Here is a 71,232-nt window from a genome sequence, read left to right as displayed (position 1 = left end):
GATCATGGTCGCTACATGGGTCTCAGGGATGGGGGCATCTCCGCCAGGGTCTGTAGGGGTGCAGAGACCCCAGGCACCCACCGGCCCCTCCTTCCTTTCAGCCCGGGTGGATTCCCGTGTAGCCGCAGGAAGTCGCCCCAGGAGCAGCAGGGAGGCACATGAGGGCAGAGTTGGTGATGCCTCCAACACCTGCTGCTCCTTCCTGGGACACCGAGTGAGCGCAGGGGGCGCTCTGTGCCCCTCGGCCTCCTCCTGGGGCACTGATGCGAGAGGGCTTTCCCAGCAAGGACAGTCCAGGGACTGGAGCCTCAGAGATGCTCCTGAGTTTCCAGGCTGAGTCACGGGGCTTCCTCCTCGTTACAAAAGATGAGAAGAGACACCCTGGAGGCCAGTTATTTTTTCGTCCATAAATTGGGCTGTAGATTTTAGGGGGACGTTTTCGCAGGAGCAGGCCTGCCGTCTATCTTTCCCTTTATGTCCCAGAGACCATTTGCTCACTGGAAGGAGGGAGGGGACTGTCTGTATGCTTATCACTGACCTGGAGTGAGGGTTCTGAACAGCATGGTGCTCATCCTGCCAGGCGGGGGCTGAACGATTCCCACCTGTTCACTCATTTACCCTCAAGACAACCCCGCAAGGCTCCCCTGCTGTGACTTTCACTCCCATTTTACAGATGAGAAGACCGAGGCTCAGAGAGGCTGAGTGGCCCCGCTGGCTCTCCAGCTGGTACCTGGAGGGGGTTTGACTCAGGTCATCGGAGGCCGAGTCACCTACTGGCTCCACCCTGAGCTGACCATTCAGGGCCGGCCACTGCCCCCCGCATCCCCTGGTCCAGGCACCACCAGGACTTCAGGCGGGATGGCACCAGTGCTCACCATGTGCCCGGGCAGGGGTCACCGTCATCTCAGCCTGTGCACCGCCTGGGCCCTTCTTTGCCAACTGTGGTCTTTGCTGAGTCTCCTTCTGGGCACTGAGGTTAAAGGGCAGCTCTCCTGACCCTGCCCTGGGGAGGCTCCTGGTCTCCACCCAGGGGCGGGGGAGGGGGGCGGGTGAACCCCTGAGGGTGGTCATGACAGACGTGCTTGGGTAAGGAGGGGCCTGGACTTGCCCCAGAGCAATGGGGAGCCAGGGAAGGTCGTAGAGGAAGGTCAGCCTGCCCCCAGAATCCCCGCGGGGCCTCTTGGCCACTGTGGAGGCTTTATCCACATCCTTCCACGCAGCTGGGCCCTCTGACCCCCTCCCGCCCTGGGATCTGTCACCTCTGCCCTTAGTGAGGTCACAGCGGCTGGGAGGGCCCTGGGGCCGGATGTTCCAAGCTACAAATAGCTTCACTCAATGCCCCTGTGTCTGCGAGGCTAGAGACCCGAGCTAGAAATAGCCGACAGCGACCCCACACAGTGCGGGCCATCCGGCCACCGTGGCCAGGCCGCCTGCCTGCTCAGGAGGGAGGAGATCGGCGCCTGGGAGGCTGGTCCCAAACACGGCCGCCTTGTGTGCCTCCCGGAGGGCCTTTCAACATCGCGCCTCCCGCAGCTGCAGCCCCGCCTCACAAGGACCTGCGGTCCCTTCCCCGGCGCCAGGCCAGGAGGCAGAACAGACGGGGCGGGGTGAGCGGGCCCAAGGATGAGCTCAGCGCCCACGGGTCCCACAGCTATCCAGCAGCCCGTCCTACCCCCGGGCCCCTCCCAGGTGAGGGCCTGTCGGGGGCGCAGAGTCTGTCAGCTGCTAACCTACAGGGAGGAGAAAAGGGAAGGCGAGAAACAGGGCAGGACGGCGGCCCTCGAGCAGTGCCCTGCGCGTGCCGCTGCCCTTCCTCCAGGGCGTCCAGCTCCGGAGGTTTCCGTTTCAGGCCGACCCTGCGGGTGCCCATGACAACCTGCGGTGGTGTCAGCGCCCCGGGAGGGGCCCCTTTCCTGCCCTCCTCCCAGGACCCCCGCAGACCAGGCCCTGGAGGCAGGCGCGGTGCGCAGGGTCGCAGGAGGGCCGCCCTCCCCGCTTCCCGGCCGCGCTGGCTGGCGGTGCTCGCACGCATCATCGCCTATCGATGGACCCATGGATCGGCGGGCGGACGGGCGGCCTAGCGATGATTGCTCTGAGCAGGCCAGGCCTTCAATGACAGCAAATCGGGGCATGCTGTCCACGTGCCGCCGTGTCCCCAGAGCTCCTCTAGGTCATCGTGTCCCTCTCAGGCCTGTCCAGCTCCATCACCAGCATCAGCAGCCCCCACTTGCTCTTCCAGAAGGTTCTGGAACATGCCCCTGAGCCCTCAGTCTCCTGACACGATGGGAGACATGTCCTGTGGCTGCAGACCTTCCCATCTGGGGGGAAGCTGGCTCCGGAATGTCTTAAAGGTGTGACATCCTGGGCTCCAGGGTCCCGGGAGCCCTCCCCCCGCGCAAGACCCCGGAGACTCTCGGGACGGTGACCTCCGAGGCTCCGGAGGTTCGGCGGCAGCTGCTTCTGGAGGAGCAGAGCCGGTCCCGGCCCAGCGGGGCCTGGATCTGCGAGGTTTGCAGAACGAGGCAGATGGGGACCAACTCGGGGACGGAAAGTCCTTTGCAAAGTGCATGAAGCGGATGGGGAGGTGGTGGTGGTGCTTCCCGCACTGTGTGCGTGTGTGCGTGTTAGTGTGTGTACAGGTGTGCTTGTGTACCTGCGTGTGCACGTGTATATACGTGTCCCTGTGTATGAGCATGTGTGTATGTGCATGTGTGTGTGTGTGTGTGTGTGTGTGCGCGCACGCGTGCTGGTCTGTGTCTGAGGTGCAGAGTCGGCCCCGCCCACCCCTGCGGTCGGCGAGCACCCTGTTCTCTCTTCCACCCACTCTGGCCCCGCCCATGAGCTCCCCTGGCACTGAGCTTGGGCTCTCACACCAGCTCCTCCCACCTCCGCCCTGGGCACCAGGCAGTAGAGCAGGGACGCCGGCACTAAATGAACCCCGAGCAAAGGGAGGTGAGAGTCCAAGGTGCCACCTGCTGGCGTCCGAGGCTCAGGGTCAGGTCCAGCCCTGCAGACCCCCCTGTTGCCGAGGAAACAGCGTCGCCAATGGGCATCTCCTTCCCGGCGGGAAGTCACGAGCGCCTCTGTCTGGGAGAAGTTTGCACTTGTCTGCTCTCCAGCATCATCCTGAGCAGAGGGTGGGGAGAGTGGAGAGCAGCTCCTGGGGGTGACCAGGAGCCCAGCCCTGGAGGAGCCGGAGGGACGCCGCTCTTCTGCTTTGCCCACGCTGGTCTCCGGAAAGACCGTCTTCCTCCAGAGGCTGCGTTTGTGGGGACCGCACCTGAGAATAGAAGCTTCCTACAGGCCTTGTGAATAGTGCACATTCCTGGGCCCCAGCCCAGACTCCCGGATCAGAATATGGGGGGAGAGACCCAGGCACTTGCATTTTAACAAGCTCCCCAGTTGTTCACGTGTCTCTAACGTGTGAGGACCAGTGCTGTAGGAAGAGCTGTGGGGTCCGTGCAGGAGACGTGCTTCTTCCCTTCCTCCCTTCTTTCCTCCCTTCCTTCCTTCCTTCCCCCCTTCCTTCCTTCCTTCCTCCCTCCCTTCCTTCCTTCCTCCATCTAATTCATCAGTGCCGGGGACATAGTGACCGGGGCAACCAGGCTGGTGCTCGCGGTATCCATGCTCCAGTGGGAAGACGGGGTGTCAGTGTGGGCCCCACGGGAAATGGGGAATCCAAGGGCCACCTGAGGGAGTGTGAGGAGTCTGAGGGCTGGACCAGGCGGTGACGCCAGCAGGGCAGAGCAGGTGCTCTGAGAGTGACGGCGTCTGAGAACCCGGTGGCCACCAGAAGCTGCCGAGGCCTCACCGACAGCACAGCTGAAAGGCTTTTCGGGCCACTGGCCCCTGCATGCGTGACGCAGAATGAGCTCCCGAGGCCTCTCCATCCTCGAGAGGCTGCTGACTGTGCAGGAGGCTGCTCTGAGCACCAAAGGCTGCCGTGCTCGTAGTTAATTATGGATGGCTTTTAGAGTTTCTCCTACACAGCCGGGCCCATCGAATATTCATAGCAGCCAGACATTTGCCTCCCAGCAAGTCGGAGGTATTGGGGGAAAAGGACACTGCTGTGAGGGGTGCACAGGACAAGCTGGGCACCCGAAGCCTGCTTGTGAGACTCCAGCAACACTGACCCACAGGCCCTCCCTACGGGATTCCAGAGAGGAGACGGGTGGTTGGTAACCAGAGGGTTCATTCATTCATCCGAAAACACTCACTGAGCACCTGCTCTGTGCAGGTCCCGCACTAGGCATGGAGGAGCCGCAGTGAACGAGAGGCCAGGACCGTGTGCTGAAGGAGGCCACGTTCCGGGCGTGGGGAAGGCAGGATGCCCAACTGGACTGGAGTCCCGGGGACGCCCGGAGCCGCAGAGTGGATGTCGGACCCGCTTCCCTGATGGGGAAGGCTAAGAGGAGATGGGAGGGAACTCGAGTTTGCTTTGCGCAGGTTTGTCAATGGGAGTCTCGGTTATTGGTCCCGAGACAGGTTCAGCACCCACGGGGTCTTGGATGGGGCTGTGTGTCCTCCGGAAATGAACAGCTCAGGATTCCAGTCATGGACCCACTGAATAATGCAAGGATATAGTACATTCTGGTTCCCAGCTATTGGGAAACTGGTAGATCAGGAGGACAGACCCCGCACACGATGCAGGTTTGAGTCAACATTTCATTATTCTGGGTGGAAAGAGGGACCCGAGGGCACAGTCCATTCTGGGGAACCGCACCTCCACCCTCACCATCCTCACCACTGATGCTCATGAGAAGACCCGCCAGGGGCTGGGCCAATTACTCGGTGATAAACAGTTTCTCTTAATGAGCTTTAGAGCGAGAGCTGGTGCAGTCAGCGTGCCGTTCTCTCCAGGCGCTGGGGGCCGGAGGAAGTAATCAATCACTACCAGGAAGAATGAGATTTTTATTGGCTCCATTCATTTGCCTACCAGAGAGATTCTCCAGGAAAGAACAGTTTTCATTAAAACCTTGATAGTCGGTGGGTTTGCTCATTTGATGGGTGAGGAGAGGCCGAATGTGCAAGGTAAGAGCAGGGTGAATCCGGAAGGTGTGAAAGGAGGAGAGAAGCAGAAAACACCTCTCTCTCTCTCTCTCTCTCTCCCCTGTTGCTGGATTTGAAGCCCAGTGGATCCCCCCTCTGAGGGCAGCTTTGAGAATAAGAGCTGGAAGACATTTCCTATCAGTTAGGGGAACCTTACTGAAATCCAGTGGCTGACTTGGAGTTCTCCCACTGAATTATGCTAAGGGACTTTTCCTGTACTTATTTGCCACACAGAAATCACAAAACAGCTGCGTTCCCACCCCTGGCTCAGCCCGCAGGTTCAGGCCACAGCACCGGCCACAGTATTTCACTGGGCAGCTTCTCCCAGGAGACTCAGAGAGGCCAGCGGAAGACACTCCGCTTTCCACACCAAATCGTCCCTGGCTCCCAGACCTGGGGCTGCTGGAGGATGGATTCAGCACTCTGGGCCCAGGCAGGCAGAACAAGGGCAGCCGCGCTGCCTTGTCCCAAAGGAGTGGACCTGTAGAGGGTCCAGAGTCTCAGTGTGTCCCTGGGGTGTCAGCAATTCTGACGTGGGAGGGAGGTGTTCCAGGAGCAAAAGGTCCAGCAGGGTGAGGGGAGTCCCCAGGGAGATGGAAAAGGGTGTCCTGAAGCCCCTGGGGCTCCAGGGACACCATGATCTACGTGGAAGGTCCGTCAAGGGACAGAGAGGAAGGACCTGGCCAGAATGGTGGGGCAGGGGCAGCCTGGAGGGCAAATGGGCTGTGGGCACAGAGGGTACTCAGCCCAGACGGGACAGGACAGAGGATCCGTGGGAGCCCCTCGGGAAGTGAGAGCACAGAGTAGCGGGGCCTGGGACGTCTGGCGGTGAGGTTTGGTCAACTGCTGGAGAACGTGGGGTTTAATTTCTGATAATAAAGGAAATGAATAAACAAGATGGTTTCCAACTTGAGGATAAATGAAATACTCAGAAAAGAGAAAGTTATCGCCTTCTGTATCCTGGCTCAGCAGTGAATGGGGCTCCCCGAGGTAACCAATGGGTCCAAGTCTAACCCACGTCCTGAGAGACCCACCACACACCAGAGGAGGGGCGGGCACGTGGGTGACGCTGAGGGCGGGCGAGAGGGTCAGCCTGGGCTTTGTGGTCAGGGATGGTTGGAGACACTCTGCTCTGGTCCTCCTCTCCTGCCCCTCTCTTGTCTTTTCTGTTCTTTCCCAGGAACATTTCCTTTACTTTGTGGTCCAGTATTGTTACGACTTTTGCCTTTTTAATCACAATTTTAATGCTCTTTTTAATAAAATCCCTTTCTTATTAAATGAGTGTAGTGTCTTCTTTTATCTCCCCGGGGATGTTAGTTACTAGTTGTGGGGCTGAAATTATATTCTCTCTCCATAAACACCATGTTTCCCTCCCATTTATTTATTTTTAGTCTCCACTTTCATGTTCCACATTTTTCTCTGTCTGTTGGGCTCGTATGTCCAACTGCAGGAGGGAAAAGCTCGTGGGAAGCTGTGTGCTGTCGTGTGTGGCCTTTGGACCTCGTTGGAGCATTTTCTTGGGAAATCCCTGATGCCAGAGCCCATGGGGCTTTCTTCATGGCCTGGCCAGATTCTAAGGGCAGGAAGACCGCTCCCATCTCCCCAGGGTGGGCTCCATGGAGTTGATGGTCAGGTACCATTTCCCGGGAGCTTCCAGTTATGACCTCTCCTTGCTCTGTCTGCTGGGTTAACACCTGTTCCATGTCCCGTTACTACCTTCTCAGTGGGTGCTCCGGAGGACCAGCGGGTAGCATCAGTCTGTGCCTCCAGCCAGGTGCTCCCACTGCATCCTGAGACACTTGGAGCTGGAGACCCTCAAGGCCGCGCTGAGGTCTCAGGAGGGGATGGGGCTCCTGACGACAGCTAGGGTGGCGCTAACTCTGGCTTTACTTTTTGTGTGAATCACCGGGATGTTTTCAAAATGCATGTTCTGATCCAGCAGGTCTAGGGGCCCGAGGTTCCGCAGAACCTTCCTGGTGATGTTGTTCTTGGCCCGTGCCCACTCTGAAGTGACAAGGAACTCAGAGACAGCACCCAGGACCAGTGAGGTCAGAGACGGGCCTCAGGAAGGCTCCACATGGCTGCACATTCCAGGCAGCACAGACGTGTCTAACTGGCCTCGCTCGGGTGGTATTCAGGTGGCACTCAGGTGTCCACGGCTCCTTCACCTGCAGAAGCAGCAAAGCCAGCTGTCCCCTTCGTGTGCATGAGTGTGGCACATCGCTGGGCAGAGGCCGTGTTGGTTGTATGCCTGGAGGACCTGCAGGCTCAGGTCTGGGGGGCGAGCTGGGCAGAGCCATGCCCTTGTCCCCAGGGCCCAGGGCCTGTCTCCTCTTCCCTGCCCAGTCCCTCCCGAGGGGCCTCAGTCACACTCACAGCTTTGGGTCATCGGTCGGCACCACATGCACGTCTGACCCCTATCGGGCATTTACTGTCACTGCAGCCGCCCTAGTAGCCTCTGGGCAGAGGTCAGAGAGGGGTGGAGGGTGGTGCGTGTGAGGCAGGAGATAGAGGGGCTCCAGGTTAGACATTTACAGCCAGCCTCCTGTCTATACTTCAAGATGGAAATTACAGCAGGGTAGATAGCTGGACTTTGTCTCCAGTAGACACTTTCGGATAACAGTTATGGCCAGGCCAGAGAGGGGCTAAATCCTGCCTGGGTAAAAGATTAAGAGGTGACATATTTCTCATCCTTGGGGTCAGGGAGACCTTGACTTCACATGCACAGAAAGGCTCCTTGGGGATCATAAAGGGAGGGGACGCCAGACCATAATCAGTCTTGCTATCTTCCCAAAGACCCTCACGCTGAAATCCATCTTGGCTAAAGGATGCGCACGCACATAGGGTAGGGCCCTGAGACAAATCAGCTGTGGGGTGAAAGCAAGACGACTGGCCAGAGGAAAACAAAGACGCGGAAGACTGCCCCCTTATAAATGATTTAAACTTCCCAAAGGCGCGACTCTCTCTGAGCTCACCCATGCATCTGTCCGCAAGTACTCTGCTTTTCTAATGAACACCTCACTTTCCTCTCTACCTTTCGTCTCTTTGTCAAGTTCCTTTTTTTTCAAAGCACACGAGAGCTGGGGCCCAGACCCTAGTCACTGGACCTCGTGGTCTAGTGATTAGGTCTCACCAGGACAACCAGGGTTTGATCCCCATTCAGGGAACTAAGATCTCGCTTCAAGCTGCCACTCGCTGCTCTCCCCCCATAATCAGGCAGAGAAACACCAGTGCAGAGCCCAGTGTGAACCAGGGAGTCTCACTGACAATGTGGCTTCCTGGGGGTTCTCGACATGCTGAAACATCTAGCAACGCTGGACCCATATCCCATATAGCCGTCATCACCTGGGAGCTGTGGCAGCCACCCACCTCCAGCCCCACTGGGGCTGTCACACGCCTGCCCTGTGGCACGCGGCCTCTGTGTTATTAGCACAACGTGGATCCGCCATGTGGCCCTGAATGTAATGAGAATGTTATTCCTTAGACTGGTGTGGCTCCACTGAACCCAGGCAGGGAGAGGAAAACCTGAAAGGATTCTGACAGCAGGAAACTAACAAGAAATGAGAACTACTGCCCAGGCAGCAGGAGCATAGACACTTGGTGTGTGTGTGTCTGAGTGTGTGTGGACAGGATCTAGAGATGTAGACATTTTAATTTCTGCCAATACCTTAGCCGCAGGCCCCTGTTGGTGGAGTATCAGATCAGATCCCAAAATGAGCAATTAGAGAAATTGGCTTTTAAGAGAAGCACCTCTGGCAAAGTAAGTTAATTTGGGAAAATATCATAATTCAAGACGCTGACAGGAGGGAGTCGGAGTGGGCGGGGGAGGGAAGTGGCTGGACCCCGACACCATTCCATCCCGGCGGGGATTCCACCTCACAGGATGGCCCGGGGTCCTGACAGTACCCCAGGTTCCCCCTGTCTTGTTCAGGAACATGGGCTCCGGGGTCCTCTAGGGCTGGCGGACCACTGGGTGGGCACAGTGGAGGGACATGTAAGAGTCATGTGCAGAAATGCAATATGGGGGTCATGTAGCGATGCAGAGGGGGACAGAGGCAGGACAGCAGAGCCAGGGCCACCTCCACCCACCTGGGCCCATCTGGGGCAGAAGTAGCGGGCGGCCCCTGCTGGGCTGATGAATTAGCACAAAGGGCCCTCTGTGGGTGCAGCCTTGGTCAGAGCCCACGGCCAGGGGGCTGAATGCAAGCTGGGCTTCACCCCACATACCCCTGGGCCTGGACTGCAAAGGCCTCCTGACTGGGATATAGAAGAGCCCTTATCCACCCCTTGGGCCCCAGACCGTGGGAGGAGCAGTCAGGGGTAAACTGAGCAAACAGACTCTGGGTCTCTGTTCTGCTGGGCCTCACACACCTAGACCTGCCGTAACAGCAGCTCATTTAGACCCCAACACCTAGACAGCTCAGGACACCAAGACTTTGGCTGGTCACAGGAACTGAAACCCAGAATTATTGTCTAACGAGTGAAGCTGAAGCAATGGCATCTTCATTGCTTCCCAGCCAGGCGGTTCCCTCCGTCCTTCCTGAGCTCACATCCTCACGGTACACACCTGGGCGCCAGGCCCCGTGCTGCCCTTTCGCAGCCACACTCCAGTGGACGGTGTGCAGGCTGCGTACCCCTGGAGCAGGCATCTCGGGGCGTCTTCCCAGCCCACCCTGATGCTGCTGTTCTGAGAATCGGCCCAGCGAAGCACCAGCCTACAGCTTGTCTCCACGCAGCTACCAACCTCTACAGAGTCACTTTTCGCTACCACCTCCCTGCTCTTGAGAGCATCCTCGGGCCTCCCCTCCCCCGTGCTCTGTTGCAAATGAGTCGGTTCCTTTCAGAAGAGATCTGGAGCCCCTGTACCCTCTCCTGGGCATCATCTCCGAGTCCCAGCTCTGGAGCTGGACGCTGGGACCACGGCAAGCTCCCCTCCGCGCCGCGGCCCTGCCTTAGCAGCGGAGCACATGTGGAATGTGGAGGGAGCGGCTGCAGCCCCCGGGGCTTGCCCTGCTGGTGTGAAGACACCACCTCACAGTGGGGAGGAGGCGATCAGGGCCCCAGGATTCTCAGTGGTGGCGCCCCCAAGGGGACCCTCGATTCTACAAGCGGGGGCTTAGCCTCTGAAACAGGTAGCTGGGGGGCGGGATGAGAAGTCTGAAGGCCGCTCCTCCTGGGAAGCAAGTCCACAGTCTGCAGGCTGGGGGGACTGGGGGCTGGGAGCCCTGTGTTCTTGGCTGTGCCCTGGAGACAGGGGTCATGTTCTAGACCCTGGGCATCCGAGAGAACTCAGAGCGAGCAGAGTCCTCCTTACGGCCACCCCGTTCCGATGGACCAGATCCCAGCATTGCCCACGGGTGTCTTCAAGCCTTAGAAACAGCGGGGACATTCATTTCTCACTGTGGTCCCACAAGGCACAGGGTTAATTTCTGAAACTGAGCATCAGAAGTTCACCGCTCACGGATACTGACAGAAAGGGCCTCCATCAGCAACGTTACACGATTGTCTTTTTATGCCTCATGCCCTGCCCGTCAGTCAAGGGGAGACGGAGCCATTTCCTTCCTAGTGCTGTTCGCGTAACCACAGCGCCTTAAGGCCCACACGCAAGTCCTTGCAGCCGAGTCGCCAGAGCCGCCGCCTGATGGGCCCCAAGTCGGAGTCCTTCGTCATCAGAGGTACCTGCGTAACTGGCTCCCCACCCACCCCTCCTGGCGGGAGACCCGCGCTGCCCACACCGAGCGCGAGCGCGGAGGCTCGGGACCGCCCTCCCGCCAGGACCTCGCGGCCTGTCTCACCTGCCCCGCCGCTGACGTCAGCCGCTGCTTTTCGAGGCAACAGGACAATTGCTGGGCTGCAGATGATGTATTAATTAGCTGTGCTAGCCCTCCGCAGAAAGGGCACTGGCTGCGGGCATCTTCCTGCGGGGTCTTTGCCATCACGAACCACGTAATCTCCACCTCATCCCTTGGCAATGGGGACATTTTCTGCAGGTTGAATGAGACTGTGACAGTTCTGACTTCCCCTTGGAGGCCAGTCATTGAAATATGTGTTTCCATTCATGGCAAAGCCCCCCAATCCACGTGCCAGAACCTGAGGACCCCTGCTCAGTTCATCCAAAACTTTTGATTTTTGTTTGTTTGTTTGGCCGTGCCACGCAGCTTGTGGGATCCAGTTCCCCGACCAGGGATCAAACCCGGGCCCCCTGCACTGGAAGCGTGGAGTCTTAACCACTGGACCACCAAGAAATTCCCCATCCAAAACTTTTAAATGCAGATGTTCCCAAAGGAAAACACCTGCACTACCTACCATGGAAATTGCCCTAATATTGTTTCTGCATTAGCCAACACCTTCTCTACACCAAATACAAAAGAGTAGTGAGGAAGTATTTGGGTACATGAGGCAATACTCAAAACTAGGCTTAAAAAATAAATCACACACAGCGTTGCATTTCATCATAAATTACGTATGGTTTCTTAGAAACAACACAGAAATTACAATGAGGCAATAAACATTAAATATAAGGTATGTGTTTAATTCTAAACTAAGTAGATTTAAAACTGTTTATTCCCAGCACTGCTTAAAATGGTCACACGGCAACAACAAATGTCTCTAATCTGTTTTTATTTCTGTGTCATTTGTCCCTTTAACTGAACCTCTGTGAAACAATTAAAACAAAACCTATATCCTATGCCACCGAAGGGAAATAAAATCCCCCCATCCCAATGGTCTTTTAATTAGAAATAACCCATCTCAGACATGAATTCAGGGGAAAATCTGCATTAGGACTGCAATGCTACTAATTGAGAACCTTCGAAATTGTGTTCATCTAATTTAATGATCTTTGTTGAACGTATCTAATAGATTCTTTCTCCCTTGACAGTTTTCACCCAGTGAATTTTATAGGAAAACAAAAATGTCAGGCCATCTGGGCATATGAAAACGCCATAACAAATTATCCTACAGAGACTTTTGCTAAATGGAAAAGCAACAAACATCAACAAAACAAGCTACTGGTATTGAGAGAAAGCATAATAAACTGGTAATCCAGGCAGCATAAATGACAATCAGCCCCTCCCCTCAAAAAACCAAAACTTAAAGACCTGATGGTTGGGGAGTTCGTGGTACCCTCCATACTGCCTGGCACAGATGCTGTAACATGACGTGATTCACCGTTTGCCATTCCTGGACTCTGCAGCACCACACACAGACACACACACACACACAGACACACACACACACACACACACAAAGAACAGAACTCGAAGGTGGGTAACTTGAACCACGTGGGTGAGGAGGGAAAGATACAATGTGGATGGGGAAGAAGAAGATGCTTCTGCAAACAGCTGGAGATCCCTTGAAGACCATCTCCAACCTGGTGCGATCCCTGGATGCCCACATTGACTGGCCAGGGTGTGAAAAGTAAGATTCAACGGTTCCTGTGCTGAACGTACATTAGAAAATGTGACCTAATGCCACAAGCGATGTTGCCTGAGGAACTTCCACGCTACCTGAAGGGACAAGACCCAATGATGGCTGAATCATTCATCTCCCACCTCCATTTGTATTTTTATGTTTCGTAGGACACCTCCCCATTCACCATGGTTGCCCACAAGCCTGTTTAATAGTAAATATTATCACAGATTCTTAGAATTGGAAAGACTCTCAGGGGACAGCTAATCTTTGTGCAACTGACCCACTGACATGTCTTAAAAAAAAAAAATGTAAAGGAAGTTCAAAACAGTAAAGACCCAAGACAGGGCACCAGTCATCGTCAGCAGATTTTGTACAAAAAATCTCTTCTTAACTCCATAGAGTGAGCCAGGCTCAGGCACCCTCTGACCCAAATGTGTCCTAAAGACCCCACTGCAATTACAGAACCCATGAGTAATATACCCCAGAGTGAAACTGGGATGTAACACCACATTTGAGAGAAGAGGATGGAATAACTTGCCGAGGGGAAAACAGTTTTTAAAAGTTGGTGAACAGTTGCAATCGGGAAACGAGGGCGCAAGGGCCCAGCTTCAGGGCCGCGTTCTTGGGTCACACAACAGTGTCAGTGTGTCCATCTGGGCGCTGCCATCAGGCACACAGATGTCCTTCTGAGTCAGACCTTGACCCAGAGGGAAGGGAACTTGATAGTATTTCCAACAGTGTCACTTCCAGCAGAAAAGACCTACCACTTTGCATGCTCCTGTCTGGAAATCTGGGGTAAAATCCTTACGGAAAAAGGTGGAAAATCTTAGGTATGTAAAGCTCTAAGAAAATAACAGAAAACGTTAAAACACCAACCCTGGAGATTACGGTGATTTTGTTGTTGTTTTGTGCCTTTGAACCTTCAACAATCCCACCGGGGTGGGAGAGGGGCAGAGCTAAGGGGTCTTGTATTGGCGTCAGTGGTGCTGGAAATTTGCTTTCTCATTCCTGAGGTCTCACTCTTCTGGAAATCACAAAATGGGGGAGGGGGCGGAAGCAAGGAGACCACCGTGTGGTGTGGGCGCCTTGGGGCTGCGAGGACTCACCTTCTCCTGATGGTGGAAGGCCACTGCCAGCTCTGCCAGGACAAAGCCCCAACTCAAGTCGGCTCTAGCAAAAAGGCTCTTGGGACTCAACCATACCAACATTTTCTTCTGTGACTTCCAGATTTTTTTGATGCGCAGAGAAAAAACAACCCTCTCTCACTTTGGTTTTGGGTGAACTTCAATTAGACACTTAGTACAAGTTTTTAAAATCGAAGTAAGTTCTGAAGACGGCACTTACTCCTCCTTCTATCAGATCTGTTGTCTTCTTTGTATCAATACTAAGGATCCCTAAAGTGAGGGGAGCAAAGTTTCTCAAAATTCCAATCACAGAGCTGATTCTGAGTTCCTTCCAGGGCACTGGGCGGAGCTGAGCTGATGGTGAAATCGAAGCCATTGCTCCAACAGAAGCAATTATTCTGCAGTGTGGGCTGAAGGCGACGTGAGCTCTGCTCTCCTCTCCTCGTGGATTTCATTACTCGCCCTGCATCATCACTTAACTCCACCGTTCATGTTTAAGATTTAATTTTTCTTCGAGGACAGCAAGCTATTTGGCCCAGACAGAATGTCACCTTGAATGGCGTGACAAGAATTCTTAAAAGCAGCTGAGATATTTGGAGAACTTTTCTTCTCTGACTCTCTCTGGCAATTCTGTTCCCCAAAAACTTTCACAATGAGCTGAATTGGATCCCCAGGGAGGCGGCTACCTCTGAGCGGAGAGGCACCCGCCGGGGGAGGGCCTGAATCACATGGGTGCCAATTCACCTCGCCCTCCACGCTTGGTAAAGGTGACATTGATTCTTTGCTCGATTGCGGAGGGCTCTATAACATTCAGACGTCCTGGGGACTCGTGGGTCAGCTGTCCGTTACTGTTGTCGTCTGCTTCTCCCAGCTTGGAGACGCTTGGCTTAGCTGAAGCTCGGTGCTAGAAACAGGGGTCAAAGTCCATTCAGGTGGAGGACCCTTTTTCAAATGAGCCATGTGAATCCATGAACTGATGTCTTTCAGTTCGGCTGTACATAAATTAGTTAGTAATACCTGATAAGTTTCTCTCCATCATGTGTGTAAATAATCTTTTATTTGTGTCCTTTCCAATAAACAAAATCTCTAGGTTGTAATCCATCATCATTTTCATCTCCTGGGAGCTCACTGTAAAAGTAGTCACCATTTTTTTTGAAGTGTCTCAACAAGACCCTGTCAATAACGTAATAGATTTCCTTCGAACCAAAATGGGTGCAAATTTCCATAATATTGTTTTCCTCATAAAATCATTTTCTTAGATGCCCAGTGTGTTAAAGAATGTACCTGCTGGAGTAATGGCAGTTGGGCTTCAACAGACACAAAGTTTTGTTTTATCAGGTCTAAGCCATATTTGTGTGGTTGGATCAAAATTCCCCCTTTTGTTGCCATATCTGTTTCTCTTTTTTAGTGGGGATCTCTTGAGCCCTAGAAATCTTTTATAGGGTTAGCAAGGTTAATGGAGAGCAGTGGACAGTCTCAAGACTGGACAGGATGAATATTTAAGGCTGCCTGTTGGGCCACAGCATTAGCAAGCTGATTTCTTTTAGCTTCCATGGTGTCAGATTTGGAATGCCCTATTGTTTTAATAATTGCTTACTGTTCTGGCAGCTGTATGTCTGTAACCTGTTTTGTTTTGTTTTGTTTTTAAATTTATAAGTTGTGCTGAGGAGGTTAAAAACATCATTGTTTTTATAGCGTTCCAAAGTTGTGTGCCACTTCAAAAGTATAGCGACTGTCAGTATAAATATTTGTTATCCTGGCCTTTAGCTAGTTGACAAGCTAGAGTTAAGGCAATTAATTTGGCCAGTTATGCTGACTTTGTTTCTGATAAATAAAAGTTTTCAATGATGTCCACTGTGGGCGTTACTGTATATCCAGCTCAATCATGTCCTTGTTCATCCTTTAAGTAGGACCCATCTGTAAATTAAGTCCGATCAGCCTTATCAATAGGGGCTTCCTGTAAGTAATTCCTGGAAGCAAGAAAATAATCTGTTAACAAAATGTAGCCGTGGTTGTTTCCTTCCTGTAGTGCTGGAAGCAAAGTTGCAAGGTTAGGGTTGTTACCTGGAACCAAGGGAGTATTCAGTGCAGAAAGCAACAACACTTCATGAGAAGCTAGTCAGCTGAGTGTGGAGAGCTTAGGAGAGACTCAACTGAGTGTGGGACATACACAGTGAAAAGAGACCCTATTATTGATACTATTTCTTCAGTAGCCTTACATAAGACAGCCGTTTCTGAAATAACCCTCATACAAAGTGGAAGTCTTTTGCAGCTGAGTCTTCAGCATAAAAGCAAGTCATTTCCAAGTATTTTTGTAAAAGCATCAGAATAAGACAGTAAGACAATAACTGTCTCTAAATGACAAAAGGCTCAAAAAGCATGCTTAAAGACCTGATTACAATGTGATTGTCAAGGAAATTGAGCCATTTCTGATATAGAACATTTTAAGATAATAACTGCAATCATGACTGACAAAACACCATGGCATTTTAAATTTTAGGAACTTCATGTAATTTCATACATTAATAATATTTACCTATACAGTATATCTTAAGAAGAGTTATTATTACTCATTTGACAATGCTTCCCAGCTGGAATTCTCAGATTTCACTCATTCACTCATAGGACAAACTAGGTTCTGGGGATCCAGGATGACCAAGAACCACTTACTGACTTCAAGAGGCTGGGTTAAGAGGGTCTGAAAAGGGCTACAAGGGGATGTGCTGAGCTGCAGGAGGCAGCCCAGTGATTCTGGAATCAGGCAAGCCTGGGTACGGCCCCAAGCTCTGTGTCCTTGGGCAAGTTACTCAACCTCCGTAAGCCTCAGTTTCCCGATCTGCGACACAGGGATAATTAGATGATCCAAGTCTCTGTCCGTAAGATGCTCTTGGCTGCAAGTAACAGGATAATATACCTAAGTCACGTTTAGAACACAGGACATTTACTCAGCACAAGAAGCCCATGGGCAGGCGATTCCCCGGCAGACTCCACGGTCAGGCTTCAGTGGGTCTGGCTCTGCCGCCATGCTGTAGCCAAGTCCTTCAGTTTGTCTGGAACATTCTGGTTTTAGCACTGGCAGTCCAGGGTCCTGGGAAATGCCTGCTCTGCTTCCTAATGGCAGCAGTGGGAATACGGTGAGGACTGCACTGACAATGGCCAGGACGGGAGTTCAGGGCTGGGGCTGACTCCCTCTTACCAAGGAGGCAAAATCTTCCCCATGGTTCCCCTTGCAGATATTCCCTCACAACTCATTGGTCAGAACTGGGTCACATGACCACTCTAGACCAATCACTAGCCAAGAGGGGCAGGAGTGGCACAAGGGCTCAGCCAATCATAAGGAGCTATGGGTGGGAACAAGGCTACCAGTGTCTGAGCACTTCCAGGCTCCCCATGGGAAGCACTTCCGGGATGGGTGTTAAGAGGAAAGAATGTTCCAGGAGCCCCCGTCCAGCGGGACAGGGGGGTCTGAAGCCCACCGTGATAAACCTGCCCCGAAGCCCTGCCCGTCTGGCTCTCCCCTGACTTTCAAAGGCTGGTGGGATGTGCAGTTGTGGGGGATAGAACCGGGGATGCTGAGGTCCGGGGGGACGGGGGGCGGGGCGCGGGGAATCGAAAAATGAGAGGCAGAGCCCGCGGGAGAACCGGGGTTTCTGCGGGAGGACCTGGGGCCAAGGCAGAGCGAGCAGGAGTCGGGCCCAGGCCAGATGGGCGCCGGCTTTGTGGGAGGCCGTGTGGGTGTGTTGTCTCCAAGCCCAGGGGTGGGCGGGACGCTGAGGCCCCTCTGCGCTTGTTCCTGAGGCGGGTGCTCCCCAACCCGTGTCTGCGTTGGAGCGTGGGATTCATTTGTTTTTCAGCCTTGCCAGTCCGCCCCCCTTGTCACTGCCATACCAAATAGACATTTGCTTCTCCTTCTTGCCAAGTCCCATATGGTCAGCGGGGGCGTCCTCCATGCAGTGACTCAGGGACTCCCCGCTCCGTGCAGCCTCTGAGGGTCCCGTCTCAACGCTCAGCTCCCAGGGTCGGAGTGGAGCTGGGACCTTGTCCTGGCCTGAGCCTCTCAGTGGCCCCTTGTCTGCGTTAGAGCCTGGGTGGCGCGGGCCAGCCCCCTGGCTTGTCTGTGCGAGCTTTGTGCGGTCACCTCCCAGCCTGAGGAATGAGATATAGCATCATCTACCATCTCTGGTCATTGTGAGGACAGGCCCTGGCCCACGGGAAATGCACGAGAAGTGCTGCCTGTTCCTCTGCGCGCTTCAGCGTAAAGTGGCAAAACAAACCAACACCCAAACCCTAAGGAGTTTGTTTTCATGCATTCAGTGCATCCAGCTGGTGTGGTTCTGAAGCAAGTTTGATTTTCAGTGTTTCTGTTGATGTTCAGGACGATCCCACGGTGCTGGGCCTGACCGAAAAGGCCGGCGGGGACCCCGAGGGTACCGTCCTGGGCTCCCTTTCCAGACGGTGGGGGGCCATCCTCGGCCTGTGTGAGAGTGTGCAGGTTGGAGAGGGGAGGGGAGGAGGGAGGCAGTTAGCTGAGGAAAAGCTCCTATTTGCCCAATTTAATGCTAAGGGATTTCTGTGGGGCTTAGTAAATGGCGTTGGCCACTTCCAGGCCCCCTTCTCAGGGTTTCCTAAGGCTGGATTAGGGGCTTATCTGTTCAGGGCCCTGGGTTCTACTCCTGTCCTGGCCAGAGTCTCCTAATGACAAGTGGCCCAGGAGGCTTCAGTCGTCCTCGCAGTGGGACGGCCCTGCATGCTTCCTGGGGGCCTGCTGTTCATCCAGGAAGTGTGCAAGGAAACCATGTAGTGTTTGGGGCAGGGGAGCATGCTGCGTGTGCCCCCCCCCCGGCCCTACATCAGTACAGTGTCACTGGACACTGTGTTCGAGACTATTATTTAGGGAAAACCAGTTATCAAAGGAGGGAGAATATGGTGCACTCAGCTCCCAGGGGCTTGTTAAATGTCAGATGGGAACCGGGGATCGGAGTTTGCCGACATCTGTAACTGAGCAGAAACCTCAGTCCTTGCTTTGCAGAGCTAAGCTGGGAGGCACATGGGGTCCAGATGAGAGACGTAGCAAGTAGATGGTAAGGGACCCATGTTGGGGGGCAAATGATCCTGCATCTCAGGGGCATTGGTGCAGTGTCTAAGGTTCTAACTCATTCAGTAAGTTACTGAACACCTACTGTATACCAAGTCAATACCGCCTCAGTTCTGCATCACACCTCCATGAGACAAGTACATTATGTGCCAGGTAGGGTATTTGGGGTTATAAATGACAAAAAACTCAACCTAAAGCGTCTTAATCAAAAGTGTATTTTTCCCTGGCACATGTGCTTTGGAAGGTCCTTGGATACACTAGCTTCAGGAGCAGCTTGATCCAGTGTCCAGTTGATGTCACTTGGCAAAATCTCTCAGCTCTCTTCACAAGGTGGGCTCCCTTCTCAGTCACTCTCTCTCCTCATGTGTGAAAGTCACTCCCAGGACCTCATCTTTCAGGGCTGACATCTAGTGAAGAGAAGTGAGAATCTTTGAACCAGCGTCTCTACCTCATCCTGTTGCACCTTTCTGGATCTTACTGGATTGTGTGCTCAGCCCTGATCAATAACCATGGCCTTGAGGAACACAGTGCACTGATTCATTTGGGCCTGAATAACAGGGCTTACTTTTTTTTTTAATTAATTAATTAATTTTATTTTTGGCTGCGTTGGGTATTCGTTGCTGCACGAGGGCTTTCTCTAGTTGCAGCAAGCGGGGGCTACTCTTCATTGCGGTGCACGGGCTTCTCATTGCGGAGCACAGGCTCTAGGCATGAGGGCTCAGTAGTTGTGGCTCACGGGCTCAGTTGCTCCGCAGCATGTGGGATCCTCCCGGACCAGGGCTCGAACCTGTGTCTCCTGCATTGGCAGGCGGATTCTTATCCACTGCACCACCAGGGAAGTCCAATAGGGTTTACCTTTAAGCCCAGGATGGAGTCAACTTCAAATTACATGGGCTGCCAGTGGGGAAGGAGATGGTCACCTGGAGGGAAGTTGAGGAGACTTTTACAGGAGAAGAATGAAGGGCTGCTGAGAGGCGAAACAGCAGATGTCCACTGAAGTGGAGTAAAATACGCCACCTCAAAGTATGCCACTTGGTCATAAGGATCATTTTGAGCTGAAGGCAGTCTTTTTCTGTTTGGTTGGTGTTTTTCGTTCGGTTGGTTTTTTGTTTTGTTTCTATTTGGGTTTGTTTGGTTTTTTTTGGGGGGGGGGTGTTTTTTGTTTTGTTGTTTTTTATCCTGAAGGCAAACTTGAAGAAACAGACACCAAAAAAGCTTTCTGGACTCCACCTGTTTCCTAAAAGCAGGGCATACACTTATAAAGTTGTCTTCCGCTCCCCTTTCTAACTAGGAGGAACCAGAGACAAACCTAGACCCTTATCACCTAGCGACATCCGGGGAGGAATCTACATAACAAAACTCACTGACTATTCTTCCCCTTCCATCAGTCCCCCCACGGGCCTGCCTTCCACAGTTTGCCACCCTAGAAACTCAAAGTCCTGTCACTTCTCCGAAAGTTCATCATTCCTTCAGTTAAGAGGCTAGGTACTAACCCAGGTACTAACGGCTCTTTTGGGTTACTCATCGCCGAGTACTCTGACGCACATGTTAATAAACTTCTGTTGGTTTTTCTTCTGTTAATCTGTCTACTCATTCTAATGTCCAGGGCTCCAGCCAAGGAAGCTAAGATGTGTAGAGGAAAACAACTTATTTCTTCCTCTTATCCACCATGCTACTGTTTATCACACCATTTTATAATTAGGGAAACTAAAGTTCAGGCAATGTAAGTGATCTCCCCAAGGTTACACAGCGATTAAGTGGGATTGCTGCGAGTCTATGCCCAGTCGTTTTGACTCTTTGTTATATGACAGCTTCCTGGGCCTCAACTAGGTTGTTATTTGTGGTCCAAGATTACACTGCAGCTATCTTGGTAGTCCCTATAGGTGGCAGAATAAAGTCTTAAATAGAGTAGTGTTCAGTAACAGAATTGAAAAATTCTTCCAGGGGCTTCCCTGGTGGCGCAGTGGTTGAGAGTCCGCCTGCCGATGCAGGGGACGTGGGTTCGTGCCCCGGTCTGGGAAGATCCCACATGCTGCGGAGCGGCTGGGCCCGTGAGCCATGGCTGCTGGGCCTGCACGTCCGGAGCCTGTGCTCCGCAACGGGAGAGGCCACAGCAGTGAGAGGCCCGCATACCGCAAAGAAAAAAAAAAAATTCTTCCAAAAAAGATCACTGTCTCAATAATTTGAGGTTTAATATTAAATTTCAAACCCATCTTCTAGCTGAATGCCTTCCTTTGCCATTTTGTAATAATGTCCCTTTTATTTCCAAGGATTGCTGAAGCAGTGAATTTCAAAGACTCCGTGAGGCCTGCAACCAGTTACCATATTTCCCTGGAGGAATCACTACCCCTGGCTCTCCCAGGGAGTGTTAGGCGCTTCTCTTCACGTCATCCGTCTCATGCACAAACAGGTGAGGTGCTCTTCTTTGATTTGGTTTAGCATTTAGGACGGTTGTTTGTCCACATGCTCATAGAAAGAGTCTTCAGTAGTGTGGTGGCCTGACTTGGCCTTCTGCTGCCCCAAGAGCCCCTTCCTTTTCTTGATCTGTAGCAGAAAAGCTCCTCCGGTGGCAATGAGGGTTGATCTCAGGGTATTAACGGGTAAAAGGCATCTGAGGCCAAACTGAAGATTTCACACTGTGCTATAGCAACTAGGAATGTTTCTATGAATAGAAATAATGTGTTTTAGCGGGAGGGAGATGTGATTTGTGGGGAGTGGGGATAAATTGGCCAGTTCTCAGTGGTCTTGTGTAACAGCCAATGGCAAGTGAAGGAATGCCTTCTGCCTGAGAGAAACACACTTGAGAGCTTAGAACACACCATTAAGTTTGCCCTGATGCATCTTAACTTTACTTTTTTTCTACATTGAATTTATTTTTCAGTGGATGAAAGTACCCAAGTTACTGCTAATGTGTATGTGAACCGTCCACTCACTTATTTTTTTTTTTTTAAGCAGAGGTCTTCTTAAAAGCCCACATGATTTAAATTTATTTATTTATTTATTTTGGCTGCGTTGGCTCTTCGTTTCTGTGCGAGGGCTCTCTCTAGTTGCGGCGAGCAGGGGCCACTCTTCATCGCGGTGCGCGGGCCTCTCACTATCGCAGCCTCTCTTGCTGCGGAGCACAGGCTCCAGACGCACAGGCTCAGTAGTTGTGGCTCACGGGCCTAGTTGCTCCGCGGCATGTGGGATCTTCCCGGACCAGGGCTCGAACCCGTGTCCCCTGCATTAGCAGGCGGACTCTCAACCACTGGGCCACCAGGGAAGCCCGAGAAGAGACCTTTTTTAACAGCAGAAAATTTCTTCTCTCTTTCCTCATTAAAGTAGGAGGTTCCAGACATCAGCTTCAGAAACGTACTCCAACCCACCAGCCTCAGTAGCATATTGACACAAGGGGCTAGGCAACCAACACTGGCGCGTTACATTTGGATAATTAGCCACGAGTCTGGTCTTTCCACCGAGGGTGACATGCGAACTTGCAGTTTCATCAGACAGAGAAGATAAAGGCGAGTCTTTTCTTCATGTCTCCTCATTTCAGACCATCCAACTCAGCGGCAAGCAGCGCGCCCAAGTCTGCAAATCAAAATCCATTTGAATTTGTTTAAGAGGAGTGGAGCACATTCACTGATTCAGGTATGTTCCTTCTGGGCTGTTTCGTCACCATCTTTGGAAAAACACATGAGGTGGGGCCCGCGGATAGACCGTGACTTGTCCTGCAGGGATTTGAGACGCCGTGATTGGCATTGTGCCCTCACGGGAGAGATCTGCTCCTAAGGCACTTACCTGACAGGTCTTGGTTCATCGGTGATTCACAGTGATTTTGCCCTCCAGGATTTCAGGGAGGGGCCTTAGTGTCATGAGGACACATTTCCTGTGTCTGGAGGATGATGCATTCTCATGGGAAAGCGTGAGTTGGGGCAGAGTGCTTCCTCGTCCTGGCAGGTTCCCCATGGTCCAGAGGCAGAAGCGCTGTGGCGTTGGTGAAAGTCTTCAGGACCTGCTGGTGCATGTGGGTGAAGCGTCTGCTCATTGTTAATGAGGCTTCTTGATCTGTCAAGACATTTAACATTTAATACGTGTCATTAATGATTTAGAGAAGCAGCGTTCCGTGCTCTTGGGAGAAGCACGTGCCAGTGTGGGACGTGAGCATCTAGAGGGACGGGGAGGGCCCTGCCTCCCTCGGCTCACACGGGAGCGGGGTGCAACCCCTCCTCGTTACCACAGGCCCCGTGACAGGCGCTACACAATGGGGCCCCACTGCAGACGTGCTTTTCTGTTGAAAGTCAGTGAAAAAAGCAGGATTCTCAGCTTTCCTTAAAAAAAGGTAATAGAGTTTTTGAGCAAAACCATCTTCCATGTCCCTGACAAGAGCTGCCTACAGTGGCTCCGAATATGACCTACAGCCCTTGAGGAGGGACTAAAGGGCCTTGACTCTGTTTAGTGGCCGCACTGTTAATACTTGGTGTTGGTTGACTGTTTTCCTTTGCTTCTGCATTTTCTCACTTCTCTGATTAAGCTTATTCTCTGGCTGAAGTTCTTCCACAGACAGAAGGCAGGCGGAGGACAGGCCCGTCTCGCCTCCCGCACCCTTTACTCGTCACAGCGCGCTGCTGCCCGCTTGCCTCCCACCTTACCGGCCCTTCCTTCTCAGTCTCCTTCTCAGGCTCAACCTCCCCACTGCAAGTTAAGCGTTCCACAGAGCTGCATCCTGGGTCTCTTCTCTCCTCACTGTATTTCTTTCTGTAGTTAACCTTATCATTCCCCAGGCCTTCGAAACTGCCCGTACGTTGATGGATCCCAAAGTTATGTCTCTAGAATACTCCTACCTCTTAGCTGTAGATTCATGGGTCCAGTTGTTTCCTTGATGTCTGCATCTGGATGTCTCGTGGGCAGTGCAGCGTCCACAGGCCAAAGTAATCTCCGGTCCCTCACTTCAGACCTCGCTCGGCGTTTCCACTTTGCTAAACTGAACCACAATCCATTGACCTGGACGAATCAAGAGAACCCATTCCTTGTATTCCCTTTCCCTTACTCTCCTTGTATCCAGCTCACTGCTAACTGTTGATTTCATGTCCAAAATTCCCTGAAATCCACCCAGTTTCCTCGTCTCCACGGCCTCCACCCCCAAGTGCACCCAGTGCCATTTCTTGCCTGGTGCCCGCGCAGCCTCCTAGCTGGACCCCTGCCCTCTGCACTCCCTGTGGCAGATCGAGTGCTTTTTTGAAGAAACAAGTCTGGTCGTCTGCCTCCCCTGCTGTGGGTCCTCCCCAGCTCCTGTCACACTCGGGGTGAAGGCAAACCCGCCCCCGTGGCCCAGGGCCCGGCACTGTCCCCTCAGCTTCCTCCTGTACCACTCTCCTCTTCTATCTCGCCTCAGCCGCTGGGCCTTTGCACACGCTGTCCACCCAGCCCAAAGCCCTCTCCTCCCTTTCTGGTCACTGCTGGTCACCCCGTGCCTCAGCTCTGTTGTCATACCCTCCTGTGCCAGGTGGCACCACTGTGCTGTCCCCCATTCCTTGTTGGCACTTACACGCCTCCTGTGGTCACTCGCTTCCTGTTGCTCTTTTCTGCTAGACTGTCAGCTCATGGTTTTGGTTCATCATGGAATGCACAGCACACGGCATACAATAGGAACTCAACGAATATCTACAGTATAAAATGAACTACAGATAATAGTCCTTAGTAAATAGAAATCAGAGGTTAGAAAAGGCTGATGACACAGTGCGGCTGCGGTGGCTGCAGGACCCAAGTCCCGGTGTGAGACGCCAGAGCCCAGGGTGCTGCTCTGTGTCTCCTCTGAGGGCGAGGCCGGGCTTCATCTGCATCTGCCCTGTGTTTGTGTTCACGCCCCCGGCAGGAACTGCAGTGCGCTGCTGAGCTGGTAATTTAATGAGCACAGACGTCCGTCCGTCAGACAGCCTGGCTCAGCTACTGTTTTAAGAGATTTGAAGATAAATCTACTGCGAAGGTCAGTCACTTAAATCGCCTGTTATTGTCTATTAAGAAAAATGTGTATAACAAGATTAACATGTAGTTGGCCCTCCATGTCTGTGAGTTCTGCATCCATGGATTCAACCCACCTCAGATCGAAAATATTGGGGAAAAAATTCCAGAAAGTTCCCAAAGGCAAAACCTGAATTTGCTGCAAGGCAACTATTTACGTAGCATTTAAAATGTATCTACAATTGTTTACACGGCTTGTACCTCATTTTAGGTTTTATGAGTGATCTGGAGATGATTTAAAGCATGGAAGGAGGGGCATAGTTTGTATGCAAATGCTATGCCAGTGTCTATAAAGGACCTGAGCACCTGTGGATTTTGGTGTCCTTGGGGGGTCCTGGAACCAATCCCTGTGGATACTGAGGGACCACTGCAATTCACAATAAAACATGGAAAAAGATATTTATTTTTCGAGACACTGAACCATTTAGTTGTTACAAGTATACATAAATTTTATGAAGCAGTAATTATAATGTAGACAAGCTTTTTATTCTCACAGTTAATTATAATTGTGAAAGGCAGGATTATCGTATAGAGAGTCACCAGATCACATCCCCCGCAGATTAAGTTGTATCATTAAAGTGTACCCACCGCCTCCTTATTTGTCTGATTTTTTTTTTAATACTTGTGCTTTAAAAACACGGAAGTCAGAGATATGGGAACATATGTATATGTATAACTGATTCACTTTGTTATAAAGCAGAAAATAACACACCATTGTAAAGCAATTATACCCCAATAAAGATGTTAAAAACAAACAAACAAACACGGAAGTCAGTGTGGCGAGTGTGATCTGGGCTTGTGCCCGTCTCACCTGCATCAGGTTCTCAGAGCTGTGGGTGCATTCTCACAGCTGAGGGTCTCCTTAACTCCATCAGTTGGCGGTTTGACTCCTTTCTTCCGTGATTTTTATTCCACCTGTTGAAACGTGTGGACAAGTCACCACGCCCTTGCCGATGGATTCAAATGGCCCAGCAGCCTGGGAACCCTGCCCCGCCCTCTCCACGGAGGCCCCCATGTCACAGCCGCTGGCTCAGGGGCTGGAGGAGAACAGACTGGGGCTGCGGCCGCAGAAGGGTCTGAGACTCTGCACAGACTTCAGCCCCCGCAGGGCCGGGGTCCTGAGCCGTCCTGGGGGCTCCTGCCCGGCCTCCAGCCGCTCCACCGACGGCCGTGGTCACCCCTCATTCATGTCTCTGAGCCGTCTCGTCTGCGCCTGGACTCAGCGCACCTTCCGTTGGGGCAGGAGCGCTGCTCTCCCTGCGGGCGGAGTGACCGCCCCTGTTCATGGCCATCGAGGACCCACAGGAGCTTCCAGGGCTTTCCTGGGGGTGATGGCTTTGAAGATCCCAGCGGTGACACACTCCCTTCCTAAGGAAACGGGTGAGGGAGCTGGGGTCTCCCCTCCCCTTCTCTTTCATCTGCATCCGTAAGGACTTTTTGAAGCAAACCTGACCCAACCTGCAATATCCACAGAGGAATGCACAGGCCCCTGTGACCTGCTAGGGGCAGGTTGGATCAGGGCTGACATGCCGCAGTCAGAATCTCGGCTCAGCTCTGTGTCACCGCGCTGGCTCTGCGCTCAGACAGCGTGGCCTCCAGCAGTCACCAGGCCAAGGCCTACCCCGTTCACACCAAGCAGGAGACACAGGGCCTGTCCCAGCCTTCCCAGGTCTCACTGCCACTTATCTGCCCTGATGGTGTCGCTGCTGGCCTGGCCGTCACCGTGGTAGGGGCCAGCTGCATGCTGGCTGAGACCCCCATGACGGGGCGGTGCGTCTCCAGGAAAATCAGGGCCCAGTGAACCAGGAAGCAGGTCAGCGGGTGCTAAGCGGCCACGAGATTTTCCTGCGACCAAGGCCAGGGAGGTGGGCTCAGTTATTTTATTTGTGAGCTTCTCCAATAGAGTGGCTTGCAGGGTACAACGTGGAACAAGGGAGAGGACAGAAATGTGAGCTGGTACATACTGGTGAGGGTCACAGCGGTTCAAGTGCCACGACCTTCCCAGGCAGCCTGGGATACAGAGGTTGGGCTCCCAAAACCCCCCCTTTCCACTCTGAGTGGGACTGATCATCTTTGAGGAAAACGGTGAGAAGTGTTAGAGCACAAACGTGCTTGTTATCATTCTCAGCCCTCGGGCCAGGTGTGAGGCAGATCAGCATTTCACAGCATCTTAAACTCCGCTGCCTCCTGGCAGAAACAAAACCGTACAGAAATGAAAGCGTCATCTCCCTGGGGGGTGCGATGTGATCCCCTCGGGGGCCGCACCTCCGGCTGAGAAACATTGTCTGCAAATCTTCCATCCAAGGAGGTGTGTTTGGAGGTCTGCATTGTAGTGTGTGTTATTGAAAACAATATTTTTCCCAGTTGAAGACCAGTTGAGAGAGAGACAGGGAGAGATTACCTGTATTGATTATAAACTCCTTTGGTTGGACATACGCTGTAAAGCAGTTAAGTCACTTGGAAAGGAGGTTTTTTCTAATTATGGAAAATCTGTGTCTCCTGAGAAGGACCGCTGGACACAAGACCCAACGAGAACTGCCAGGGCCAGGGGCGTGGCTCACCCTTCAGTGTCATAAAGGACACCATCCTAAAGCCAGCTGCTCAGAGCCCAGCCTCCCTGGAGTCCCGGCTTTTCTCCAACAAGTCAGGAGTGAGAGAGCGAGGTGGAGGTGTGAAAAGGTCGAGCTCAGCTCCTTTTTTCTCATGTGAAGAATGAATAACATGTTGACATGCGGCCTGCAGAAGGCCTTGGAGAAATTCAACCCACGGCGTCTGGGATGAGTGATTTATTCCACGGGCAAGAGGCACCTGGAGGAACAATCGAGAAGGAGGTCCAGAGTCAACAGTTCTGGGACACTTTTGATGCGGGTGGAGAGTAGAATCTACCCCTGGACCTCGGAGGCCCTGGATGGGCCCTGGGTGAAATGACTGTGTCCTGGGTCCCCGCTCAGACCGCAGCCTGGTGTCTGTTCCACAGTAAAACCAGAGCACGTGCCTCGGAAGCCAACAGGGGAGGGGATGCTGCTGCCAGCCTGGGGGACAGAAGGCTGAACCTGAGGTTTGAGGGGTGTCGCCACGAGTCCGGGTGGGAGCCAGCGTGGCTGGATGTGAACGCAGGAGGGAGAACGCCCGAGTGAGACAGGGTCCCCGCAGCTGTCAGGGGAGCTGGATAAAACCAGGAGAGGCCAACCCGTGACACCCGAACGTGAGTGGTTCTGAAGTTGAGGAAACTTGCCCTGAGCTGGCCGTGCTCTCCCCTGCTGAGCCCGCCCCTCACCGGCTGCGGCATGCGCATGGAGCTCCTCTCTTGGCCCTGGGAATGGACTGGATGCCTCGGAGCTGCCTCATGGATCAAAGGAATCATGGGCGGTGTCTTAGTCCCCTGGGCCGCTGTAACAAAGTCCCACAGACTGCTTGTCTACAACCAGCAGACATTTATTTCTCAGGGTCCTGGAGGCTGAAGCCTGGCTAGGTTCCAGGGAAGACTGTCTTCTGGGCTGCAGGCTGCTGACTGCTGGCTGGACCCTCACATGGCAGAAGAGGCGAGGGAGCTCTCTGGGGCCTCTTTAATGAGGGCACTAACCCCACCCATGAGGGCTCCACCCCATGACCTAATCACCTCCTGAAGGCACAGAGACACGCTTGGTGGAGGGGGTGGGGCTTGTCTGGGCCCCAGCTCCAGCCTACTGGGCGCTTCCACTCTGGTCACCCAAGTAGAGACCGTGGTGCAGTTTGGGGCTGTGATTTGACCTCTGAACCCAGTAGTACTCTCCAACTCCCCCTCCCGCCTCTGCTCAGGTGCACAGGCATCTCCTGGGACACGGGCTTCTCGCAGCCAGGAGCTCCAGAATGGCTCCTGGGAGAATGCCCCTTGGAGGGAAACTCTGCCAGACCCTTCTGGGCACCCAGGGCACACACTCAGCTTCTGGCCAGAGTCCTCCATGAACAGGGTGATGGGGCCCCCTCCCTGCCAGGCCAGGGCGATGGTGAGTCAGGGTGTGTGCCGTGTTCAGAGCCGCCCTTGCAGGCTCTGCTGGCCCACGGTGCTCTCCACAAGCATTCCTTCCCTGGGTGCAGGTCTCTGGAGAAAGCATCTTGTTAGCGTCCTGATTAGGAAATGACCTAATACATAGCTTTAAGTTCTGTCAGAGCCTGACATTCTCTTTCCCTTTTAATGATCCCTGGTAATCATTAGGAGGGTGAAAAGTATGTGTTTTCTCTTCTTGTTAAGGATCGTGCTCAGCTGCAAGAAACGGAAGAGACAACCGAGAGCCTGACCTGACGGGGATTTACTTTCCTCCTCGTCAGACATCCGAGGAAGGTGGTTCAGGGCCGGTGTGACAGTTCTCGATGCCCTCAGGACCTGCTGTGGTGTGTGGTTTGGGCACCACTGTGCTGTCTTGTGGTTACAAGAGGGCTGCCCTACCTCCCACATCACAGCTGCATTCCTGGCGAGAAGAACAGGGAGGGTAGATGACAGAAGGGATCAGCCACCTGAGTCCACCCCTTAAAGGAATCCTCTTCCCCTGTCTGCATTTCGTTGGTCAGAGTTCTGTCACATGACCAGCATGTGTCCAGGGGGTTCTGGGAAATGTAGTTCCATAGTTGGGCACATTGCAACTCTGATCTCCAATGGTGTCCTGTCCCTTAGAATGAAGGGCCCATGCACACAGCTCAGGCATCATCTGGGCCTGCCAGAGCCCTCAAGGAGGTGGGTCTGGCTCTGTGGGGCCTCCCTGGGCCCCTCCCAAGATCTGGCTTCTGAGCAGTGGCAGCCAGACAAGAGGTGAGGGACCCTCCTGATGCAGACCAGAGTGAGCCTCCCCATCCTTTTCCAGTCCTTGTTGCCGTGCCAGCAATCTGTCTAGAGGGAGATTGGGGAAAGCCTCCCAAATCCTTAATCCTGGGGGCACATCCCTGAAGTCAACGTATCAGGTGCACTGGAGGCTGGTTCCAGAATCCCACGGAAACTGAGCCACGGACGAGCAGAGGGAGGTGTTGCTGCTGAGGGACCAAGTGAGCTTGGACACATTAGCAGTTCACTGTGTTCCAGAAAACTGTGTTTGTTTGTCGGGACGTCCCTGGTGGTGCAGTGGTTAGGAATCCGCCTGCCAGTGCAGGGGACACGGGTTCGAGCCCTGGTCCAGGAAGATCCCACATGCCGCGGAGTAACTAAGCCCGTGCACCACAACTACTGAGCCTGCACTCTAGAGCCTGTGAGCCACAACTACTGAAGCCCATGCACCTAGAGCCTGTGCTCCACAACAAGAGAAGCCACTGCAATGAGAAGCCTGTGCACCACAAAGAAGAGTAGCCCCCCCCCCCGCTGCAACTAGAGAAAGCCCGCACACAGCAACAAAGACCCAGCGCGGCCAAAATAAATAAAAAATAAATTAATTTTTAAAAAAAGTACTGAGAGGCAATAGACAAAATGACAGTTTCTTGTGCTGTGCTGCTGGTATTTTGGACACCTTTCTCCTGACTTCCCCAGACTTCCTGTAATGAGCTGCCCTGTCTTACATGTAAAGCAGGAGCCTTGCAGAGTCAGGCCAGCTCTCCAGGAAGGTGGTTAATTAAAGCTGACAGTCAGGAGGGCCTGTGGAGCTGACTCTGCCACCAGGGCCCCTGGAGCCAGGAGCTTCCTTCCTTCCTCCCCTCCCCCTCCCCTCCCCCTTCCCTCCCCTCCTCCCCCTGCCCTCCTCCCCCTCCTCCCCTCCCCTCCCCCTCCTCCCCTCCCCTCCCCCTCCTCCCCTCCCCCTCCCCCCTCCCCCTCCCCCCTCCCCCTCCCCCTTCCCCCTCCTCCCCTCCCCCTTCCCCTTCCCCTCCCCTACCCCTCCCCTCCCCCTTCCCCTTCCCCTCCCCTCCCCCTTCCCTCCTCCTCCCCTTCCCCTCCCCCTCCCCTCCCCTCCCCTTCCCCTCCCCTCCCCTCCCCCTTCCCTTTCCCTCCCCTCCCCTCCCCCTCCCCTCCCCTCCCCCTTCCCTTTCCCTCCCCTCCCCCTCCCCCTCCCCCCCTCCCTCCCTTCCCCTCCCCTCCCCTCCCTTCCCCTCCCCTCCCTCCCCTTCCCCTCCCCTCCCCCTCCCCTCCCCTCCCCTCCCCTCCCCTTCCCCTCCCCTCCCCCTCCCCCTCCCCTCCCCCTCCCCCTTCCCTTTCCCTCCCCTCCCCTCCCCTCCCCCTCCCCTCCCCTCCCCCTCCCCCTCCCCTCCCCTCCCCTCCCTCCCCTTCCCCTCCCCTCCCCCTTCCCCTCCCCCTCCTCCCCCTTCCCCTCCCCCTCCCCTCCCCCTCCTCCCCCTTCCCCTCCCGCTCCCCTTCCCCCTCCTCCCCCTTCCCCCTCCTTCCCCTCCCCTCCCCTCCCCTCCCCCTCCCCTCCCCTCCCCTCCCCTCCCCTCCCCCTCCCCTCCCCTCCCCTCCCCTCCCCCTCCCCTCCCCTCCCCTCCCCCTCCCCCTTCCCCTCCCCTCCCCTCCCCATCCCCATCCCCTCCCCTCCCCTCCCCATCCCCATCCCCTTCCCTCCCCCTCCCCCTTCCCCTCCCCTTCCCCCTCCTCCCCCTTCCCCTCCCCTCCCCCTCCTCCTCCTCCTGCTGCCTGGAGGGACCAACTGAGACTCCCCAGGCACATCCTCTGGCAGGTGGGACCCTTGGCCACTGAGGCACAAATAGTCCCAAGTACTGACTCAGGGGGTTTCTTTTGTCTCCCTCCTTTTTCCAGGGATCTGAGAGATGCAGTGTCCTGGTCAGGAGCCCTTTCTCCTGACCACCCTCTGGAGGGGAGGGTCAGTGGGTGGAAAGGGACCCTTTGCTGTCTCTTCTCCCCCCTCCCTTCCCTGCAGGGGAGCAGAGGGAGAGGCGGTGCTCAGGGCGCTGATCGGACAGAGGCCCTGGGCAGGCACCACTGCTTTCTGAGCAGCTGGAAGTGTTCTTTTCAGAAATAAGCCAGATTCTCAGTCAAGGTCCTCAGAATCCTCGTGTGCGTGTGGAAGGGGTGGGGATGGAGGTGAGTTTCCGATGTGTGCTCTCCAGAACAAAGTCCCCAGACAGCTGGGGCGGGAACCGCTGCCTCTCAGCCTCCCTGTCTGAGATTCACATTAGCTCATAAAAGCCTCTGAGCTGCACAGTGTATCTGGGGGCTCAAGTCACGTTCTCAGGATTTTGTCTTCTTTTTGCACTCTCACATAGATTTCTCCATTTGTGCTTTGCTGCTTTGCATATGGTACCAAGATAGCTGCCTGGGTCTGAGTCTCACTAGCACCTGCGTCTTCTCAGAAGCTCAGCATTTTTCTTTCTCAACAGTTTCAATGAAAACTCCAGAACTGTGTCTCATTGGTCCACGCACTGCTACATGCCTGTCCCTGGGGAGATCTCTGGCAGGGGGATTTGATGAAGCAGTTATCCGGGCTCGGGTCAGGTCGCTGTCTTAGATCGGGAGGGGATCCAAACCCCCGACCGCACGGAATGATGGGGGTGATGGTTCACCGAGGAGGACGCAGGTTCGGCTTCTAGAAGGAGGAGGACTTGGTGTAGACCCAGCAGCACCAGCAGGTGGCCGTCGCCCTTCAAGTCCAGCCCGTCGTGTGCCCCTTCCTTCCTCCTCAGGCCTCCTGCCGGCTGGCCTGCTTCCTGCCCCCCCTCCCCCCTGCAGGTCCCGCTGTCCCGGGCCATCCACGCTGACACGGCTCCTGGGGTGTGCGCGTGGTGTCTGTGTGGTTAGACTCTGGGCTCTCGGAAGGGCTGTGTCTCATCTCACATCTGCTCTGTGATCCCAGCTCTTAGCACATTATGTCTGCATCTGTCGAGTGTCAAGGTCGTGCTTCAGGAATGGAAGGAAGGAGGACTGGAAGGGAACCTGAGTCGGCCAACATGCTTTCCTGCTCTGACGTTTTGCAGGTTCTCGTGTCTTGGTCTGTATCACGTCCCCATCGTCGGCCTGGGACAGCTGCAGAGAGGGTGTGAAGTCAGGCAGGAGGACCCGTGTGCTGCCTGACCCTGCGGACTATCGTGACCTCCGTGGGCGAGGTCACCTCAGGGTCTGGATGTCCACTGTGTTGGTCCAGAGCATCGTTCCATGTGGGGATGGCTGGGGGGTATTTAAGGCTGCTTTTTCCTTTGTTTTGGCTTGTGTTTCTTTGCAAGCCCTGGGCAGGAAGGGCCAGGAGGACTGGGAGGCAAGACCAGCTCAGACACACACATCTGGTCACACACAATTGTGTGACCCTGTCGCTGATTTGGGGTGGTCGGCACAGAGCTGGTGTACAGTAAGTGCTCAATAAATTACAGTCAAGTGAATGAGTTAGATGAATGTGATTTGCTGTGCCACAGGCAGGTGGGGCTTAGGATTCCCATTGTTTCGGTAGGATGGGGTAGGAATTAATAGGGTCCAACATCTCCTGCTGCCATTTTGAAAATATAGCTTATGAATGTTGAATCAGAAAGGAGATGGGATGGTGGTGTGGGCCCAGGTCTCTCCAAGACCCAGAGAAATTATTCATTACCAGAACATTTTTGTTTTCTTTTTTTTTTTTGAGATTTTGCCTCAAATGTCTTTAAGAAGCTAATCCCTCTCTTCAGACAAGCTGGTGAATCACAATGATGAAAGTTTCTCAGTGAGGAAACAATGAAACATCATTGAAAGCATTTAAAAAGAGAGGGAGTGAACAATTGTTACAGCTTTAGGAAGAGATCATTTTCCAGATGAATTGCTAAAATAGGAGGAATCTGACCTTTTCTGCTGTAAGGAAAGGATGCTCTGGAGGTGAAGCACTTACAGAAAGCGCTGAGTGCGAACTGAAACAAGAACGATTAAACAAACATTGTTCTGGCCCATTCCTTGCAGTCCTGGAATGTTTCCGAAGTTGAGGCGCTAATTAAAAGAAGAATGTTCTCCTCAGACACATCTCAGTGGCATTTGTTCCATTTTATCCCTTTATCCCGTAGGGAGCTTGTGGCCTCCGGGCCGTGCACAAGTGCGTGGTGTCTGGACTCAAGGGTCTGTGTCTGTGTATGACCCAGCAAAGGTCCCGAAGCTCCCTGAGTGTCTGGGGAGGACCGGGGATCTGAAGGTCCTCACCCACTTAACCTTCTGCACGAAAATGGTGGAAAGCACAAGCTTCCTCTTGCAGAATCCCCACCCTCCCAGGGAGCCTGGGTTGGAGCTGCCCCTTTGCAGAGGGACCACCAGACTCGCCGTGTGTTTCCATGTTAAGTGCCGCGTCCTCAGACGGGAGGCTCTTTTCTCCAGGCTCTGGGTTCCAGACGAGAATGAGCCTCTTACAGGCGCTGTCACCTGTCTGGGGCATTTCGTGTCTCCTGGTCCAGGAGGTCTCAGGGGAGGACGCGGGCAGCAAGGCAGGGCGCAGGCGTGGACTTGGGTCCCCGAACGTCCCTGGGCCTCAGCTTCCTCCTCTGCAGGGTGGGGTCATCACAGCGCCTGCCTCAGGGGCGCCGTGGGGTTACGGGGGGCGGTGCTGTGCTGTCAGGGGGCTGTGCTGGGTGAGCAGGCGTGAGTGAGTGACCAGGCGGCCCCGCAGGGCCGTCCACGTCCTGCGTCCGTGAGGATGCGCCGTGTGCCTCACCAGATCCTGGCGGGTGTGCCAGGCCCCCGGGGCTGCCCCCAGATCCAGGGAGGTGACGTGTCTCAGGGACCCCGGGCTCTTGGCGGTTCTGATGCTCTGGAGAGGAAGATGGTAGTCCTGCCTGAGTTCCTGGAATCGCATCTCATAAGCTGTCGATGGTTAAAGGCAATCTCATTTCGGACCAAATCCTCCACCACCTTCCCCGTCCGGAACCCTCTTCAGGAATCTAAACAGCTACTGCCTCAGGGAGCAGCACACCTCCAGCCCCTCCTGCGGCTTCCTGCGGGCTGTGAGGTGGGGACGGACGGACTGCCAGTAGCCTGCAGAAAGCCTCAGGGAGTTGGGATGGTTGTGACGTGATCTGAGCCGATTTGGTCATGGACAAGGGTTCGGTTATTTTGATGCGTGACCGCTACTTCCAGAAAGTCTGAGATGATGAGGGTCACGTGCTCTCACACAGCCCTCCTCCCAGGTTATGATGAAGCCAGGCCCAGACCAACCCTGACACGCAGATGGTCGTGTATTACCCACACTTACTCGGGGGCAGACACTGAAGGCCCAGGTCAAGCCCTCTTGAGAGCCCGTGAAAACCCCAGATCTCCTTGCTGGAGATCCAGCCTCCCCTGCAGGCAGGGCCTACCTGACATCCCACAAGCAGGGCCTTTACTTCCTGCTCAGCACCACCCCACAGCATCCTCTGGTCCACAAGATGGACCCAGAACTGCATAGGGACCGTGGGTGCAGACCACCTGTCCTGCTGGTCCCTTTACCTGTATGTGTCAGATTTGGGGGTGGTGTCTCCAAAATATGTTAGCCAGTCCCCTCGTGACCAGTAAGAATGCATTTCTAAGGCCTGGGGTGTTAGTTAATAAGCTAGACTTTTCACCCAAAGAAACCCGCTTCTGGGTTCACCGTGCTGATAAAATCACAGCAACGTCCGGTGCTGATCAGACAGGACGCTGGTAGAAGCTCTTGTAGTAGCTGCCCTGAACTGAGCGATGGGGTAGAAACTCCCTAACCTGGGTGCAAACCCCCGAGGCAGCAGGTGGAGAAAGGCAGCTGGGCGGGGCCCGGCTGAAGGCTTCCCTTGGCCCAGGTCCCCTGGTGACTGCTCAGGCCCATCACTGTGGCTGATCTTGGACTCCTATGGCCTGGCCCCCGCCCTTGGAGGCTGAGCCACCGTCTGGGGATGGACGTGAATGAGGACGGCTTCCTGGGGGCAGGAGCTTCAGACGAGATGGACGCAGGGCAGGGGTTGTGCCAGCCCAGGGCGATGGCACAGCAGTTCCGTAAAGGAGACCTCCTCCAGGAAGGGCTGTGGTCTCAGGGCGTCCGTCCTTGGCGTTAACCCCGAGCTCTGAGTCCAGGCCCGGGTCCTTCCATCAACTGCTTTCAGCTGCGGGAGGTGGTGCGTTGTCGCGGTGACACGTCCCTGAGCTCTCCCTCCAGGCTGTGCCCTGTCCCAGGGCTGCGTGAGGGCCATCTGCAGTCACTTTCCCACCCAGCCTTTCACAGGGTGACAGAGGCTCCCGTGAGCGACCCCGGGGCGCCCTCCCTTCCTGCCCCTGGGGTCCGGGAGGACCACTCGCCTCGTCACCCAGGCGGAGGCTCGGGCTCAGACCCGACTCCAGTCCCCCCGCCAGTTCAACGCTCCTGGTCAGAGCGCAGGCAGTGGCAAGGGTGGAAGGGGAGTAAGTGAGTGTGGAAGGCCTCGCCCTGCTGTCTCTCTGTGCTGACTTAACCCCCCAGGTCTGCAGGGCCCGGCAGCATCGCCCCCTCCCAGACTCCCCGGCTGAGCTGTTTCCTCTGACTTTGGTCAGTGACGGCGGGGGATCCGAGGCGGCCCTGCCTGGATCCTTCCCTACCACCCACCACACCGAGGGGTCCAGCAGCAGGGTCCCGCATCCCATGTCCTCCAGGCTCGCTGGAGCCCTGCTGTTCTTCCAGAGGGGGCGTTACCTCCGCCCCGCCCCACCTGCTCCCAAGGGGTTAACATCCATCACCTGGGACAACAGCCCCTGGGTCCTCTGCAGAGGGGTCAGCGGGGAGATTTCACATTCTGATGGGCTCCCACCTCCAGAGACGGCCGTCTTCCTCACCAGGGGGTCTGGACACTGAGCATGGGGGACCCTCGGTAAACAGTGTATGGACAGATAACAAAAGGCACTCATGTGTCCACCCCTCTGCATTTCACCGCCCCCACCCCACCCCCGCAGAGACCCAGGGGCCCGTCCCTCACAGTCTGCAGCCTCAGCCTCGGGGCAGCCGGTACAGTTTCTTCTTTTCACTGTGTGCTTGTGACGGTCTGAACCCCCCAGTGCCTGCGTTAAATGCAATTTTCACGTGTGTGTGTGTTTATGGTTTCATACATGTGTGCATGATATCATATATGTGTGGATTTAATCTTGAGGCTTCCTCTTTGACACGTGGCTTCTTTAGAAATGCGTTGTTCAATTTCCAAATATTCAGGGATTTTCCAGGTATTGATTTCTAGTTTAATTTCATAACGGTTCAAGAATGTCCTTTCACGACTGACAGTCTCTAATTTTCATGGCCCGCATATGGTCTGACTCAGTGAAAGTTCTGTGTGCGCCTGAGAACGACTTTATCCTGCTGTTACTGTGTAGTGTTCTGGAACATCTGTTAAGTCGAGTCGCTTGACGACGCTGTTCGGGTCGTCAGTATCCTCACTGCTTTCCTGCCTCCTTGTTTTACGGTGGCTGAGAGCGGAGTGCTGACGTCTCCTACCCTAACTGTGGGTTTGCCAATTTTTCCTTTCAGTTCTATCAGTTTTTACTTCGTGCAATTTGAAGTTGTGTTGTTAGGCACACAGCTGTTTAGGACTGTTATGTCTTCTAGGAGAGCGCACCCTTTTATCACCCTGTAAAATGGCCTGCTCATCCCTGGACATGTCCTTGTTCTCAAGTCCACTTTGCCTGGAATCGGGATATTCATTCCAGCTTTCTCTTGTTTGCTGTTTGCATGGTATACCTTCCTCCCTCCTTTTACTCCTAACAGATGTTTTTATGTTTAAAGTGGGCTTCTTTTTGATGGTTTATAGTCAGTTCTTGCTTATTTTTATCCAATATGACGATCTCTGGGTGTTAACTGGTGAGTTTTCACCACTCACATTAAAAATGACGATTGATGGAGTAGGATTCATATCAGCCGTCTTGCTAGTTGTTCTCTGTTCCTCTTGTTCTTTCTTTTTTCCCTCCTTTTTTGCCTTCTCTTTAGTCTAACTGAACATTTGTTATTATCCCATTTTATCTCCTCAATTGACATTATTTATACCTCATTTAAAAATATTTTTCGTGGTTGAACTATGGTTTGTAACTTTTCACTTTTAAATAATCTGAATCCATGTTCAAATAAGAGTATAGGGCTTCCCTTGAAGTGTGAGACGATGTAACATTATATGCCCAGCGCCTCTCCGCCATCCCTGGTGCACTGTTTTGTCGTGCATTTCAACTTTCCCACGCTCAACTCTTAGCAATTTGTTAAACTTTGAGTTTAATCTTCCTACCAGCTTCCTTTGGCACTGTCCATTTCACCAAGTGCTGGCCCCTTTTCTCTCTGCAAGCGTCTGTCTGTCTGTCTCTCTCCATTTCAGGAGAGTTGTCTGCTGTGAAACCTCAGCTCTTTAAGGGAGTCAAGAAAAGCTGTTGATTTGCAATCTGTCCGGCGTTTTTCCATATTGTCTGGGTGGGAGCTACACGCTCGTCTGCTCTCTACCTTTCTGAATGTAAACCATAATTCCGAACACAGTTTTGAAAGCAGCTTTTGATGAGACGAGAAAACAAGACAAAAAAACAAGAATCCTATCTAGTTTAAATAATTGGACAGATAGAAATGCCACGTTTTATCAATGTTCCAGCATCCCAAGGCAGTGGGGTCTTCATCTTCACCTAGAGTTGCAATGCAACCCCTGAATTATTCTTCCAGTGACTTATTCCACATCTGGTATAAGTAGCTTACGGGCAGTTCTAACAGGAAGATGCTGACTTGGTGAAATACCCAGGGTATTCATACAGCCTCACCCGGAGCTTTTCTGATGGGCAGTAGGTCAGGGGGGCACCTCCAGCCAGGATGCCAGGAGCGGGACGCATGAAACAGAGCAGAGGGTCAGGCCGGCTTCTGTTTTGAATTTTCCTAAAACACTAGGTTGGTTTCACTTACAGCCACTGTCCCTCTTAATCACACACTGGCGCGGGGCTGGAGCCCGGGGGCCGCTGCACCTCCTCTCACAATGTCACAGCTAATGTGGTTGTCCCACCACGGTGAGGAGGTATGTGCGCCAGGGGAAACCAGACAGACCCAGGCGAGAGAGGGCGCAACGTAGAGAAATAAAACACAGCAAAATCCCTGGATAGATCGGCATGATGATGAATTGTAACAGTCAGTAACGCGAACAGCTTAACCATTATTAAAGTATTTTCTTCTGGGTCTTAGATAGAGAGGCCAGGAAATAACCAAAGACCTGTAAATCCCTTATTAATCACGGAAGCACACTTTCATGTTTGCAAAATACTTTGCTATAATTTATTATTCTTTTCAGTGGCTCCATCACAGATGTCTATGTACAGAAATCTGTATAATCCACTGGTTCAACAAGACATCTAGTTCAAGCTGAATGAGAGGTCGGGCAGAGGCAAGTTTTCTGGGCTTCAGGGGCAAAGGCTGTTATGACAAGAACGCTGAGCTCCCCTGCGGAGTTGCCTGTGATGAGGCTTCAGGGGCCACGCAGAGTATTCGAGTCTGTCTCTCTCCATCTCTCTCTGCCGCTCCCTCTCTCTCCGTCTCTCCCTATGTATATTACACACACACACACACATATATACGTTCATAAATATATACACATATATATGTCACGAGTGGCCACCTATTTCCTAGGTCCCAGGCTCCGTGGTTTCTCCATCCCCTTTCCTGAATCACTAGAACTCTCACGGTTAATCTCCTTTCCTCCTGTCCCTGAGGACACTGCTGAGATGTTCACAGGAAACAAGTTAGGTTTTCCAAATGACCTCGGATATTTCAGAAACTAAAATTCCCTGAATACAGCACAGCCCCGAATCCAGCTGTGGACCCTGTAGCGGAAGGACGTGGCGGGGCCTCACTTCCCCTGCTGTCACCTGCCTGGTCAGGCTCCTGTTCAGGACCCTGGAGAGATGCCCACGGGAGGGGACACTTTGTGCTAGAGCCTCTGCCAGAGACCCTCACAGCCCCGGCCGGCCCCCAGCCCCCAAAGGGAGCCTCCCAGCCACCAGACCCCCAAGGGGAGCCTCCCAGCCCCCAGCCCCCAACAGGAGCCTCCCAGCAGGTTCCCAGCAAGGAGGGACGGTTAGGTATAAGATGAAGAGCCCTCTGCTGTGAGAATCCATAGCCTTGGAATGGGCGAGAAAGGAGAAATGGGTACTGCACTAGGCAAAATCATTTTCTTTTTTTTTAATCTATTTTTTTATTGAACTATAGTTGATTTACAAAGTTGTGTTAGTTTCAGGTGTACAGCAAAGTGATTCAGTTATACACACACACACACACACACACACATATATAGATTCTTTTTCAGGTTCCGTTCCATTATAGGTTATTACAAGATACTGAGTATAGCTCCCTGTGTTATACAATTGGTCCTTGTTGTTTATTTTACATATGAGAGCGTGTATCTGTTAACCCCAACCTCCGAATTTATCCCTCCCCCACTTTCCCCTTTGGTAGCCGTAAGTTTGTTTTCTATGTCTGAGTCTATTTCTGTTTTGTAAATAAGTTCATTTGTATCATTTTTTTTAGATTCCACATATCAGTGATATCATATGGTATTTGTCTTTCTCTGTCTGACTTACTTCACTCAGTATGACAATCTCTATGTCCATCCATGGTCCTGCAAATGGCATTATTTCATTCTTTTTATGGCTGAGTAATATTCCACTGTATATATGTACCACATCTTCTTTATCCATTCCTCTGTCGATGGACACTTAGGTTGCTTCCATGTCCTGGCTACTGTGAATAGAGCTGCAGTGAATATTTTGGTACATGACTCTTTTTGAATTATGGTTTTCTCAGGGTATATGCCCAGGAGTGGGATTGCTGGGTCGTATGGTAGTTCTATTTGTAGTTTTTTAAGGAACCTCCATACTGTTCTCCATAGTAGCTGCACCAGCTTACCTCCCCACCAACAGTGTAGGAGGGTTCCCTTCTCTCCACACCCTCTCCAGCATTTGTCATTTGTAGACTTTTTGATGATGGCCATTCTGACCGGTGTGAGGCGGTACCTCACTGTAGTTTTGATTTGCATTTCTCTAATAATGGGTGCCATTGAGTATCTTTTCATGTTTCTGTTGGCCATTCTTTCTTTCTTTCTTAAAGCCTTTACTTTGAGACATGATGGGAAAACCTTACAAGTGCACATGAAAAAGTGAGACATGATTCCAGCTGAACGTGAAGCCGTGTAACCAAAGAGCTTTAACGCCCGTCAGCGAGCGTGCTGCCCCTGGGGCTGAGTCTGGCAGGCTGCAGGGCCGAAAGGGATGCTGGCCAGGACTCCTGTCCGTCTTCCTCAGCGCTCCTGCACAGAGCCCACGGCCGCCTCCTCGGAGCCTTTCCCGTGGGCAGCCGAGTCGTCACCCACGTCCCAGTGAGCAAAGGTCCCCACGGCTGGCGTGAGGTCACACTGGTGGCCCGGGGACCCAGGCCTGTACAGCGGCTGTGGCGTTGCTCAGCACACACGGCTCGCTGCGCTTTGGCCGGGTCTCCAGCAGGTGCCGCCAGGGGAGGCTGGTGATCGACGCCAACTCTGAAGCCAGTAGGGCACCGGCCAACAAACCGGATGCCACACTTGCTCTGGTTGAATATACATATATATATCCCCTTTGCCTGGTGACTCAGGCTGGGCCACATGCCCATCCCTGAACCAGGCACAGTGGACGGAAGTCACCAGCTAACCTGGACCTGAGTCACAGGGTCCACTCTGGCTCTGAGGGACAGTCAGCACCCCCAAACCATGGTGCCAGAAAGTTGAGGGGGAGCTGGTTCCTCACAGGGAATTTGGGGGCCACTGTGAACATTCAGAGCATCGATGCTGGTGGGCACGACAAGTAAGTGGACGTCACACCCAGGATGAGGCCTTTCCTTCCAGAACAAGAGGGGGCATGTGGGCAAACCTGCCCTGGAGCCAGGGGACAGAGCACACGGGGGAGCCTTGTCCTGGGGCTGGAGTTGGGGGAGGGGTGGTGACAGGGCGTGACTTCCCAGGACGCTGGCTGCACCGCACTGAGAGTTTGTCACGAAGGGTCTTTTCCGTTTTACAGAACTTAAACTAAAAACATTTTAAATACCGGCACTGGCGCAATTAAATTTACTTTAGTTACGTCATATCTTTTTGGATCTAAAAGGAAAAACAGTAAACATGTCTGCAGTAAAATCGATAATTATCCTGGAATGAATTCCAAACCCTGGGGTACGTAAGGTGACAAGTGGCCTTAGCCCCTCTGGGCTGTTTTCAGCTTCTCAAGACCTTCAAGGGCTGTGCCCTGTGAGAGGAGCTGGCAGCACACCCACAGGCGCAGCCTTGGGAGAGGAGGCCCGGCATCGGGGAGTCTCTTGCATGTGGACGGCGTCCCCCGCCTGCTTCGTGTTCCTCTCCTGCAGGGACCCCGCTCCTTCTGCCGTTGGCAAGGGACCTGACAGCTCTGGCCCTGTTAACAAGAGTCGTCAGAGGGCTTCGACTAGAGGAATTTTCCCAAAATCTTATCATTCATTGCTTTACTTTGGTTTAAATAAACCATCACTTTAAAAGTTGCACATTTGATACGTATCCCTCAGCGGCTGCTCCTTTCAAATCTGGATTTTCTAGGATCTAAAGACTGAAGCTGAATAATTCATGATATGCTCTTTCCCAGATTCGGGTGTTTTATTTTAAGTGTTAACTTCACGAAAACACTCGGGCTGCAGCTTCCCTGAGAGCTGATGTGTGGGAACAGCCCTCGGGTCTACAGGCACTTGTGTGGCCAGCCTCCCCGAGCCTCAGTTTCCTCACCTGCAAACTGTGTCACGGGTTATTGCGAGGCCGAGTATGATGCACACACCGTGCTTGGTTCCAGCCTCTTTCTCTTGGGGCTCAGACACACGTGCCGTGGGTGCTATTAGCCCAGATGTTCCCCCGTCGTCGGGCTGGGTCCTGTTGGCGCATTTCCATGGCTTCCCGAGCACATCTGCACACGGTTGCTACGTGCCGGGTAGGTGCCCTATATGGTGGTCACTGTACCTAAAACTCACGTCCACCACCATTCGGAGGACACGCGGGCCACAGCACTGAGACCAAGGAGGTTCTGCCAGGACCTGTCCACTTTGGTTTTGCCGAGGACTTGCGTGACATTCTCCTGAAAGCACACCTCCGACTCGGGAACGAGGTCCAATCGTGGCTTTAGAAGCTGGAGAAATCCGTTCGTTCGCCAGGTGGTCACTGAGCGCCTCTATGTGCCAGGGACTGATCCAGCTGTGGGGACAGCAGTAGAGGAAACCAGTGACGATGGCTCTGCTCTCACGGAGCTCCCAGTCCAGCGAAGGGGTTGGAGAAGCCGGAAGAGGAGCCCCACGTGTGACGTGTGAGACAGAGTCGCGGGTCCTGGAGGGAGGGGAGGGATGTGAAGCGTGCGCCTGGGAGGATGAGGGATGTCTGAAGATAATCCAGTTTGCCAGACAAATCCGTCAACTGAGTGCGCAGGAAGTAGCCTCACACCGACATGTGGGGAATGGGTCACGTGACGCTAAATAAAGCTAATGGCAGCTTGGGTCACGTGCTTCAGACGGGTAAGACCCCGAGTCTCGGCCAGCGGAAGGCACAGGGTGGGAGAGGGACGCTGGCCAGGGCGTCTCTGCCCACAGGTTAACCGGGGCCCCGGCTCCCAGGAACGCTTCACGAGCGCCTCAGGCCAGTGAGAGCCCTGCGGGACCTGCTCTTTGGATCTGACCTTTACGAGGAGATCACGGCACTGGGTCCGGTGCCATCTTGGAACGTGGCTCCTCTGGCATCAAACCCCTTGGTTCTCAGAGTGGGGCCCTGGACCAGCTGCATGAGCATCACCTGGGAACTCGTTAGTGCTCAAAGAAATGTTCACGCATCGAGGCGTGGGGAAGTCATTCCGCCTCATGCATGAGTTAACTTGATTTTATGCTAACAAAACCAGCTCGTTTATGGCCTATTAAACACACGTTGTGCATCTGCTTTCTTCACTATTAAAGAAAAGCGCACGCGGGCCAGAAGGATGTCCGCGCTAAAAATAAATGGCTCCCTTCCCGGGATGACAGGACTGGTCCTTCCTCAATGATACGACTCCCTTCCCAGGTGCCAAGGCCACACTGACGCGCTGTGTATGCGCTGGTCTGTTTTTTTTGAAAACTTGAAGGAATGTATCTTTGACTTGTTTGACGTTATTTTCTGACAAGACATAAAACTGTGCTGAAACACGTGCTTCTCAGGAGCCGTCCTCAGGATCATCTGAGCAGCTGCTTTTCTGGGCTGGAGTCCTCAGTCTGGCTCAAGTAAAACCCTTCTCTATCCTTACTATAGATCGTTTATTGACTATTTTCATGGACACTGGAGACGTCCTCCAGACCTGCTCGAGCAGAAGCCCTGGCCGTGGGGCCCTGCGGCCTGGGTTTCAACAAGCCCCCTCTGGGTGATGCCCGTGCTGACATCTGGGAATCTCTGGAGTAGCAACTCCCGGAAGATTTCTTCACACTGAACCGTCCCTATTAGTATCAGTTTATCCTGATGACGTCTTGGCCTCCTCAGAGACAGGGAGCTGAGAGCTCTGAGGTTCTGCTCCGGCCTCTCCTACTGCAGATGGAGCCTCTGGGCTCTCCTCAGAGGGGGCAGCAGGGCAATGGGGTGTTTGCCCTTATCTTGGAAACAATTTAGTTCAGATTAAATGGGCCACTAGATGGGCCACTAGAATGAGGTCAGCCTCATGCTGTAAGTAAATCTCGGCTGTGATACACGGGCTCCACTCTGCTAAAAATGCCTTTATCCTCCGGGCGCAGTTCTGAGCCACTTATTTCTTTGATGAGGGATCCCAGCCATCAGCTGACGATCGGGGGAATTTATCCCCCATCACCCAGCACCAGCAGCCCTATTACCTTCTCCAGCTCGCACAGATGTGGACTCTGTTGACTGAGTGAGGGGCCGTGTAGTGGATCTGACGGTCTGCTTGGTTTGCAAGATCCTGCGTCGTGATTCCTTCTTAGCTTAGAAGACCTTGTAGCATCAGAGACTTGCTATGGAGTCTGGGAAGGAGTCGGGTAGAGACGCAGAGATGGAAGTTACTCACGTAGTGCTTGGACCACGGAATCCCAAGGAAGAGTTTATGAAGAGAAGGTGGCTAAAAACAGCCTTGGGGGATGTCTGCATGTAGGGGTCACAAGGAGGAGAGACAATGGTGGAGGCAGATAAAGAACCAGGCAGGGAGAAAACTAAGAAGTGCAGTAAAACAATCAGTGACAACTTTTCACAGTGAAGGAACCGGTCCGTCATCTAAAAGGCTTCAGAAAGAATGAAGATGAGACTAAGGATGAGCCATGAGTTGGAGGGGCCATGAGTGGCAACATCGCTGAGGCTGGAGGGCGGGGCTTTGGGACGAAGCCCGCCCACCCCTGCTCAGGAGGCTGGGGGAGGGCGCGCAGTGGGAGAGGGGCACCACCTTCTGCCCTCCATTCTCCCTGGAGGCCAACGTGTATTTATTCTCTCCCTCACTGGACAGATATCCTTCGAGGAGATTTAGTCAAGGAAGAATGGGCCTAATGGAGTCTTTCAAGATAAGTGGCCCCTGTGTGCCGTGTTGCCTGCTCACGTGGTTGGGTCTTCTGCAGACTCTTCTGCTTTGATTAGCTTAACAAGCTGCACTTGTCTGTTAGTTTGCAAATGGCCCTGCCCCTCAGTTCTATTCCTGGTTTTACAGATCTCCTGGGTTTTGAGAGATCTTTTTCCTTCACTGATTGGAGCTAATTTCTTCTGTCCTTGGGTCTACCATTTCGATGGTCTCCACTCTAAATGGCCACCGTGCAGGCTGTTTCCATGTGGCGGTGGAGAGCATAGGGCACAAAGAATGCCCATGCCTGGGCTTACTGGGCCACCCTGCCCTTGGGGCCTCGGGGTGACCCTGTCTCTGCAGGGCAGATCCACTTATAACACATGCGCTACCTTGGAGTTTTAGTGCTGGTTCCGAACACCGTGTCCAGGCAGTGAAAAATCACTCTGACTTTCCCAGTGCTCATCCCAAGACATGGGTCTCTTCACAGCTGCCGTGGCTTTGTGTGAATCTGGTCTCCAAACTTGGAGGAGCTGGAGAGGTTCAGGAGAGCAGCGTCAGATAAGGACAGTGGCCTGCCTGTCTCAGGCAGCTGGAATGTAGATGTGGGGGCTGGAGCTCAAGCAGCCATTTTGGAACATGAGGAAGAATCAGATATCGAGGAGTTCCTAGAAGCAAGAGAGAGGAGCTATCTTCCCTTATGACTGAATGATGACGCCAGCCCTGGACCACACTTCTCCACACTTGGGTTTTGTGCGAGAGAGTAGCTTGTCTCACGTGAGCTCCTGTGGACTGAGGTCTGCAGCCGCTCACAGCAGACTTGGCCCACCCGATGCAGCCACAATGGATGCATTTCTGTCCCCTGTGCTGTGCTGACTGGACAGAGCAGCTGCCCTCCGGCTCCTCAGAGAACAACGTGCTCACGAGTCCCCTGGGGCTGCTTGCACTGCAGATGTGCTGATTCCTGGGCCGGGGCTGGGGCCTGGGATTCTGCATTCCCCACATCTCAGGGGATGCCAGGCTGCAGCTCCCTGGCCACGCCTGGGGCCTAGAACTCATCTGCCTCACGGGTCTCGGCCTGGGTGCTCTCACCTGCCCCACGCAGGGCAGCTCCTGCCCAGCTGTGCCCAGGACAGCAGCAGCTGCAGAAGAGCCGTCGGCAGAGAGGATGTGCATGTGATGGGCCGGGGGAGCAGGGCCTCTGCAGTGATGTGGGTCGTAGAGGAAACACTCGCCTCCCCTCCCCTGCAACCTTCCTTCCACAGCAGGAAGCTGGGGCATCGTTGTGACATCAGAGGCCCAGGAAGGGTCCAGAGGACGAGTTAACAGTTTCATGCTTTTCTTAATCCTCGAAGCAGGTTTTCTGAGACATTTGCTGGGTTTTCAGAGTGGCTCCCCTTCTGTCTTCCAAAGGTTGGTTAGAAATCGGGGGCTGCAGCCCAGGAGCCCCGATTACGTCACTCACACCTGAGGACGCTCAACGCCCTTCCCGACCGTGGGTCTGCCTGGAATCACAGGGTCACTCTCCCTCCAGCCCCGCCCGTCCTCCCTGGGATTCCTGCACAGACTCACAGAAAACAATGCTGGGGAAGGTGCGGGTCCTGGACGGGAGGGCGGGGCCGCAAGGACTGTGACCGCGACCTTGCGCTGGGGGCCCACAGTCCTCAGCACCCTTTCCTCAGAGGTCCACCACCCTGCAAGGTGGTCAAGAACCTGCGTCCTGCTGTCAGGCGGATTCAAGTTCAAATCCTGGCTCTGCCATGTATTAGCTATGTGGCCTTAAGAAATGACTATCTCTTCGGCTCCAGAGGGCATTGCAGGTGAGGGGCCGCATGGGGCAGGCACAGTGCTGCAGGAAGAGCCTGTGAGCCTGGGGCAGGGAGTGACAGGAGAATGGCTGAGGGACAGTGAGGTCAGATCGGCAGGGGGCTCTGTATCATGCAGGGCAGAAGGTCACAAGCCCAAGAACCCAACTCAGGTTGCATAGAGGGACAATGTGGGAGCACAGGCTCCCCATAGGCTGCAGGTGCAGCTGGATCCAGGGGCTCAGCTGGATCCAGGGGCTCAGCTGGTTCTGCCTCCCCACCTCTGGGCTCTGCTGTCCTCTGGGCACCTCCAGCCTCACGCTCCTGTGTGGCAGCAAGGCAGCTGCCTGCAGCCCAGGTACCCCCTCCTCCCAGCACCCAGATGTTAGTCTCTCACCCCCACGGGTCACTGGGATTCCCTGTGGTTGGGTCGGGGATCAGAGGCACCACCGGGCATGCCTGGGTAAATGCACAGTCCTGGGCCCATACACCGACACCCACCCTGTGGGCTGAGGGGGTCTGCAGCCTGACTGCTGCCTCAAACCCAGCTCAGTCACTTTCTAGCTGTGGGACCCAGGGCGGGTCACTGCACCTCTTCCTGGGTCTGATGGCCATCTGTAGAATGTGGGCGAGCGCAGCACCTTCTCACAGGCTTGAGGGGGGTGCGGTCCACATCCTAGGAAGAGGCGCCACCCAGGGAGGTAGGCGTCCAGTGAGCGCATTATCCGTCGTTATCAGTCACCTACCACAGAGCGCAGGTGTGTAAAGTGCCCCTGAGGTATCTGGCTGACACCTCATCAGGTGACCTCTGCTCTTGCAGGTGTTGCATCTCTAGAACCTCTAACTTACCTGGAAGTCATGTCACCAGCAGTGGGTTTCAGGCACCTCCCTGCATCTGGTGATCAGCTGGGCATGGAGATGACCCACCAAACCATTACTGAGTTCCTACTGCATACATCCATGAGGTCAGGTCATTATCGAGCACCTACTGTATATACTCACAGTGCCAAGGGCCATTGCCAATGGCTTACTGTGTACATTCACGTTGCTAGGTCATTGCTGAGAACTTACTGGGCACATCTGTCTCAGGCACAGTGCTAATGGACCTGGACCCTCAATGACGCACACCCTGGCTTTGCCTCTCCAGCCACACATAAACCTGCTCAAGGAGAGCAATCTGGTGCTCTCGTTCAGCCTGTAGCAGCAGCACGTCTCCGAGAACCATCCCCCTTCCACCCAAATCTGCAGCTGGTTCAAATTTTGAAAGATGAAAAAATGAAACATTTTTTTGAAACCAGCCTAATCTCTATTTCTTCATCCAAAATGACTGACGGCACAGCATCTGATCTTAGTCAATTCTAAGTAAGCGTGGTCACAGCAAGATTGGACCTGCTCGGTTCGGGATGTGCCTCCCTCCATCCTCTCCTGGGAGGTGTGGGTCTGGATGCACCGGGATCCTGGATCCCTCCTCACAGACGTCTGCAGAGACATCCATCATGAACTGGTCCCTGTGAGTGGGTGGATGATAGAGGTAGCCCTGAACAGCTGTGTACAACGTACTTGGAACCCTCTCCTCTAAGCCCCACTGCAGGGCTGCCGTGGAGGTTGATTCTGTGATTCTCTCTGTCATTTCCTCTCTGGCCAGCCTTAGAAAGGTGAGGACGCATCTACAGGCTCGCTACCACCAAAAAATGTTTGAGCAAATCAGCACAGCAAAGGGAAAAAGGGACTGTCCGGGTCAGATACTGATTTCTCCCATTACTCTGAAGAAGCCCCAGGGAGGATGGGGAAAAAATTGATAGAAATTTAAGGTGAGTAATGGAACCGACAGTTTTCTTACAAGATAGATTAAATTGAGATGAACTAAAATAGAGTGGGTCCCCAGGTTGTATTTGGGGAATGGAGGCACCACTGGTTCATGCGGGGACTGACTCAGTCTGTGGATCACAGTATCTTCCACAAATAAGAATCACCTGGGGAGACTTAACAATCCTGATTTCCAAACTGTGCCTCAGCCCAATTACACCAGGATCTCTGAAGGTGGCAGTCAGGATCCAGTCTTTCCAAAGCCTCTCCGGTATTTCAGTGGGCTGCTATTTTGGGAACAATTGGCTAGAGCCCCTCCAGCCCTCTTGGGCTCTGGAGGTTTCTGTCCCACCCAAGCCTGGGCGCAGGGTGGAGTGGGTAGTGAGCAGAGCTCGGGGGCATTCTCAAGCTCCCCTGGAGCTGCTGCGTCCTCTAAGCCATCCTCTGTCCTCTCTCCTCATAGCCATGGTCTCTGCTGGCCAGAGATCCCAGAGTACACACCCTCTTCTTTGGCCAAGCCCTCCTCCCTGGCCAACATCCTAGATGGGCCTGAAGAATTACATTCATGTGTTGGACATGCAGCCTCTATTTCCCTCTTTCGTAGCCTCCCCTGTGGCCCAGATGTGTCTTTGCTCCTGGTGTCCTGAGGGTGGGTTATTCATCCTGGCTTGAGCCACAGTGATTGGTTCAGGGATGGGCATGTGACTCAAGCAAGACTCTCTGGCTCAAATAGGGAAGCCCTGAAATTATGGCTGAATGGCTGGGAGGTGGTGGCTGACTTTTCTTGAGACTTGTGTGTCATGAACTGGGGGGACAGGGGGATGTGAAGGTTGAGCTGTTGAACAAAGGTGCTCTGAGAATAAAGCCAGCACAGAGAAAGTGAGGAGAGAATGAACCCTGGTAATGTCACTTGAGCCCCTGGATCAAGCCAGGCCTGAAACCTATCCTAGTTTCCAGCTAGGTGCACCATAACACCTCTTTTCACTTAAGGTGGTTTGGTGGTGGTTTGCTCTCATTGCTCACAACGTAGAGGATCCTGACAAACACAGATGGCCCGCAGTTCCTCATTACTTGTTTCTGGTCCTGCTCACCCCCAGTCTCTGGGCACACGACGCTCCATCTCCTCTTGGAGCTCAAGCTACACTGAGAGGTCTTCAAGCAGCTCAGTACAGCGATCCAGATGGCCTAGCTCAAATCCTGGTTCTGCCACTCACGAGCTGTGTAACGCCAGGCAAGTTACTTATCCACGTGTGCTTCGGTATCCTCACCCAAAGTACAGGAATATTGATGGTACTGTGCTCATTAAGATGTCTGTACTCATAAGGATGGATTCGGGATGCAGTGAGGAGGTGTATTTAAAGCAGAACTGTGTGTGGGCACAGTGAGGCCTGTGTCAGTGTCAGCTCTTGTTATAACAATGGTGTTTGTGTCTAAGGGGCTTCTCATCCTCCCACCTCAGGGCTTTGCACCTGCTGTTCCCTCTGCCTGGAATGCCATCTACTTTGATCACACCTCCTTCAGATGCCAGCTCCCAGAATGTCCCCATTTTATGTTCCCAAGGGTCCCTGTAATTTTCTCTCCCAGTATCCATTGAAGTTTGCAATTCTATGTCTTTAGAGCACTTATTCTTTTTCCGTATCCCTGTCTAGACCGTGAACTTGAAGACATGTGATGAATCTGGTTTGCTACGATCTGTAGCTTCAATACCGAGAACAGAGCCTGGCCCCTCAGAAAATACATTTGGAAGGAAAGAAGGAAGGGACGGAGGGAGGAAAGGAGGGAGGGAGGGAGGGAGGAATCGAATGGTCTGGTAACTCAGGGACAACTTCACAGGGAAAATGTGAGAGATTCGAGGGCTGAGGGCCACCCTGGTGCTCAGGCTTGAAGGAGAAGTCCAAGCCCTCAGAGCTGTGGCAGTGGGGGTTAGAGACACCCTTTGACCCGCTCGAAGTTATAGATGGCCCATATTCTTTTATTATTCTATACAAACTTCGGGTGTACAGCATTATAGCTTATACACTAGATGGTCCACATTCTCGATCACTTGATCAAGAGAGCGAGCGCTCATCGCTGGACCCACTCAGCACCTGCAGTGGCAAAGCTCCAGCAAGGTCTGCACTAGGCACATGGGGTGATTTAAACGCACTGTGAAGAGCGGTAAATGGGCTTCAGAGGGGATCTGTGTCCTTTTTTCCCTCTAAATACATTTCGACATTATTCGCTTTTAATTAAAACTGAGGCAGGTGTCACTCTGCTAAGATCATACCTAAGAAATGAGAGGATGGAGAGGACGCTAAGAGGGATGGGCGTGGATAATGCAAGGTAACTGCGATGATGTTTCATGAAATGTGTTTTGTTCTTAAAACTGGAATTGGCTTTGATGTCTTTCAAAGCCCCAATTCATTTTTAATCCATGCAGAGACTCTTTTCTTCGTTTTCTAGGCTCTTCCAGGGGCACTGGGGACCAGTGACATACCGGGAGCTGGACAGAGCATGAGTCTGAACAACAGTCATAATGAGATGGTCCAGTCCCCAAGCCTGTCCCATGGTGGGCAGCACTGTGGGCATCTGGAGCCTGGGTGCAGAGGGTGAGGGGTCCCAGTCCTTTCGTGGCTGAGCTGAAAGTCACCTCCATGATGCAGAAGGGTACAGCACCTCCCAAGGAACCCGGGTCCAAGGCTGTGCTGTGTTCATGGGTCACAGTCTCTGCCAGGCATGGGTCAAGGTTCTCTGGGTCCAGGCTACAGACCTGGACTCTGGCCAGTGCCAAGCACCAGAAAACTTGGAGACACTTAGAAATTCAATGGATTTTCATCCTGATCTTAAGAATTTCCTCTTCTTTCCTGCTACCCCGTGCATGCGTGCTGCATGAAGGAAGGGGGGAGGAGCTTGGCTCAAAGCGGACTTAAAGTGACATCTGTGAAACAGCCCCCTCACCCCACCCTGGGTGGGAGTTCCCCTCAGGACCCGGCCCAAGACACCACCTGCCAGGATTGGCTTCCTCCATCGGCCCCACCTTGGCAAGTTATCCACAGCTTCGTGAATGCCGACCCACAGCAGGGAGAGCGTTCCCGCGTCCCTTTAAAGGTGAAGAATAAAAGTGCTCCCAGGACAGAAAGTCCAAGTGCAGCATCGCTTCGTTAACAACCTCCTCATGAGGGTCCCTGACCTCGTCTTTTCTCTGAGCTGTCAGAGTGGATGCAGTAAACTGAGCGTTCCCCCATCTAACGCTGGCACACCCCGATTCCTGGAGATGCTCAGGGCCTCCGACGACCTGGGAGCCTGTCAGCAGTCACAACGTCCTGAAGAAGCCCCACTTACGATAATGAGAGGGGCTCCTGGGAGAGCCTAGGCAGCAGGACAGAACCAGGGAAGATTTGTAGAGTAAGTCAAGGGTCCTCACAAGTTCTTTGTTATCTAAGGATAAAGGCCTCTTTGCAAAGTATTTACTGCATCTGTGATGCTGGAAAAGAAATACACACGAGGGTTATTCTACTTAAACATCTTGACGGTTTTCTCTGGGGAAGAGTGAAGGCTAATGATTTAGAATCGCGATATATGCTATACAAACAAGTACTCAGACCACCGCTATAGCGCCCCAATCGTTCTCAGAGGCCCAAGCACTACAGCTGCCAGCCCTTCTGAATCCCTTCCCTGGTTTCCAAACATGTTTTGTCTCCAGGCAGATCTGGGTCTCAGGCTAGAGGGAAGTATTGGGCCCATGTCTACTTCTTACCGAATCTTATGACCAAGTATGGGCCTGAGACAGCTTGTGTACGTGTTGCAGGTGTGCCACCCACGTGGCTAATCTATGGGTGTGCATCTGAGGATGGTTCTGTTACCTGCAGGGGCTGCCTGAGACTTACCTATCTGGCTCCCACGTCAATCGCCCGAGGGTGTGACTTATGGGCTATAGCGGTGTCTTACATCTGCGATGCTGTGCGTGTCACGCACGAGCTGTTTTCTTGTGCTCCGTGCGCTTCCTACGTGTGTTCCCAGTGACTGTATCGTCTGCTTCCCACGTGCTGCTATCCGATGGCATCCCTGTATATGTGACCTGTGCTACACTCATGCACCTGTGCTACCTGGATGTGACGGCATCCTGTGCGTGTGCGTGTCACTTGCATGTGTTGGTGCTTATTTGTGTGCCACGTGCCACGTGAGTCTCCTCCGTATCCTGGTCCGCATCCGCCTCGTGTACAAGCTTCTGCTGTGGGCTCTTACTGTGCACCGCCCCCCGGTAGCCTGTGTACCCTCCTCCCTGTTCCCGCGCCCGCTGCTCTGGGTGTTTCATGCACTCCTATATGCGCCCTACTCACGTCAGTTGTTTCCGGGCTACTCACCGCAACATTAACCCTCCATCCTCCTTTTACAGACGAGGAGGCCGAGGCCGGAGGGTCCGGGCTCGGACCGTACGACGGGAATCTGCACAATCGCGATCCTAGAATCTGCTCCGTGCCCTCTGCACTAACGAGGCCTCCTAACTGCGAAGTGACGGACCCACCTCACATCTGCTCAAGAAAACAGGGGTGGGGCTGGTGCACTCCTGACCTGAGGTCTCCACAGGGCAGGGCCAGCTTCAGGCGTGGTTGGATCCAGGGCCCCAGTGACGTCATCAGAACTCAGTCCTTTCTTCCCTCTCATCCCTTTGCCTTCGTTCAGCCTGGCTTTGTTATCAGGCGCCAATCTCTGCCTTCGGGCATCTTCAGGCCCCTCCACGGTGACGAGATGGCGGCACAGGTCCTGCTCACCTCCTCTCAGAGCCGAGGCTTTCCCGTCAGCCCCGGGCGAGGCCTGGCACTCACTCTGATTGGATTGCATGAGGTCATGTGACCGTCCCTGACCCAATCCCTGCAGCCAGGACACAGCCTGTGGAAAGTGTAAGAGCCTTTCCTGTTGACTTGGGACAAACCCTATACCTCACTCTGATTGGACATGTTAAGGTGATGTGACCTTCCTGAACCAATCACTGCAGCCAGAACACAGCCCGTGGTAAGAGCCTTTCCTGTCCGCCTGGGGCAAGTCCTGATGCTCACTCTGATTGGACATGCTGATGTCATGTGACCAGCTCTGGACCAATCACTGCAATCAGGGCAGGGCTTGACTTGACCTGGATCACAGCCCCAACTGGAGCCAAGGGTGCTCTGCCTGGATCACGGGTCTGAGCGGGTGGATTCCCAGATGAAACTTGGGGCGCTCCTAGAAGTAGAGGTGGATGCTGGGAGATGTCCAACACAGAATCTGGGTCAGTGCCCCGGAGGCCCCCAGCTGCCCCCGCATGCCGACCCTGAAGGGAAGAGAGGAGGGATTCCAGCCTGGTCCTCACTTCTGGTCCTGGACACGAATCTCTGAGACCCGCTGACTTCGGCCAGAGCCTGGGACCCACTGGGACTATGGCCTCCTGTACAGTTCTGGCCAGAGGTCGGCCACCCTGCCCGGCGTCCTGCCCTTTCTCTGGCCCTGCAGATTCCCTGCCAGGCTCCCCACAGCCCAGCCATGGGCTAATGCCTCTCTGAGCCCACCTGTAATGTGCTCCTTAGATGGTACTTTCATATTTTGAAGGTTTAGAACCCGAGTGTATCAGTGTGAAGATTTGGGGATTTGTGCATTCACCGAATATGAATTACACTGAGCTCTGGAAGGTCTTGAGGCTCTAATGAAATTTGAAATGTTAACCTGATTCCTGAACTCGGAAGCAGATGACTCATCCACAGGCGTTTCGAGGTGACAGCGAGCTGCCGACTGTGGATGTGTGTGTCGGAGGGCCCGTCCCGGGATTCTCCCCCCGATTCAGAAACCAGAAATGCCGCCTAATGCGATGCACAGCTCACAAAGCTCTAGAATCAGAACGGGAGATTCTGGCGGGAACGGCTCCCAGAAGTAAGGTCTAAGACGGGGCTACAACAGCCCGTGTGTCCTGATGAGGTGCGCACACTCCCGTGGTGGCGGCCTGTCCTTAGGTGGAGACAGCGCCCAGACGGGCTGCTCTGCGGTCTGCTCTCGGCGCTGCTGGGGAGAATCCACAACCGCAGTTAAAGAACAGGAACCGCCAGAGGCAAAGGCTGAGACCCACACGGCGCTCAGACCCCCACCCGCCTCCAGAAACGTCTGAGGCTCAGCCTTTCACGCCCTCCTCTTCATGGGCGAGGCTGCCTCTCCTGAGCCCCCTGGGAAGCCCTCCCGGACCCCAGTCTGCCCGTGATGCTCCTTCCTTTGAGCCTCCACAGCACAGGGTGGAGCCCCATTAGAGAGCTCGTCTCACCCACCTGGAGTAATGGGATTGCTGGATGGAGGTCATGCTCACTTCTATCCGAGGGCATCTGACGTCCTTGTGGAGCTCCTCCCCACTCTGACATGGTGACTGACAGCAGCAGCCTGGGTCCTGGGGCAGCTGTGGTGAGCAGAGCACCCCTGTCAGTCCATGATTGGCATGTGGCACAAGCAAGGAATGGACAGCTGTTTCAAGTCGCTGAGATTTGGGGATTTTCTGTGACTGCTGAAAACTTTTGTGTGTTTTAGTCAAAAGCAGCTCTTGTAATAGAATGGGAGTCTTGGACAGCAGACAGAAGTCCCTACACAGCTGCATTTAGCTTCTCTATTGCACAGGCTTAGGTTTCACCCTGGTATCTTGCATTCCAGAACTCAAAGCTGGAACACACATTTCCTGGAACATCCTCTTCTGTAAGGATTAGAGTTTAGTTATTAGTTACATCTGATACATCTATTTGTTAGTTCTAATGGGTTTACTCCTATCATTTCTAATCAGTCTTTAAATTTTTTTATGTATCTGTTTGTGCTTCAGTTTCCTCTCTTGGTTTCAGACACAGACTCTTTACCAGCCACCTCCCCTGTCTAGCCTCATTCACCCCTCTCCTACCAGCATTTCTCAAGCCTTCTCCCAAATACTTGACCTCCAAATAGCTTGACCTTGAATGTTTGCTCCAGATCTGCTTATGGGGGGATGTAAACTAAGATGACATATACTAGAGGTAAACCCTCCAGGACTTAAATTAGTAGTGGGATGTGAGGCAAAGAGAGAAATCATGGATGAAGCCTGAGTAGTTGACCTGAACATGAAGGCAGCACTGCTATAGAGATGTGGATTATATTAAAAAGAACCATTACATAACTGGGGACATGCCAGTAAGATCTTGATGGCCACACTATCTGAACTCTTCTCTAGCAGCCACGGGATAAAGGGCTGTGAATATTTCTAGAATTTCAAAAGCCTTAAACTCCTGATGTCCCCAGTGAGTCTTTTCAAGTCTGCCTTAGAACATTAGAGGATTCTTCTTTTTATCATCTATCAGCAATGGATTATTCAAATAGCTTCCAACAAGAACCATTCATTTCTGTGTAAAAAGTTCAGACACTGTCCCAGAAATAATTACATTAGCCGTCTCATTTTCAGCCACACATGACTTTATTAAGTTTCCTCTGAGGAATTAAATTTCCATGCTTGGTCTCCACTGGATGGTGACTTCACTGCAGAATTTAGTTAAATTTGTTTCAGTCCTGTGCAAAGTAACAGAATGTGCACTTGTAACTGACAAATGGGTTTTTACAACTTTATGCTTGTGCATACCTGGGAATTGTCAAAAGTATTCTGGTTGGGAACTTCACCATTTTTTCCCCAAATGTGCAACACCACAAGAAAAAAAAATTAGTAGGTTTGGCAAATCTTCTTCTTTGGGGATCTTGTCCAATAAGCTATTACTCAAAGTACACAGATTATTCATAACATATCCCCCCCCTTGTTCTCAAAGCACTTGCAGGTTAAATAATCTCCCTAAGGCAGCCATTCATCCTATAAGATTTTTGTTTTGTAGACAGAGTTTCAAGATATCTTTTTCTTTCACACGCAAAGGCACAAAACAAGTCTCAACAAATTTAGGAGGATAGAAATTACATTAAACATCCTTTCTGACCACAACAGTATGAAACTAGAAATCAATTGCAGAAAGAAAATTGGGACTAGACAAACACATGGATAACAAACAGCATGCTACTAAAAAACCAAATGGTCAATGAAGAAATCTAAGAGGAAATCAGAAAATACCTTGAGGCAAATGAAAATAAAACCACAGCTTTCCAAAATGTATGAAATGCAGCCAAAGCAATTCTAGGAGGGAAGTTTATAGCAATATAGGCCTACCTCAAGAAACAAGAAAAATCTCAAACAGCCTAACCTACCATCTGAAGAAAGTTAAAAAGAACAAACCAAGCCCAAATTCAGCAGAAGGAAGGAAATAACGAAGATCAGAGCAGAAATAAATAAAATACAGTCCAAAAAATAAATAAATAAAAATGATCAATGAAACCAAGAGCTGGTTTTTGAAAAGATAAACAAAATTGATAAGCCTTTAGCCAGGCTCATGAAGAAAAAAAAAAAAACCAGAAGAAGGAACCAAATAAACAAAATAAGAAATGAAAGAGGAGAAATTATAACTGATACCACAGAAATACAATCATAAGAGAATACTATGAATAGTTATATGCCAGGCAATTGGACAACCTAGAAGAAATGAATAAATTCCTAGAAACATACAATCTTCCAAGACTGAATCAGGAAGAAATAGATAATCTAAACAGACCAATTTCTAGCATTGAAATTGAACCAGTGATCAAAAAACTCCCAAAAGGGCTTCCCTGGTGGCTCAGTGGTTGAGAGTCCACCTGCCGATGCAGGGGACATGGGTTCATGCCCCGGTCTGGAAGATCCCACATGCCACGGAGTGGCTAGGCCCGTGAGCCATGGCCGCTGAGCCTGTGCGTCCGGAGCCTGTGCTCTGCAACGGGAGAGGCCACAACAGTGAGAGGCCCGTGTACCACAAAAACAAAAACAAATAAAAACAAACAAAAAAAACTCCCAAAAAACAAAAGTCCAGGACTAGATGGCTTCGCAGGAGAATTCTACCATACATATAAAGAAGAGTCAATACCCATCCTTCTCAAACTATTCCCAAAAATCAAAGAGGAGAGAATACTCCCAAACTCATTCTTTGAGGCCACCATTACCCTGATACCAAAACCGGACAAAGATACTACAAAAAAGAAAATTACAGGCCACTATCTCTGATAACTATAAATGCAAAAATCCTCAACAAAATATTAGCAAACCAAATTCAACAATATATGAAAAGGATCAAACATCTTGATCAAGTGGGATTTATTTCAGGATGCAAGGATGGTTCAATACCACAAATCAATCAGTGTGACACAGCACATTACTGAAATGAAGAGTAGAAACCACGCAATCACTTCAATATATGCAGAAAAAGCATTTCACAAAATTCAGCACACATTCATGATAAAAATTCTCAACAAAGGTGGGTATAGAGGGAACATATCTCAACATAATAAAGGACATTTATGACAAACCCACAGCTAACATCATTCTCAGTGGTGAAAAGCTAAAAGTTTCTCCTCTAAAATCAAGAACAAGACAAGGATGTCCACTCTTGCCACTTCTGTTTAACATAGTATTGGAAGTCCTAGCCACAGCAATCGGACAAGAACAAGAAATAAATTGCATCCAAATTGGAAGGAGGCAGTAAAACTGTCACTATATGCAGATGACTTGATACTATGTATAGAAAACCCTAAAGTCTCCACCAAAAAAAAAAACTCTTAGAACTAATAAATGAATTCAGTAAAGTTGCAGGACACAAGATTGATATACAGAAATCTGTTGCTTTTCTATACACTAATAATGAACCATCGGAAAGAGAAAGCAAGAAAACAATCTCATTTACAATGTTATCAAAATGAATAAAATGCCTAGGAATAAGCATAACCAAGGAGATGAAATACCTATATTCTGAAAACTATAAGACACTGATGAAGGAAACTGAAGATGATACAAAGAAATTGAAAAATATTCCATGTTCATGGATTGGAAGAATTAATATTACTAAAATGTCCATACTACCCAAAGCGCTCTCCAGATTTAGTGCAATTCCTACCAAAATACCCATGACATTTTTCACAGAACTAGAACAAATAATCCTAAAATTTGTATGGAACCAAAAAAAGGAACCTGAATAGCCAAAGCAATATTGAGACAAAATAATAAAGCTGGAGGTAACACACGCCCATGCTTCAGACTATACTACAAAGCTACAGTAATGAAAAGAGTATCATACTGGCAAAAAAAAAAAAAACAGACACAAAGATCAATGGAATAGAATAGAGAGCTCAGAAATAAACCCATGCACATAAACTCATCTACAACAAGGAAGGCAAAAATATACAATGGGGGAAAGACATTCCCTTTGATCTCAGGTGGCTGTGGGGTGGCTGCAGCTGTGGCAGCTTGAAGCAGGATCTCAGTTCCCCAACCAGGGATTGAACCAGGGCTGCAGTGCTTCCCTGGCTCTTGTATGCTTTGAAGAAAGAATTTGGCAAAGAGACAAAAAGTAGTGAGGCAAGTAAAGTGTCTATTAGGAGAGAAGATATGTGCAGAGAAAGCATGGGCAGGCTGAGAGAGAGAGAGAGAGAGAGAGAGAGTTGCGTGCTTTGGGGACGGATTAAATCATTTATGTGGGGGCAGTTCTATTGGGTCTTTGTTTTCCTCTGGCCAACCACCTTGCTTCATTTCACACATCTAATCGGACCCAGGGCCCTTCCCAATATGCGCATACATCTTTTAGCCAAGATGGATTTCAGTGTGAGGGTCTCTGGGAGATTGACAGCACCTATTATGGGACACCACCCCCCTCCCTTTTTGGCCACTGAGGAGCCTTTCTGCACATGTGCAGTCAGGGAGGTCTCCTTGACCTCAAGAATGATAGATGTGGTCATCTTATTTCTTTACTCCAGCAGAGCTCAGCTCCTCACCACTCCTCCATTAACTTTTTCCTTGAACTGTCAGGAGGAGACAAGTTCCAATTTACTCAGCTTGACAAATGCCAGCTACTCAGCCCAAGGACCCATCTACCTCCTACCTCATCTTCCACAAGTGGTGTTGAGAAAACTGGACAGCTGCATGTAAAATAATGAAATTAGAACATTTTCTAACACCATATACAAAAATAAACTCAAAATGGATTAAAGACCTAAATGTAAGACTGACCAAAAAGCTCCTAGAAAAAAATATAGGCAGTACAGTCTTTGACATAAGCCTTAGCAATATTTTTGGGGGGTCTGACTTCTCAAGCCAAGGACCCAAAAGCAAAAATAAACAAGTGGGATTTAATCAAACTTAAAAGCTTTTGCACAGAAAAGGAAACCATCAACAAAATTAAATGACAACTTACTGAATGGGAGAAGATATTTGCAATTGATATGTCTGACAAGAGGTTAACAAAGAGCTCATAAAACTCAATATTAGAAAACCCCACAAACAACCGAATTTAAAAATGGACAGAAGACCTGAATAGACAGTTTTCCAAAGAAGATACACAAATAGCCAACCAGCACATGAAAAGATGCTCAACCTCACTAATCATCAGGGAAATGCAAGTCAAAACCACAGTGAGCTATCTCCTCACACCAGTTAGAATGGCTATTATCAAAAAGACAAGAAATAACAAATGTTGGCGAGAATGTGAGAAAAGAGAACTCTCATGCACTGTTGATGGGAGTGCAGGTTGGTGCAGCCCCTATGGAAAACAGTATGGAATTTCCTCAGAAAATTAAAAATGGAAGCACCATATAATCCAGCAATTCCACTACTGGGTATATATCCAAGGAAAACAAAAATACTAATTCAAAAAGATATATGCACCCCAATGTTCACAGCAGCATTATTTACAATAGCAAAGATATGGGAAACAATCTAAATGTCCATCAACAGATGAGTGGATAAAGAAGGTGTGGTACGTATATACAGTGGAATACTACTAACCCATAAAAAACAATGAAATATTGCCATTTGCAACAACGTGGATGGACCTGTAGGGTATTACACTTAGTGAATTAAGTCAGACAGAGAAAGACAAATATTGTATATTTTCACTTATATGTGGAAACTAAAAAATAAAATGAATGAATATAACAAAACAGACTCACAGATACAGAGAACAAACTAGTGGTTACCAGTGGGGAGAGGGGTGGACACAGAACCAATACAGGGGAAGGGTATTAAAAGGTATAAACTACTAGGTATAACATAAACAAGGTACAAGGATGTAATGTACAGCACAGAGAATATAGGCAATATTTTATAATAACTTTAAGTGGCTTATAATCTATAAAAATCTTTAATCACTATCTTGTAAACCTTAAACTAATATAATGTATATCAACTATACTTCAACTTAAAAAGATATCCTGGGCTTCCCTGGTAGTGCAGTGGTTAAGAATCCACCCACCAAGGCAGGGGACATGGATTCAACCCCTGGTCAGGGAAGATCCCACATGCCACGGAGCAACTAAGCCCGTGCACCACAACTACAGAGCCTGCGCTCTAGCACCCATGAGCCACAACTACTGAGCCCACGTGCCACAACTATTGAAGCCTGCGTGCCTAGAGCCCATGCTCCACAATAAGAGAAGCCACCGCAATAAGTCAGCGCACCACAACGAAGGGTAGCCCTTGCTCTCTGCAACTAGAGAAAGCAATGAAGACCCAACACAGCCAAAAATAAATAAAATAAATTTATTTTAAAAACATTTTAAAAATAAAACACTATCCTTTCCTTCACTATCATCTATTCATTCAGGCATCCAATGTTTACTGAGAAACTATTGTGCATCTGAACTTCTGGAGTGCTACTGATGGAAAGGTAACGACACAGTCACCCCCTTCTTAAATTGCAGCCGGTTGGAAAGACTGATATGTAACCTCTAGTATCCATTCTCCCTCTAATTTTATTTTCATAGTGGAGATCAGAAATTTTATTATATAAGAAATTCTATACAACAGATTGGATCAGTTAGGAAGGTGTTTAGCTGCAAGTAACAGAAAAATTTGACTTATACTGATTTCAATACATGGGATTTTGAGAAATATATATTTTTTAATTGGGGTAAAATTGCTTTACAACGTTGTGTTAGTTTCTGCTCTACAATGAAGTGAATCAGCTATATGTATACATATATCCCCTCCCTCTTGCATCTCCCTCCCACCCATCTAGGTCGTCACAGAGCACCGAGCTGAGCTCCCTGTGCTATACATCAGGTTCCCACATGTAGTGTATTTTAACAGAGCCCCTGAATTTAGCTGGATGCATGGCCCCTGAGCTGGAGACTACATTCCCCAGGCCCCTTTGCAGTGAGGTGTGGTCATGCAACTAAATCTTGGCCAATGGGATATCAGCAGGTGTGATGCTTTCACTTCCAGTGACTTCCTTATAAGGAAGATGACTGCCCTCCACTTCCTGTCCCTTTCCCCTCCTGCAGGCTGGGTTGCAGACATGGGGATGGGGGTCCCAGGCTCGGCCTTGTGGACTAGGTGATGCCCCAGGGAAGGCAGAGCAGTGAGCTGGAAGGGCCCCTGGACCCCCTGCCAGCCTCAACTTTCCTACGAGATGGGGCCAACCTCTGATCTTGCTCAGACAAGGCTATGGGGCCTCAGGTGAAGCAGACACACTGACGTGCTAACACAGACCCCTGAACAGACACTGGAATATTGTGATCCTTTCTCTAAGTATGTCAGATGAGAAGTGAGCTCAAGTCAGTGTGCAGGAGTTCAGAAGGTCGGGAACTTGAATCAGCCTACAGACCTTCCCCTCCCTCCATTCCCTTCACTCATGGTCTCTGCACTGTTTCCCACGTGACTGTGCTGGTCCATTGGGCTAAACACCCTCCACCACTTCCTCTCACTTAGTTCCCTCCATAGCTGGCATCGCCGTCTCTGAGGCTGAGCCTGGTGTGCCCTGATCATGGCTGTGTCCTCAGGACCGAGAAGGTGGTTGGCATAGTTAGGTGATAAGTAAGCATTTCCTGGTTACTCCACAGGCAGTTACTGTGCACAGTGATACATCTGCTATGGGGAATGCTGGCCCAGATGAGAGTGCTCCAGAATTCCCTGGTGAAGCCAAGGAAGGCTTCCTGGAGGAGGGGCTGCATGAAGGGAGATTCTCCAGGCTGATGAGGAGAGAGGACATCGCAGGTGTGGAAACCATGGGGACCAGGGTTCAGGGTGTGAACACACTGGGTGACTGAGAACTACTCTGCGGAGGGGCTGGGGCAGCAGGTGAGCCTCAGAGGAGGTGGAGAGAGCCTCTGAGGGGTGTGACGTGAATGGCCAACACCAGATCTGATTTTAACAATATCGCCCTGAGGCCTGGGAGGGAGGCTCTGGGCTGACTTGTGAAATAAGAAATTTCCAGAGGGCAGACAGCAGAGGCAAGAAGAACTACAATCCTGCAGCCTGTGGAACAAAAACCACATTCACAGAAAGAGAGACAAGATGAAAAGGCAGAGGGATATGTACCAGATGAAGGAACAAGATAAAACCCCAGAAAAGCAACTAAATGAAGTGGAGATAGGCAACCTTCCAGAAAAAGAATTGAGAATAATGATAGTGAAGATGACCCAGGACCTCGGAAAAAGAATGGAGGCAAAGATCGAGAAGATGCAAGAAATGTTTAACAAAGACCTAGAAGAATTAAAGAACAAACAAACAGAGATGAACAATACAATAACTGAAATGAAAACTACACTAGAAGGAATCAATAGTAGAATAACTGAGGCAGAAGAATGGATAAGCGACCTGGAAGACAGAATGGTGGAATTCACTGCTGCGGAACAGAATAAAGAAAAAAGAATGAAATGAAGACAGCCTAAGAGACCTCTGGGACAACATTAGACGCAACAACATTCGTCTTATAGGGGTCCCAGAAGGAGAAGAGAGAGAGAAAGGACCAGAGAAAATATTTGAAGAGATTATAGTTGAAAACTTCCCTAACATGGGAAAGGAAATAGCCACCCAGGTCTAGGAAGCGCAGAGAGTCCCACACAAGATAAACCCAAGGAGAAACATGCCAAGACACATAGTAATCAAACTGGCAAAAATTAAAGACAAAGAAAAATTATTAAAAGCAGCAAGGGAAAAACAACAAATAACATACAAGGGAACTCCCATAAGATTAACAGCTGATTTCTCAGCAGAAACTCTACAAGCCAGAAGGGAGCGGCATGATACACTTAAAGTGATGAAAGGGAAGAACCTACAACCAAGATTACTCTACCTGGCAAGGATATCATTGAGATTCGATGGAGAAATCAAAACCTTTACAGACAAGCAAAAGCTAAGAGAAGTCAGCACCACCAAACCAGCTCCACAACAAATGCTAAAGGAACTTCTCTAAGTGGGAAACACAAGAGAAGAAAGGGACCTACAAAAACAAACCCAAAACAACTAAGAAAATGGTCATAGGAACATACATATTAATAATTACCTTAAACGTGAATGGATTAAATGCTCCATCCAAAAGACACAGGCTTGCTGAATGGTTACAAAAACAAGACCCATATATATGCTGTCTACAAGAGGCCCACTTCAGACCTAGGGACACATACAGACTGAAAGTGAGTGGATGGAAAAAGATATTCCATGCAAATGGAAATCAAAAGAAAGCTGGAGTAGCAATACTCATATCAGATAAAATAGACTTTAAAATAAAGAATGTTACAAGAGACAAGGCAGGACACTACATAATGATCAAGGGATCAATGAAAGAAGAAGATATAACAATTATAAACATATATGCACCCAACATAGGAGCATCTCAATACATAAGGCAACTGCTAACAGCTATAAAAGAGGAAGTCCACAGTAACACAATAATAGTGGGGGACTTTAACACTTCACTTACACCAATGAACAGATCATCCAAAATGAAAATAAATAAGGAAACAGAAACTTTAAATGACACAACAGACCAGATAGACTTAATTGATATTTATAGGACATTCCATCCCAAAACAGCAGGTTACACTTTCTTCTCAAGGGCGCATGGAACATTCTCCAGGATAGATCACATCTTTGGTCACAAATCAAGCCTCAGTAAATTTAAGAAAATTGAAATCATATCAAGCATCTTTTCTGAACACAACGCTATGAGATTAGAAATGAATTACAGGGGAAAAAACCATAAAAAACACAAACACATGAAGGCTAAACAATACGTTACTAAATAACCAAGAGATCACTGAAGAAATCAAAGAGGAAGTAAAAAAATACCTAGAGACAAATGACAATGAAAACACGATGATCCAAAACCTATGGGATGCAGCAAAAGCAGTTCTAAGAGGGAAGTTTATAGCTATACAAGCCTACCTCAAGAAACAAGAAAAATCTCAAATAAACAATCTAACCTTACACCTAAAGGAACTAGAGAAAGAAGAACAAACAAAACCCAAAGTTAGCAGAAGGAAAGAAATCATAAAGATCAGATCAGAAATAAATGAAACAGAAACAAAGAAAACAATAGCAAAGATCAGTAAAACTAAAAGCTGGTTCTTTGAGAAGATAAACAAAATTGATAAACCATTAGCCAGAGTCATCAAGAAAAAGAGGGAGAGGACTCAAATCAATAAAATTAGAAATGAAAAAGGAGAAGTTACAACAGACACCGCAGAAATACAAAGCATCCTAAGAGACTACTACAAGCAACTCTGGGCCAATAAAATGGACAACCTGGAAGAAATGGACAAGTTCTTAGAAAGGTCTAACCTTCCAAGACTGAACCAGGAAGAAATAGAAAATATGAACGGGCCAATCACAAGTAATGAAATTGAAACTGTGATTAAAAATCTTCCAACAAACAAAAGTCCAGGACCAGATGGCTTCACAGGTGAATTCTATCAAACATTTACAGAAGAGCTAACACCCATCCTTCTCAAACTCTTCCAAAAAATTGCAGAGGAAGGAACACTCCCAAACTCATTCTATGAGGCCACCATCACCCTGATACAAAAACCAGACAAAGAAGCTACAGAAAAAGAAAATTACAGACCAGTATCACTGATGAATATAGATGCAAAAATCCTCAACATACTAGCAAACAGAAGCCAACAACACATTAAAAGGATTATACACCATGATCAAGTGGGATTTATCCCAGGGATGCAAGGAATCTTCAACATACACAAATCAATCAATGTGATACACCACATTAACAAATTGAAGGAGAAAAACCATATGATCATCTCAATAGATGCAGAAAAAGCTTTCGACAAAATTCAACGCCCATTTATGATTAAAAAAACTCTCCAGAAAGTGGGCATAGAGGGAACCTACCTCAACATAATAAAGGCCAAATACGACAAAAAAAAAAAGAAAAGAAAAGAAACTTCCCAGAGCAGAGATTGTAAACTGCAGGACACAGGCTGGGCGACCTCCAGGTGTTTGCTTAACCTGGTCAGTGCTGAAACAATCTGAGTTAGGGTCCAACGCTTAAAAATTAAGAAGTTTTGCCTAAAGTGCTCATTTCTGCATGTTCTTGAGCAGTCAGGGCTCAGACCCCACACGGCTGATCCCTGAGACCCATCCCACATGGCAGCCGTGGCTGGTGCCGAGTAGCAGACACCCCCTCGTGGGGCACAGCCTCACCAGCGCCCCAGGCCCTCCTGGTCCGTAGTTTCCTGTCACCTCCTGCCCGTGGGTGTCCTGAGGATTCACCTTTGCATCAATTCATATTCACTGAACGGACCTTTGGAAATTTGAGACCCTTCTTGACCTTGAGAAGGTTTGACCCTCAAGTCAGAGGTCAGGGACAGAGAAGCAGTTCATTAAATCACAGCACAGCATCCCATCAGGGAAACGGAGGGGGAGAACCTTGATTCAAGTCCGTGATGGCGTGGCTGGGAGAATAAAGGCACCAAAGGCGTCCACACCCTGATCCCCAGGATCTGTGTGACTGTGTTACCTTACCTGGGAGACGGGGGCTTGCAGATGTGATTAGGGGTCCAGACCCTGAAATACAGAGTGCATTCTGCATTATCCATGTGGGCCCAATCTAATCCATCAGTGGTTAAAATATGACAGCCTTTCACTAGTATTGAGCCCAGAACATCCTCTGTGGCCTGTAATAGGGGACCACTGCCCTCTAAAGACCCACAACTAGTTCTCAGGATGACGCCGAGTCTGTGTCTGAGGGACGGGCATGACCAGGACATGGATGGTAGACCCCGGACCTTGGCCCCCTCCCCAATTTCCCCGACATTCACTCTTTCTACTGGCATTGCTGACTCTGAATTGTGGGCCAGGTCCTCCCTGGGTGCTGGGGGTGAGTAGCAGTGGAAAGACCAAGCCCTGCAGGTCAACCCGCGTGTCAGAGATTCCAGGAGAGAGACAGCGAGGGGCAAAGAGGAGGCCTGCACCATGTGGACTCCAGGAGGGAGGTCATCTTGGCTTCACCTCAAACATTATCAGTTGGATTCCCAGAAGACTGGCTGCGTTCTCAATTGTCCATGTGACAAACCTCTGCTGTGTCGTGTCGCTGCAGGCCTCATCCTTGGCATCTCCCTGGCTCTGGGAGAGCAGCAGCGCTGTCCTGTGGGCTGGAGGGGGTGGACCTTCCTGAGAGATCTGAGGGCTCAGAGAGCAGGGCGTCCTGGATGGTGGGAGGTGGGAGAGTAAGTGTGAGGTACACCCGGAAACCAGGGAAGGGGAGACGCCCTGCTGTAAGGCTGGAGGAGTCCTAGAGGGACGGCCCACTGCATCTGGGGTCAGTTGAGTGGTTTGCCTTGTATGCGTGACTATGGGAAAGAGAAATGAGAGAACGAGAGAGAGAGGTGATACTGACTGACGGTAATGCCGAGGGAATGCTGACAAGGTTGAACAACGTCAGCTCTCCCTCGGGTATAAATTGAAAATCATCTCAAGTGAGTGGACTCAACTCAGGGAGACTCTCTCCTTCCAGATGACAGGTGGGAAATGAAAGGGATGCTCTGACTAAATCTTAATAGCCCACAGGCATGTGTGAAAGGCGAGGTTATAGGGAACCAGAAAATCAATCTTGATCTAAGAGAAAAAAATACAATGGTATTATTTTTACATTATTATTATATCCTGTTCCTGTTGCTCTCCTAAAGTCTAGGCTTAAGCATTAGGACTGAAGGGATAAGAAATATGGGTTGAGGCAGCCAGGCGAGGAAAAAAATACATACGTTAACATGAAGAAATATTTGAGTCCAGGGTCCTAGATATGAGAAAGCATGTGATAAAGGCCTTTGAAATGTAGTACTTCATTCACAAGTGCCCTGAAATATAGCATGACAAATTTCAAAATTGTTTCTGCACCGTTTACTGCAAAGTCCATCTTGTGAACGTGAAGTTAATAAGCACCACATTTATGCAGTGCCTCCTGGGCGACAGGCCTTGTGCTAAGGGGCTTAGACGGATTATCTCCTCAATCCTCTCCCAGTACAGTAGGTTCTGCCCTCACCCACACTCACCAACGAGGAAGCTGAGGCGCAGGGGGTCACAGAGTTGGCCACGCATCCAGGGAGGGGTGGGGCGAGGACCCACACGAGCGTGTTCCCCTGCCAGCTGGTGGGCCCTCAGTGCCCAGGATGGAGCATGGCGTGGGGGGAGCCGCCTAAGACACAGGGGCCACAGAAATAACGACAACATGGGAGAGTCCTACCTTACTCGAGGTTTAGATTTAAATTGAGTTCCCTTAGAAATTACAAGTTAACCAGTATTGGAACAGATCACAGCTGGATTTTTTTTTCTCTCTGTTGAACGTAAGATGAAATACATACCTGTCTGTAGGCCCATTGTGAATGAAAACATAATTTCAAACACTGGTTCACGTCAGAATGATGAGCTACTCACCCCCTGGAGACAGATGAGGGGAGAGCAGATGCCCATCCCCCGACTCCTCTGCATTCCTTGACAGGAATGACCCCAATGGTTTACATAGCTCTCCCTCTCCCTCCCCCTCCCCTCTCCCTGTTGTTGAGTGTATATATCTGAATTTAACAGTGAGATGAGTGTGTGCCAGGATCCCGCTGTGTCCACACCACAGCTTTGGAAGAAGGTTCCTTGGTTGACATCCACGTAGTAAGCTCCCCACGTTGACTTCCGGTTCCCTCTGCACACGATGACCAAGGGCTGGGTCAGCCCCTCTGCAGTCCCTGCCACATCTGCTCCTGCTGGGGGAGGTGCTGACTGACCAAGAATCAGTGTGTCTGTCCCCAACCTGCTCATGCCAGTTGTATCTGTTATGGAGTTTAGATACTTTAATAAATCATCATAAGTGAATAAGATAATAGGGCAAAATAGGGTTGTTCTTTCTATGAAACCTGAACTGAAAGCCTTAGGTTTACCTAATAAAGAGAGATGCTTTAAAAAGTCCTTTCGAATTAAGTTTGGGTGAAGCAACTGTAGAGAACTGGGTAAAAACTTTGAAGGATTTTGTACTGAGATTGTAAGTTTCACCATCTTATTTGAAAAAAAACAAAAGCAAAAGCTATCGTTCTAGGGAGAACTACAGCTCCTAAAAGCTATGTTATGGCTGTGCTGAGGTAACGGAAAGAAAGCCCAACTCCAGTTATCAAATCCATACTCAAAATATTAGCAAACAATTGTACCTTCACATACTTTATGTTAAAAAATATTTTCAAGAAGTATAGATCTTATTTTTATCATGATTCCACATCTTATTCCCCTTTATTCAGATAACCACACGAGCTAAAGAGACATCTACTCTGTTCATAGGCAGGAGGAGGAAAGAGAGCCTTACTTTGGGGAACAGAGATTTTTCTTTTATGCTTTGATTCTCAGCTCGCTCTGCTCAACACTGATTCCTCCATCCCCCGACAGCCCTGCTCTCACCGTCTCTGCCTCCCCCATCGCTGGCTTCCGTCCTCTCCGCTCCCACCCGATTCCAAACTTACTTTCCCTTCACCTGAGTGAAGCTGTGGCCTCCGCTCACCCCGCCCCCTTCCATCCCCACGACCTGAGATACTGTCCACGTGTTGGCTGAGGGTCAGGCGCTTTAAAAATGCCATTTAAGTGAAAGTTCAGCGTTGTGCCATCACATGCGATGCTTTTTACGTGCTGGCGTCAAGAACTGCGACCACGCTGTCAGAGAAAGGGCACTTCAGCGAGACCCCGAGAAGAGGCCGCACACACAGCCCCACAAACAGCGGCTCACACGCCGTAAGGATATTCAACACGGTGGATCCGTTTTACCCCCGCAGCCGTCCTCCCAGGGGGAACCCTGGGTCTGTGTGGAGCGTGGTGAGGTGTGGACGGCAGGGCCTGTGAGTCCTGCGGCCGGGGTCTGGCTGTGGGAGAAGCTGGCGTGGACGTGGTGCAGCCCCTGGCTGGCTGTGAGACCTCCCTTCCCAGGGGATGTTTCCCAGGGTGGAAACCAGAGGTCCGTTTCCCAGCCTCCCTTGCAGCGGGGCCCAGTCATGTGACCCCGGCCCACCAATCCGAAGCCTCCCGTGAGCCTCTGCTCCGGAAGAGAGAAGGTGGAGCTGGCGGAACCGGTGAAGGCGGTGGCGCTGGCGGGGAGCCAGGCCTCGGTGGGGAGGGCTGGAGAGAAAAGGTCCAGCTCTCGGGGCCAGCGGCCGCGGCGGGGTCTGGCTGAGTGGCCCTGGTGTGGGGCAGGCGTTTGTTCCCCACGAGGGGCCTGAGCGCCTCCTGACATGCGCCCTGGCCGCCCACCTGGCGGCTTCACCTGGGGCGGTTGGAAATGCTCAGGCTCGGACCCCGCCCAGATCTGCGCGCACGTGAACGCTCGGGGGGCGGTGAAACGTGCTCTTTTCCCCCTTCACCCAGCTGCAGGGATTCCTGTCCTTACAGCTACCAACCCTGATGATGTAGAAGCCCTGGGAGGACTTAACCAGGGAGTGAGGGGCTCTGGTTTATCCTTTACATGTCTGTCCTGCTGCTGGGCTCAAGGGGGGCGGAGGGGAGGCCAGGCCAGGGGGCCACGACTTGTCCAGAGAAAACATGTCGTTGTCACAAGGTAGGCAGACGTGCACATGCCCTGTGCAAGGACCGAGACACACACCTGCAAACTTAGATGCACACATCACAGATGCTCACACACACAGACTCCCATGCGCAAATTCAGAAACATCCCTATTTATACAGAGAACACAGACCCACAAAGACACAGGTGAGGGTGCTGGCCCCAGAGCTGCTTTTCTGTCTCGTGCCCCTAGAACCAGAGGAATGAACCAAGCCTGCCTGGCTTTGCTCCCCTCGTGCTGCAGAAAACCTTGCAACTGAATTAAATATCCACGAGCCCCGGGAGCCTGGTTTGGGAGATTGGACCCGGTGATGAGAAGTCCCAGCTCCAGGCCAGATGAGATGCCTTTGGTCCTGCCTGTCTCAGGGAGGATCACTGAGCTGAGACCCCATGGCTGCAAATCAATATGGACCAGATGCTAATGGCTTTTTAGCTGGGGACTAGCATTGAACCGGGGCAGTGTGTGCTGGCAGCGGGCGCCTTTGCCTTCCACAGGGCAGAGCGCGTCAGCCATGGGCTGTGACCCCTGGTTGGTGACCCGGTGTGTATCACTTGTGCAGCGGCGGGGTGTTCTGACATTGGGGACATCAGCGTCTGTCCGCGATCAGCTGTAAACGCTATTCATACCTTGGTGATTCTATCCCACTGATCAATTACAAGGGAAGAAAATCACGTTTGAGAG

The 71,232-nt window shown here is 51.5% G+C and overlaps 1 long non-coding RNA gene across 6 annotated transcripts; it reads right to left on the bottom strand.

Annotated features, from left to right (window-relative positions):
- Positions 1-13,909: 13,909 nt before the first annotated feature.
- LOC115804088 (uncharacterized) lies at positions 13,910-26,237 on the bottom strand. Of its 6 annotated transcripts, none has more exons than XR_016387453.1 (5): positions 25,493-26,237; positions 24,209-24,674; positions 23,505-23,664; positions 22,462-22,728; positions 13,910-15,556 (listed from the first exon to the last, which is right to left on the bottom strand). It is a non-coding gene; the product is annotated as an uncharacterized LOC115804088 (long non-coding RNA). The 6 variants fall into 6 exon arrangements; XR_016387452.1 differs by lacking the exon at positions 13,910-15,556 and adding an exon at positions 15,567-19,601; XR_016387451.1 differs by lacking the exon at positions 13,910-15,556 and adding an exon at positions 15,567-19,088 and having other exon boundaries at positions 25,493-26,236.
- Positions 26,238-71,232: the final 44,995 nt, after the last annotated feature.

Source organism: Delphinapterus leucas, chromosome 14 (genome assembly GCF_059928025.1).
Source record: "Delphinapterus leucas isolate spDelLeu-1000000601 "Yukka" chromosome 14, BTC_Dleu_Yukka2, whole genome shotgun sequence".
Classification (NCBI taxonomy): Eukaryota; Metazoa; Chordata; class Mammalia; order Artiodactyla; family Monodontidae; genus Delphinapterus; species Delphinapterus leucas.
This window is presented reverse-complemented; position numbering and strand designations above follow the sequence as displayed.